This window comes from Saccopteryx bilineata, chromosome 3 (assembly GCF_036850765.1).
Source record: "Saccopteryx bilineata isolate mSacBil1 chromosome 3, mSacBil1_pri_phased_curated, whole genome shotgun sequence".
Classification (NCBI taxonomy): Eukaryota; Metazoa; Chordata; class Mammalia; order Chiroptera; family Emballonuridae; genus Saccopteryx; species Saccopteryx bilineata.
The window spans coordinates 146,541,290-146,599,007 of record NC_089492.1 but is presented as its reverse complement, the minus strand read 5'-3'; the positions used below and the strand labels follow the sequence as shown (position 1 = coordinate 146,599,007).

General features: G+C 39.2%; 1 protein-coding gene, 1 non-coding gene and 1 pseudogene across 2 annotated transcripts in view; 1 reads left to right on the top strand and 2 right to left on the bottom strand.

Moving 5' to 3' along the window:
• The first annotated feature begins 17,208 nt into the window (after positions 1–17,208).
• LOC136328819 (proteasome maturation protein pseudogene) lies at positions 17,209–17,715 on the top strand (annotated as a pseudogene).
• Positions 17,716–21,237: 3,522 nt separating this feature from the next.
• Positions 21,238–21,423, bottom strand: LOC136332541 (U2 spliceosomal RNA). The gene has a single exon (XR_010730765.1). It is a non-coding gene; the product is annotated as a U2 spliceosomal RNA (small nuclear RNA).
• A 23,870-nt stretch (positions 21,424–45,293) lies between these two features.
• Positions 45,294–57,718, bottom strand: part of RNF103 (ring finger protein 103) — a 27,050-nt gene continuing 14,625 nt past the window's right edge. Inside the window, 3 exon segments of the mRNA XM_066267659.1 lie at positions 45,294–45,789; positions 45,791–47,306; positions 54,561–54,676. Coding sequence (XP_066123756.1) covers positions 45,736–45,789; positions 45,791–47,306; positions 54,561–54,676 — 1,686 coding nt within the window. The 3' untranslated portion in view covers positions 45,294–45,735.

Genomic DNA, 57,718 nt, shown 5'->3' with positions numbered 1-57,718 from the left:
TTAATATATATGCACCAAACCAAGGAGCACCAAAATATATAAGACAGCTACTTATTGATCTTAAAACAAAAACTGACAAAAATACAATCATACTTGGAGACCTCAATACACCGCTGACGGCTCTAGATCGGTCATCCAAACAGAGAATCAACAAAGACATAGTGGCCTTAAACAAAACACTAGAGCACCTGGATATGATAGACATCTACAGGACATTTCATCCCAAAGTGACTGAGTATACATTTTTCTCCAGTGTACATGGATCATTCTCAAGAATTGACCATATGTTGGGCCACAAAAACAATATCAGCAAATTCAGAAAAATTGAAGTTGTACCAAGCATATTTTCTGATCATAAAGCCTTGAAACTAGAATTCAACTGCAAAAAAGAGGAAAAAAATCCCACAAAAATGTGGAAACTAAACAACATACTTTTAAAAAATGAATGGGTCAAAGAAGAAATAAGTGCAGAGATCAAAAGATATATACAGACTAATGAAAATGACAATACGACATATCAGAATCTATGGGATGCAGCAAAAGCAGTGATAAGAGGGAAGTTCATATCGCTTCAGGCATATATGAACAAACAAGAGAGAGCCCAAGTGAACCACTTAACTTCCCACCTTAAGGAACTAGAAAAAGAAGAACAAAGACAACCCAAAACCAGCCGAAGAAAGGAGATAATAAAAATCAGAGCAGAAATAAATGAATTAGAGAACAGAAAAACTATAGACAAAATTAATAGAACAAGGAGCTGGTTCTTTGAAAAGATCAACAAAATTGACAAACCCTTGGCAAGACTTACCAAGGAAAAAAGAGAAAGAACTCATATAAACAAAATCCAAAATGAAAGAGGAGAAATCACCACGGACACCGTAGATATACAAAGAATTATTGTAGAATACTATGAAAAACTTTATGCCACTAAATTCAACAACCTAGAAGAAATGGATAAATTCCTAGAACAATACAACCTTCCTAGACTGAGTCAAGAAGAAGCAGAAAGCCTAAACAGACCTATCAGTAGAGAAGAAATAGAAAAAACCATTAAAAACCTCCCCAAAAATAAAAGTCCAGGCCCTGACGGCTACACCAGTGAATTTTATCAAACATTCAAAGAAGAGTTGGTTCCTATTCTACTCAAAGTCTTCCAAAAAATTGAAGAAGAAGCAATACTTCCAAACACATTTTATGAGGCCAACATAACCCTCATACCAAAACCAGGCAAGGATGGCACAAAAAAAGAAAACTACAGACCAATATCTCTAATGAATACAGATGCTAAAATACTAAACAAAATACTAGCAAATCGAATACAACAACATATTAAAAAAATAATACATCATGATCAAGTGGGATTCATCCCAGAATCTCAAGGATGGTTCAACATACGTAAAACGGTTAATGTAATACACCATATCAACAAAACAAAGAACAAAAACCACATGATCTTATCAATAGATGCAGAAAAGGCTTTCGATAAAATACAACACAATTTTATGTTTAAGACTCTCAACAAAATGGGTATAGAAGGAAAATATCTCAACATGATAAAGGCCATATATGATAAACCATCAGCTAACATCATATTAAATGGCACTAAACTGAAGGCTTTCCCCCTTAAATCAGGAACAAGACAGGGTTGTCCACTCTCTCCACTCTTATTTAATGTGGTACTAGAGGTTCTAGCCAGAGCAATCAGACAAGACAAAGAAATAAAAGGCATCCATATCGGAAAAGAAGAAGTAAAGGTATCACTTTTTGCAGATGATATGATCCTATACATCGAAAACCCCAAAGAATCCACAAAAAGACTACTAGAAACAATAAGCCAATACAGTAAGGTCGCAGGATACAAAATTAACATACAGAAGTCAATAGCCTTTCTATATGCCAACAATGAAACAACTGAGAAGGAACTCAAAAGAATAATCCCCTTCACGATTGCAACAAAAAAAATAAAATACTTAGGAATAAACATAACAAAGAATGTAAAGGACTTATATAATGAAAACTATAAACCATTGTTAAGGGAAATCGAAAAAGATATAATGAGATGGAAGAATATACCTTGTTCTTGGCTAGGAAGAATAAATATAATCAAGATGGCTATATTACCCAAAGCAATATACAAATTTAATGCAATTCCCATCAAAATTCCAATGACATTTTTTAAAGAAATAGAGCAAAAAATAATCAGATTTATATGGAACTATAAAAAACCCCGAATAGCCAAAGCAATCCTAAAGAAAAAGAATGAAGCTGGGGGCATAACAATACCTGACTTCAAACTCTATTATAGGGCCACGACAATCAAAACAGCATGGTATTGGCAGAAAAATAGACACTCAGACCAATGGAACAGAATAGAAAGTCCAGAAATAAAACCACATATATATAGTCAAATAATTTTTGATAAAGGGGCCAACAACACACAATGGAGAAAAGAAAGCCTCTTCAATAAATGGTGCTGGGAAAACTGGAAAGCCACATGCAAAAGAATGAAACTGGACTACAGTCTCTCCCCCTGTACAAAAATTAACTCAAAATGGATCAAAGATCTAAACATAAGACCTGAAACAATTAAGTACATAGAAGAAGACATAGGTACTCAACTCATGGACCTGGGTTTTAAAGAGCATTTTATGAATTTGACTCCAATGGCAAGAGAAGTGAAGGCAAAAATTAATGAATGGGACTACATCAGACTAAGAAGTTTTTGCTCAGCAAGGGAAACTGATAACAAAATAAACAGAAAGCCAACTAAATGGGAAATGATATTTTCAAACAACAGCTCAGATAAGGGCCTAATATCCAAAATATACAAAGAACTCATAAAACTCAACAACAAACAAACAAACAATCCAATAAAAAAATGGGAAGAGGATATGAATAGACACTTCTCCCAGGAAGAAATACAAATGGCCAACAGATATATGAAAAGATGCTCATCTTCTTTAGCTATTAGAGAAATGCAAATCAAAACGGCAATGAGATACCACCTCACACCTGTTCGATTAGCTGTTATTAGCAAGTCAGGTAATAGCAAATGTTGGAGAGGCTGTGGAGAAAAAGGAACCCTCATACACTGTTGGTGGGAATGTAAAGTAGTACAACCATTATGGAAGAAAGTATGGTGGTTCCTCAAAAAACTGAAAATAGAACTACCTTATGACCCAGCAATCCCTCTACTGGGTATATATCCCCAAAACTCAGAAACATTGATACGTAAAGACACATGCAGCCCCATGTTTATTGCAGCATTGTTCACAGTGGCCAGGACATGGAAACAACCAAAAAGCCCATCAATAGATGACTGGATAAAGAAGATGTGGCACATATACACTATGGAATACTACTCAGCCATAAGAAATGATGACATCGGAACATTTACAGCAAAATGGTGGGATCTTGATAACATGATACGAAGCGAAATAAGTAAATCAGAAAAAAACAGGAACTGTATTATTCCATACGTAGGTGGGACATAATAGTGAAACTAAGAGACATTGATAAGAGTGTGGTGGTTACGGGGGGGAGGGGGGAATGGGAGAGGGATAGGGGGTGGGAGGGGCACAAAGAAAACAAGATAGAAGGTGACAGAGGACAATCTGACTTTGGGTGGTGGGTATGCAACATAATTGAACGACAAGATAACCTGGACTTGTTATCTTTGAATATATGTATCCTGATTTATTGATGTCACCCCATTAAATAAATAAATAAATAAATAAATAAATAAATAAAAAAAAAGAAGATATCTGAGGTCTGACTCTAGGTTACTGGATGTGCCTTCCCCAGGAAGCACAGAAAGCACTGCAGCTAACCACATGCCACCGTTTCTCCCATGAAGTCTCCTCTCAGGGGTTATTCACTCGCCTTCCCTTATTCACCACAGTACAGCAAAGACAAAACCTGGATTTTTATTTTATTTTTTTTTATTTATTGATTTTTATAGAGAAGGGAGAGAGAGAGAGAGAGAGAGAGAGAGAAAGGGGAGGAGCAGGAAGCATCAACTCCCATATGTGCCTTGACCAGGCAAGCCCAGGGTTTCAAACCAGCAACCTCAGTGTTCCAGATTGACGCTTTATCCCACTGTGCCACCACAGGTCAGGCAAAACTTGGATTTTTGAAAAATCCAACCAGACTATTTAAGCAATAATTTACTAAAGTCTCCAAACAGCATTAAGAATTAGAAGAATATCATATGACTTACACACTCAATATTACAGTAGACTGGATAGTCTGAAAAAACCACTGCAAACACATAGTCTTGATAATAAGAGTACAATCAGAACTATTTTATGTGCATGGTTGAACTCTCAAAAAATATAAGTGAAACCAGTAATATCTTCAATAATAGAAATCTTGTTTGTGTACTTAAAAAATATGATATAGCCCTGGCTGGTTAGCTCAGTGGTAGAGCGTCGGCCTAGCGTGCAGGAGTCCCGGGTTCGATTCCTGGCCAGGGCACACAGGAGAAGCGCCCATCGCTTTTCCACCCCTCCTCCTCTCCTTCCTCTCTGTCTCTCTCTTCCCCTGCCGCAGCCAAGGCTCCATTGGAGCAAAGTTGGCCCGGGCACTAAGGATGGCTCTATGGCCTCTGCCTCAGGCACTAGAATGGCTCTGGTTACAACAGAGCAACGCCCCAGATGAGCAGAGCATCGCCCCCTGGTGGGCGTGCCGGGTGGATACCGGTCGGGCACAGGCGGGAGTCTGTCTGACTGCCTCCCCACCCCCCGTTTCCAACTTCAGAAAAATACACAAAATATATATATATATATATATATATATATATATATATATGATATAGCTCATAGAGAGTAAGTGCACAAAGTTTAAGTATAAATTTAATAAATTTTTACATATGTTAATACCTGTGAAACCACTATGTAGATCAATATTTAAAACATTTCCAAACTCTCAGAAAACTCCATCATGACTATGTTAAGTTAATATGCTTAAAAGCTAACCTTATTCTGATTTCTACAATAGATCCATAGGTTAGTTTTACCTGTTCATAAATAGAATTGAATAGTATGCTTCATTTTCATTACTGGGCAGAGAAACAGGGGCAAAAATGGTGGGGCAAAATTGATTCCCCCAGAAGTTAGGAATCTTGAAGACCTCACCTTCAGTGAAAAGATAGGATAAAGAAGAAATATATCTTCTGGCAAAGGTGGCCAAAGCAAAAGTGTTTCAGGCTGCCGTTCTGGTGAAAAAATAAAAGTAGAAGGCTCCTTTAAGAAACTACAGTTACAGGGCTGCCCTCATGTGGGTTTAAATTTATACTACTAACATAGTGTGGGAAATCCCAGGCCTAGATATTAACTTAAAATATTCCTCGCTTGATAACATCATGGGGAGTATCTGATAAAGCAATGTGAACTCTTTTTAAAGGAACATACCCCAAATATAGGCACTGTCCTATTCCTACAGATTAAGATAAACAAAAATACCAAATGTACAAGGAAACAAACATTTATGGTCAAGAGTAATTTTTTTTTTCCTTTTACAGAGACAGAGAGAGTCAGAGAGAGGGATAGATAAGGACAGACAGACAGGAACAGAGAGATGAGAAGCATCAATCATTAGTTTTTCGTTGCGCATTGCAACACCTTAGTTGTTCATTGATTGCTTTCTCATATGTGCCTTGACTGCGGGCCTTCAGCAGACTGAGTAACCCCTTGCTAGAGCCAGTGACCTTGGGTCCAAGCTTGTGAGCTTTTTGCTCAAACCAGATCAACCCGCGCTCAAGCTGGCGACCTCCGGGTCTCGAACCTTGGTCTTCCGCATCCCAGTCCGATGCTTTACCCACTGTGCCACCGCCTGGTCAAACAAGAGTAATTTTTTTAAAATCATAATATACTCCAAGCACTTCAGATATTATAATTTTCAAATGCAGAATGAAAATAAGTTATTCTTAAAATGTTCACAGAAATAGCCTGACCTGTGGTGGCGCAGTGGATAAAGCGTCAACCTGGAAACGCTGAGGTTGCCAGTTCAAAACCCTGGGCTTGTCTAGTCAAGGCACATATGGGAGTTGATGCTTTCTGCTCCTTCCCCCTTCTCTCTCTCTCTCTCTCTCTCTCTCTCTCTCCCTCATCTCTATAATGAATAAATAAAAAAAATCTTTAAAAAAAGTTTGAAAAAATAAATAAATAAAATATTAACAACAACAAAAAAGCAGTCTTGCGTTTCAAAAAAAAATGTTCACAGAAATAAAAGAGGGACTTGAAAGTAACAAGAGACCATAAAAATGACCAGGTAGCCTGACCAGGCAGTGGCGCAGTGGATAGAGCGTAGGACTGGGATGCAGAGACGCAGGTTCGAGACCCCGAGGTCACCAGCTTGAGCACAGACTCATCTGGTTTGACCAAAGCGCTCACCAGCTTTAACCCAAAGTCGCTGGCTCAAGGGATTACTCAGTCTGCTGAAGGCCCGCAGTCAAGGCACATGTGAGAGAGCAATCAATGAAAAACTAAGGTGTTGCAACACGCATCGAAAAACTAATGATTGATGCTTCTCATCTCTCCGTTCCTGTCTGTCTATCCCTCTCTCTGACTCTCTCTCTGTCTCTGTAAAAAAAAAAAAAATGACCAGGTAAACTTGAGAAACAAAGAATTGGAAAATACAATTATGGACATAAAAAGCTTAGTCACTGAATAAACCTCAATGAATAAATTGGGGTGCAGATTACAAATAAGAAAGAAAAAGTGAATGGAAAGATAGATCTGAATTATCCAAAATGCTTTGGAAACAAACTAATACATGAATATATGAGAAAGATGAGTCAGAGATAGAGATGTTAGAATGTGGATATTCTTTCTTTCCTTCTTTTTTTATTTCTTTCTTTCCTTCCTCCCTTCCCCCCTTCCTTCCTCCCTCCCTCCCTCGTCCTCCTCTTCTTTCTTTCTTTCTTTTTTTTTTTTTTTAATTTTTCTGAAGCTGGAAACGGGGAGAGACAGTCAGACAGACTCCTGCATGCGCCCGACCAGGATCCACCCGGCATGCCCACCAGGGGGCGACGCTCTGCCCACCAGGGGGCAGAGGAAATAAAAAAAGAAGGAAAGAAAGAATATCCACATTCTAACATCTCTATCTCTGACTAATCTTTCTCATATATTCATGTATTAGTTTGTTTCCAAAGCATTTTGGATAATTCAGATCTATCTTTCCATTCACTTTTTCTTTTCCATTCACTCTAGCGCCTGGGGCAGAGGCCAAGGAGCCATCCCCAGGGCCCGGGCCATCTTTGCTCCAATGGAGCCTCGGCTGCAGGAGGGGAAGAGAGAGACTGAGAGGAAGGAGAGGGAGAGGGGTGGAGAAGCAGATGGGCGCTTCTCCTGTGTGCCCTGGCCGGGAATCGAACTTGGGACTTCTGCACGCCAGGCCGACGCTCTACCACTGAGCCAACCCTCTTTCTTTTTTTTAATTCATTTTAGAGAGGAGAGGGAGAGACAGAGAGAGAGAGAGAGAGAGAGGAGAGACAGAGAGAGAGAAGGGGGGAGGAGCTGGAAGCATCAACTCCCATATGTGCCTTGACCAGGCAAGCCCAGGGTTTCGAACCGGCGACCTCAGCATTTCCAGGTCAACACTTTATCCACTGCGCCACCACAGGTCTTTCTTTCTTTCTTTCTTTCTCTCTCTCTCTCTCTCTCTCTCTCTCTCTCTCTCTCTCTCAGAAACCCCCCACTCCAGGAATTACTAAAGGGGGTTCTCCAATCAGATACAAAGAACAAAAAAAAACAAAACAAAGCCACAAGTAAAGCTCCAAGAAGAACACAATAAAACCAAATTTAAACTGTGACAACAAAAAGAAAGGGGGAGGAGAGGATGGAGTTTAACAGTAGCAAAGGACAATGGAGTGCAAAAGTATTCACAAAATAGTGCACTACAACGAACAGGGTAGGAACCCTTTTCATTACTTAAAGGTAACCACCATTGAAAAAACCGCCACAGAAGCACATGATTTAAAAAAGATAGCAACAGAGGAAAGATGTATGGAATACAACCAAATAAAAACAAAAGATAGAAAGATGAAAGAGAAGGATCAAACAAGACACAAAACTAACAGAAAGCAATCTATAAAATGGCAATAGGGAACTCACAAGTGTCAATAATTACACTAAATGTAAACAGATTAAACTCACCAATAAAAAGGCACAGAGTAGCAGAATGAATTAAAAAAGAAAATCCAACTGTATGCTGCCTACAAGAAACTCATCTAAGTAACAAGGATAAAAACAAATTCAAAGTGAAAGGCTGGAAAACAATACTCCGAGCAAATAACATCCAAAAAAAAAGCAGGCGTAGCAAACTGACATGAAGATGTGGACAAATCCATAATTATAGCTGGATACTTCAAACCAATCTCTCTCAACAATTGATTGAACAACTAAGAAAATCAGCAAGAACATAGAACATCAGCCAACAGAATCTGACACTTATCAAACACTCCATCCAATAACAGAATACACAACCTTTTCAATTGCCTGCTGAACATGATCAAAATAGATCTAACCTAAGCCCCATAAAACAAACCTGAAGAAATTTAAAAGAAGTGAAATCATACCAAGAATGTTCTCTGGCTATAATAGACTTGAACTAGAAATTAAGAGCAGAAAATCCTTCAAACACTTTGAAACTATATAACATTTCTAAAGAATCAATTATTCAAAGAGAAAACCTCAAGGGGGAAAAAAGTGCTGAATGAACTGAGTGAAAATAAAAATACAACATACCAGTATTTGTGGGACAAATAAGTGCAGAGGTTCAGAAGAAATTTTATAGCACTAAATGTATATATTAGAAACAAGGAAACATTTCAATCAGTAATCTGGTTCTACACTGAGAACATAAAAGGAGCACAATAAACTCAAAGCAAGCGGAACAAGATGATAAAAGCAGAAATCAATGAAATTGCAAACAAATAAGCAGTAGAGAAAATTAATGAAACAAAGAGATGGTTCTTTGAACATACAAATAAAATTCACAGACTTCTAGAAAAACTGACAAAGAATAAAGGCAAGAGGACAAGTAACCAATATCAGAAATGAAACAAAATATTACTACAGACTCCACAGACATCAATGGGATAATAAGGGCTAAGGTGGGTTAATTTCTTGAAAACCAAAACTACCCTAACTCACCCAATAATGGAATAAATAATGCAGGAGATGGTGTTGATGATAACATGATAGATAATATTCAATTAAGGCATTCTAATTCATAGATTTTAAACTCACAAAAAAGAAATATCCAGGTTCAGGTGATTATTCTGGAGAATTCTACCAAATTTAAAATAAATAATTAACACCAGCTATACAAATCTTTTTTAGAAAACAGAAGAGAAACAAACATTTTCCAGTTCATTTATGTACCTAATATTACCCTGATATGAAAACCAGACAAAAATAGCATAAAATAAGAAAAATACAAACTAATTTTCCTCATGAATATAGATACTAAAATTATTAACAAAATATAGCAGTAATATATAAAAAGAATTACACATTATGACCAAGTGAGATTTATTCTAGGGACCAAGGGTTGGTTCAACATTTGAAAAACGCCTGACCAGGCGGTGGTGCAGTGCATAGAGCGTTGGACTGGGATGCCGAGGACCCAGGTTCGAGATCTCGAGGTCGCCAGCTTGAGTGCGGGCTCATCTGGTTTGAGCAAAAAGCTCACAAGCTTGGACCCAAGGTCGCTGGCTCCAGCAAGGGGTTACTCAGTCTGCTGAAGGCCCGTGGTCAAGGCACATATGAGAAAGCAATCAATGAACAACTAAGGTGTGGCAATGCGCAATGAGAAACTGATGATTGACTGCTTCTCATCTCTCCGTTCCTGTCTGTCTGTCCCTGTCTGTCCCTCTCTCTGTCTCTGTAAAAAAAAAAAATCCTTAACATTTGAAAATCAATTAGTGTAATCCTCCACTAACAGTATGAAGAAGAAACATGATATGATCATATCAATGCAAAAAAATAATTTGACAAAATTCAATACCCATTCATAATAAATAAGTAACTCTAAAAAGTAGAAACAAAGGGGGATCTCCTCAACTTGATAATTTACAAAAATATCCTGTGTGACCTGTGGTGGCACAGTGGGATAAAGTGTTGACCTGGAACACTCAGGTTGCTGGTTCAAAACCCTGGGCTTGCCTGGTCAAGGCACATATGGGAGTTGATGCTTCCTGCTCCTCCCCCTTCTCTCCCTCTCTCTCTCTTTCCTCTCTGAAAATTAAATAAGTCTTAAAAAATTTTTTAAAAATCCTGCAGCTAACATAAAATTTGATGATAAAAGATTGACTACTTTCCCCTAAGATTGGAATATCCAATTTTACCATTCTTAGTCAACATAGGGTGGAAGTTTTAGCCACTGCAATAAAATAAGAGAAAGAAGTAAAGGACAGACCATTGAGAATAAAGAAATTAAACTACTGTTTGCAGATGACCTCATTGTCTATGTAGAAATTCCAAGTAATTTATCAAAAAAGTCCTAGAACTAAAAGTAAGTCCAGCAAGATCACCGAATCAGAGACAAATGTACAAAAACATTTTATGTGATTATATATAAAAATGAATATGTGAACATAAATGCAATGCCATTTAAAATAATAAAAAAGTGAAATATTTAAACATAACTCTAACAAAATATGTACTTGTAGGCATAAAGTTACATAACACTGGTGAAAGAAATCAAAGAAAATCTAAATAAAATGAAGACACAATGTTCAGGGATTACAAACATGACACAGTAAAGAAGTCATCAGTTCTCCTCACATTAATATATAGGTTCAGCAAAATTCTTACCAAAAAGAAAGGCTAACATACAAAAAATATATTTTATGTTTTTACATAAAATCCACACTTAGAAAATAAAATTTGTAAAACTATCAATTACAACACCATGAAGAAAATCAAATCCCTAATAATATAGTATATTAAATAAAAATGCATAAGATTCTTTTATAATCAATGATAAAACACCTACTGATAAAAATTAAATATACCACATTTATGTGGTATAAAAGAGATATACCACATTCATGACATGTAACTCAAAATTATAAAGCTATCAATTCACCCTAAGAGTGATCAACAGAGTTAATGTAATTCTAATTAAAACCTTCAGAAAAGATTTTGTGTGTTGAATTTTGATAGCTAATTTGTAAATTTAATGTGGAAATGCAAAATACCAAAATTAGAGGACTTATACTACCAGACAGCAACAAGATTATACAATTCTAATAATTAAATTAGTGTGGTATTAGCCCTAGTCGGGTAGCTCAGTTGGTAAGAGCATCATCCTGATATGGTAAGGTTGCAGGTTCAATCCCTGGTCAGGACACATACAAAAATCAACAAATGAATGCATAAATAAGTGGAACAACAAATCAATATTTTCCTCTCTTTCTTCTCTGCTCTAAAAAAAAATCAATGAAAAAATAGTGTGTTATTGGTATAAAAGTATTATAGAGACTAATGGAACAGGATAGAGAACATTATAAACAGATCTGTATATAAACATTGTTACCTGATGTACAACAAATACCATCACAATTCAGTGAGTAGACCCTGGGCAGCTAGCTCAGTGGATAGAGCATCAACCTGGGCATATGGACACCCTGGGTTCAATTCCCGATCAAGGCACACAAGAGAATAGACCATCTGTTTCTCTCCCCCTCCCTCTCCCTCACCCTCTCTTCTCCCTCTCCCCTCTCACAGCCAGTTGCTTGATTGGTTCGAGTGTTGGCCCCAGAAAGGGGTTGCCAAGTGGATCCCAGTCAGGGTGCATGTGTGAGTCTGTCTCATTATCTCCCCTCCTTACACACACACACACACACACACACACACACACACACACACATACCAGTGAGGAAAATTATATTCTTTTTAAATTTTTTTTCCTTCTCTTCCAAGTGAGAGGAGGGGAGATAGAGACAGACTTTTTTTATTTTAAAAAAGCTTCTAAAAAAAAAAAAAAAAAAAAAAGCTTCTAAGAAGATAAATTACTAATTTTGGGGTAGGCAAATATGACTTAGATGAATTAAACATGACACCAATTTTAAGGAACTATAACAAATTGTTAAATTAGAATTCTTTATCATTAACAACTTGTCATGAAAAGGTATCACTAAGAAGGGAAAAAAGGAAAGCTACTACAAACTGTTCCATACTTCCAAAATATATATATACACATACATCCAGTATATATATATTAAGGACTTCTACAAATTAATAACAAAAGATTTACCCTAATTTTTTTAAGTGAGTAAAATACTTGAATAGACACTTCATAAAAAAAGATAATCAAATTATTAACAAGCATGAAAAGTTTATAAATTCCCAGACAAGAAAAACCAAAGGAGTACATCAACCAGTATGACAAGAAATACTGAAGGACTATTTTGACTAAAAGGAAAAAAAAGCATATAAATATGAATAATAAAATGACAATAACTACATACTTAAAATAACCTCTTTAAACGTAAATAGATTACCAAATGCTGCAATCAAAAACATTGGGCGGCTGATTGGAGAAGATAACAGGACCCATACATACGCTGTTTACAAGAGATCCACTTCAAATTGAAAGACACACAAAGACTGAAAGAATAAATCTGACAAAAGAATATAACCCTTGGAAACAATCTTGCACCCAATATAGGACACCTAAATATACAAAGCAAATATTTACAGACATAAAGGAAGAGATTGACAGTAATACAATAATTTTAGGGGACTTTAACACTCACTAACACCAATGGGTTGATCATCCAGACAAAATCAACAAGGAAACCACAGCCTTAAAAGACATATTAGACCAGATGGATTTAATTGGTATTTTTACATTTCACTCCAAAAGAACAGAATATACATTCTTCTCAAGCTCAAATGGAACATTTTCCAGGATAAACCAAATGTTAGGACACAAAAAAAATCTCAATAAATTTAAGATCGAAAGCATATCAAACATCTTTTCCAATCACAAAAGTATGACACTAGAAATGAAATACCATAAGAAAAATGAAAAGCACAAAATACATGGAGGCTAAATAATGTGCTACTAAACAGTGAGTGGGTTAACAATGAGATCAAAGAAGAAATCAAAAGATATCTTGAGATTAATCATAATGAAAACAATGACCCCTAAACTATAGAACATGGCAAACAAGTCCTAAGATAGAATTCATAGCAATACAGGCCAACCTCAAGAAAAGAAAATTAAAGTCTGTAAAGAAACTAGAAAAAAGAAGAGCAAACAAAGCCCAACATGAGTAAAAGGAGGAAATAATGAAGATCAAAAAAGAAATAAGTGGGCCCTGGCCGGTTGGCTCAGTGGTAGAGCATCGGCCTGGTGTCCAGGAGTCCTGGGTTCGATTCCCCACCAGGGCACACAGGAGAAGCGCCCATCTGCTTCTCCACCCCTCCCCCTCTCCTTCCTCTCTGTCTCTCTCTTTCCCTCCCGCAGCCAAGGCTCCATTGGAGCAAAGTTGGCCTGGGCACTGAGGATGGCTCTATGGCCTCTGCCTCAGGTGCTAGAATTGCTCTGGTCACAACAGAGCGACGTCCCAGATGGGCAGAGCATCGCCCCCTGGTGGGCATGCTGGGTGGATCCCGATTGGGTGCATGTGGGAGTCTCTCTGACTGCCTCCCGGTTTCCAACTTCAGAAAAATACAAAAAATAAATAAAATTTAAAAAAGAAATAAAAAAAAAGACACATACCAGAAGCAGGTACAAATTGATGCTTCCCTTTATCCCCCCCACCCCCACCTTTCTCTCTCTCTCTCTTCTCTCTAAAACAATAAATAGAATCTTTTTAAAAATAAAATAAATTTGGCCCTGGCTGGTTGGCTCACTGGTAGAGCGTCAACCTGGCTTGCGGGAGTCCTGGGTTCGATTCCCAGCCAGGGCACACAGGAGAAGTGCCCATCTGCTTCTCCACCACCCCCCTCCCCTCTCCTTCCTCTCTGTCTCTCTCTTCCCCTCCCACAGCCAAGGCTCCATTGGAACAAAAGTTTGCCCGGGAGCTGGGGATGGCTCTGTGGCCTCTGCCTCAGGTGCTAAAATGGCTCTGATTGCCACAGAGCGACGCCCCAAGATGGGCAGAGCATCGCCCCCTGGTGGGCGTGCCGGTGGATCCCGGTTGGGCGCATGCGGGAGTCTGTCTCACTGCCTCCCTGTTTCCAACTTCAGGGGAAAAAAAATTAAATTAATAAATCTTTAACCAGACTCATCAAGAATTAAAGAGAGAGAGCCCAAATAAATAAAATCAGAAATGGCCTAGCCAGATGGCTTGGTTGGTTAGAGCCTCATTCTGGAGCACAGAGGTTGCCAGTTTGGTCCCCGATCAGGGCACACACAGGAACAGATCGACATTCCTGTCTATCTCTCTGCCCCCGCCACCCCCAAAAATCAGTAAAAGAAAAAAAGAAAGGAAAGAGAAATGACAACTGGCACCACAGAAATACAAAGGTTAGCCTGTCTGGTGGTGGCACAGTGGATAGAGTATTGACTTGGGATGCTGAGGTCCCAGGTTTGAAACCCCAAGGTCACTGGCTTGAGCATAGGCTCATCCAGCTTGAGTGCAGGTTCACCAGCTTGAGTGCAGGATCACTTTTTTTTTTTAATTCATTTTAGAGAGGAGAGAGAAAGGGAGAGAGAGAGACAGAGAGGGAGAGAGGGAGAAGGTGATGAGGAGCTGGAAGCATCAACTCCCATATGTGCCTTGACCAGGCAAGCCCAGGGTTTTGAACTGGTGACCTCAGCATTTCCAGGTTGGCGCTTTATCCACTGTGCCACTACAGGTAGGCAAGTGCAGTATCACTGACTTGAGTGTGGGATCATCAACATGATCCCAAGGTCGTTGGCTTGAGCAAGGGGTCAATGGCTCTGCTTGAGCCACACACCCCTTCAAGGCATGTATGAGAAGCAATCAATGAACAACTAAAGTGCTGCAACTACGAGTTGAAGTTCTCATCTCTCTCCCTTCTTGTCTCTCTGTCCCCCCTTCTCCTCTCACTCTCTCTTTCTCATGTGCTCTAAAAATAAAAGAAATACAAAGATTATAAGAAAATACTACAAAAAATTATATGCCAAGAAATTGGACAACCTAGAACAAATAAATAATTCTAGAAACATACAATCTTCCAAGACTGAGACAAGAAGAAACAGAACATTTAAACAGACTGGTAACTCTTAACAAAATTGAATTTGTAATAAAAAAACTCCCACAAACAAAAGTCCTAGACTAGATAACATTGCAGGTGAATTTTACCAAACATTCAAAGAAGAATTAACACTTATCCTTTACAAACTATTCCAAAAAATTCAAGAGGAGGGAAGTCTCCCAAGCTCATTTTACGAGGCCAGCATTGCCCTGATTCCAATGCCAAAGACATTAAAAATAAAATAAGCCAACATCCCTGATGAACATGCAAAAATTCTCAACAAAATATTAGTAGTCCAAATTCAGCAATATACTTAAAAAAATAATATACCATGACCAAGTGGGATTTATTCCTGTGATGCAAGGTTGGCCTAATATCAGCAAATCAATTACATGATAAAACACATAAGCAAAATGAAGGATAAAAGCTATATAATCATATCAATAGATGCAGAAAAAGTATTTAGTAAAATCCAGCACCCATTTATAATAAAAATCTCAGCAAAGAGGAAATAGAGGAAATATACCTCAACATAATAAATGCCATATATGATAAACCCATAGTTAATATAATACTCAATGATGAAAAGCTATATGTGTTTTCCTTAAAATAAGGAACAAAACAAAGATGTCCACTTCACCACTTCTATACAACATAGTTTAGAGTTCCTAACCACAGCAATAAGACAAAAAGGCCTCCAGATAGGAAAGAAAGAAGTAAAATTGTCACTATTTGCAGATGACATGATAGTATATATAGGGAATTCTAAAAATTCCACCAAAAAATGATTATAAATGGGTAAATGAATTCAGGAAAGTAGCAGTATACAAAATTAATGTTCATAAATTGGTTGCATTTTTATACACCAATAAAAACTATCAGAAAGAGAAAATTTTTTAAATTCCATTTAGAATTGCATTTAAAAAATACTTAGGAGTAAATTTAACCAAGGAGGTAAAAGATCCATACTTGGGGCCCTGGCCGGTTGGCTCAGTGGTAGAGTGTCGGCCTGGCATGCAGGAGTCCCGGGTTCGATTCCCGGCCAGGGCACACAGGAGAAGTGCCCATCTGCTTCTCCACTCCTCCCCCTCTCCTTCCTCTCTGTCTCTCTCTTCCCCTCCCGCAGCCAAGGCTCCATTGGAGCAAAGTTGGCCTGGGTGCTGAGGATGGCTTCATGGCCTCTGTCTCAGGCGCTAGAGTGGCTCTGGTTGCAACAGAGCGACACCCTGGATGGGCAGAGCGTCACCCCCTGGTGGGAGTGCCAGGTGGATCCCGGTCGGGCGAATGCGGGAGTCTGTCTGACTGCCTCCCTGTTTCTGGCTTCGGAAAAATACAAAAAAGAAAAAGAAAAAAAAAAAGAAAGAAATTAAAGAACAAATAAATGGATGCATACATTATGCTCGTGGATAGGAAGAATTAGCATTGTTAAGCTGCCTGTACTACCCAAAGTAATCTATAAATTCAATGCAATCCCTATCAAAATGCCAATGGCATTTTTCATAGAACTCAAACAAAGAATCTTAAAATTTATATGGAACCACAAAAGATTCTAAATAGCTGAAGCAATCTTTTAGAAAGAAGAACAAAGTTGGAGGTATTACACTACCTGATATGAAACTATATTACAAGGCTAGAGTAATCAAAACAGCACTATACTGGCATAAAAGCAGACACATAGATCAACAGAATAGAATAGAGAGCTCAGAAATAAACTCATGACAATATGGCCAACTAATCTGTGACAAAGGAGGCAAGAATATACAATGGGGTAAAGGCAGTCTCTTCAGTAAATGGTGTTGGAAAAACTGAACAGAAACATGCAAAAAAATAAAAGTAGGCCACTTTCTTGTACCACATACAAGAATAAACTCAAAATGGATTAAAAACCTAAATGTAAGAGTTTAAACTATAAACCTCCTAGAAGAAAACATTGACAGAAAACCCTTCGACAGTGCTCTTAATATATTTTTTGGCTATATCTCTATAGGCAAGGGAAGCAAAAGAAAAAAAATAAACAACAGATTGGAAGGTGTTTGCAGAGCGAGCTGAAAATGAATACCAGAGGACTTGGATCTCAGCTAAAGGACAGTATTCCAGTTACTGAACTTTCAGCAAGTAGACCTTTTGAAAATCATGATCTTCTTCGAAAAGGTTTTTCTTGTGTGAAAAATGAACTTTTGCCCAGTCATCCTCTTGAATTATCAGAAAAAAATTTCCAGCTCAACCAAGATAAAATGAATTTTTCTACACTGAGGAACATCCAGGGTCTGTTTGCTCCACTAAAACTGCAGATGGAATTCAAGGCAGTGCAACAGGTTCAGCGTCTTCCCTTTCTTCCAAGCTCAAACCTTTCACTGGATATTTTGAGGGGCAATGATGATACTATTGGGTTTGAAGATATTCTTAATGACCCATCACAAAGTGAACAAATGGGAGAACCGCACTTGATGGTGGAATATAAACTCGGTTTAATGTGATGCAGTGTGCTGATCATGGAAATGGAGGGGCTATGTCTTGTCTATAGCTGTCTTTTTACTATAATTTTATGTACACAACATTAAAAGTACTGACACATAAAAAAAAAGAAAAAGAAAAAAATAAGTAGAACTACATCAAACTAAAAACTTTTGCACAGCAAAGGAAAATATCAACAAAACAGAAAGACAACCTACCTAATGAGAGAAGATATTCACCAGTGATATATCAATAAGAGATTAATATCCAAAGTATATAAAAAAAGTCATACAACTGAACACACACAAGAAAAAAGAACACCAAAAAAAGATAAACCCCACGAAAAAGAAAACCAAAAACAACAACAAAAAAACCGACAAAGAACAACAACAAAAACAATCCAATAAAACTTGGGCAGAGGCATTTGCTTCTCCACCCCTCCGCCGCGCTTTCCTCTCTGTCTCTCTCTTCCCCTCCCGCAGCCGAGGCTCCATTGGAGCAAAGATGGCCCGGGCGCTGGGGATGGCTCTGTGGCCTCTGCCTCAGGCGCTAGAGTGGCTCTGGTTGCAACATGGCGACGCCCAGGATGGGCAGAGCATCCCCCCTGGTGGGCAGAGCGTCGCCCCATGGTGGGCGTGCCGGGTGGATCCCGGTCGGGTGCATGCGGGAGTCTGTCTGACTGTCTCTCCCTGTTTCCAGCTTCAGAAAAATGAAAAAAAAAAAAAAAAATTTAAAAAAAAATTTAAAAAAAAATTAAAAAAAAAAAAAAACTTGGGCAGAGGATCTAAATAAATATTTCTTCCAAGAGGACATACAGATTGCGAATAGACATGAAAAGATGCTTAGTGTCACTAATCATCAGAGAAATGCAAATTAAAACCACAAGACCATCTCATACCTGTCAGAATGAGTATCATTAATAAATCAAAAAACAAAAGTATTAGCAAGGATATAAAGAAAAGGAAACTCATTTGCACTGTTGGGACTGCAAATTGGTGCAGCCACTAGGGAAACATTATAGAGGTTTCTCAAAAAATTAAAAATAAAACTACCTTCTGACCTGGAAATTTCAGTCCTGGGTATTTATCCAAAGAAATCCAAAACATTACTTCAGAAAGATATAGGCATCACTATGTTCACTGCAGCATTATTTACAATAGCCAAGGTAAAGAAGCAAGCCAAGTGTCCACTGATTAATGATTGACTAAAGAAGATGTGGTACACACATACAATGAAATATTACAATTTAGGGCAATATTGATAGGTTTAGAGGGTATTATGCTAAATGAAATAAGTCAATCAGAGAAAGACAAATACTATATAATTTCACTTATTGTGGAATCTAAAAAACAAAATATAAAGAGACTCATAGATGCACAGAACAAACTGATGGTTGCCAGATGGGAGTGGGGTGAAAAGATTAAGATGTACAAATTGGCAGTTAAAAAAAAATCATCACAGGGATATAAAGTATAGCATAGGGAATAGAGTCAATAAAATTGTATTATTAATGGAAGAATAGGAGAATAAATTGGTGGTTGGTTTTGGTGGGTGGAATATTAATTAGTAAGTTTGCCACAGATGCCTTTGGGTCATCTAAAGTGAAATGCCTAGCAAATAGCTCTCTGGAGGGACTTAGTGTAAAATAGAACGTTCTGGACTGGAGATGTGGACTCAGAAGCCATCAGAATATAAGTGGAAGTCAAGGACATGAGTGTTGATAAAATCACCCACATGAATTGAGGACTGGAACAGAGCTCTGGTGGAACAATAACTCTGAAGAAGCAAGGTAGGAAGAAGACCACAGGAAGAAAATCATGAAGAAAAGATAAAAAAAATGCCTGACCTGTGGTGGCGCAGTGGATAAAGCATCGACCTGGAAATGCTGAGGTCGCCGGTTCAAAACCCTGGGCTTGCCTGGTCAAGGCACATATGGGAGTTGATGCTTCCAGCTCCTCCCCCCTTCTCTCTCTCTCTGTCTCTCTCTCCTCTGTCTCTCTCCTCTCTAAAAATGAATAAATAAAATAAAAAAAGTTAAAAAAAAAAAAAGTAGTAGAAAAGACCAGGTAAAACCATACCAGAGAAGCCTAAGGAAAAGGAATTTCAAGGAGTCAGTGATCAACAGAATCACCATATGCAGGGATCTCAGGTAATATAAGGACAAAAATGTATTCATTGGATTTAATTATTCAACTGGATTTAATGCAATTGATATATGAAGAATAAACAAAGGAATGTTGAATGAAGTAATAGAAGCCTAAAGGACTAACAATGGAGAATAAAGGACAGATTAGAGTGATTGAAAAAGGGTGATTCTGCCTGACCTGTGGTGGCACAGTGGATAAAGCGTCGACCTGGAAATGCTGAGGTGGCTGGTTCAAAACCCTGGGCTTGCCTGGTCAAGGCACATATGGGAGTTGATGCTTCCAGCTCCTCTCCCTTCTCTCTCTCTGTCTCTCTCTCCTCTATCTCTCTCCCTCTCTCTCTCTCTCCCTCTCTCTCTCCTCTCTAAAAAAAAAAGAGTGAATAAAAAAGATTTTAAAAAAAGAAAGAGGGTGATTTTTAGTGGGGCTAAACATGATCGGCCATGAGTTGATAATTATTAAAATTGGGTATATAGGGATTCATTATATTAATGTCTTTAGTTTTGTATATGATTGAAATTTTCCAAGGAAAGAATACTTTTTTTTTTTTTTTTTACAGAGGCAGAGATAGACAGGGACAGACATACAGGAACGGAGAGAGATGAGAAGCATCAATCATTAGTTTTTCATTGCGCGTTGCAACACCTTAGTTGTTCATTGACTGCTTTCTCATATGTGCCTTGACCGCAGGCCTTCAGCAGACCGAGTAGCCCCTTGCTGGAGCCAGTGACCTTGGGTTCAAGCTGGTGGGCTTTTGCTCAAACCAGATGAGCCCACACTCAAGCTGGCGACCTCGGGGTCTCAAACCTGGGTCCTCTGCATCCCAGTCCAACACTCTATCCACTGCGCCACCGCCTGGTCAGGCCCTATATTGTTTTAACTATGTTGCTTGTTTACCTGAGAATTATTCCATCCTCTAAATGCAGTACTAGTGTTTTCTGAAATAATATTCCTATACAGCAAACCAAAGATGGAAAGTGGAAATGGCTTTTGATACCTCGTAATATGTACTATTCAATTAAAAAGGAGAGGAGTAGGGCAAGAAAAAGATGAAACAGTATCTTCACTATCTAGACCTTTGTTTTTTTATCAATTTTCAGCCATTTAGGGAAAATACATTCTTTTTTACCTTTAGTTAAGGTTTTTACTGAAGGGCAATATATATCTGTAAACGTATATTAATCTTAAATGTGCATATTACTAATTTATCACAAAGTCAGCACATCAACCAGCTCAAGAAACAGAATTGCCACATCCCAGAAACCTCCCATGATTTCTTTATAGTCACTGCTTCCACCATCCTCCCCAAATGTAATCTCTATAACTTATAAAAATCATAGGTTAGTTTTCCCTCTTTTTGAATGATTCTTTTAAAATCATATGGCATGTAGTATTTTGTATATAGTTTCATTTGAAATTATGTGAGTGAAGTTCATCTCTGTTGTGTGTGGCAGTAGTTTGTTCATTTTCATTACTGTGTACTGTTACATTGTGTGAATATACCACAATTTTCCAGCTTTGGGCAATTACAAATAATAATTCTATATTCTCCTTGACTAAGAAGTCCAAGTTGCTGGAACAAACTCTAAGTCTCTGATTACCAGATTCTACACTTGATCTTAGCCAAAAGGCCGAGAAGCGATTGATTACCAGATTCTAAATAACACATATATATTTTCCCCAAATGAGATAGTTAGATATTCCATTTCTCTTTAAAGGAACGTAACTGAATGAATTATTGCAGTATTTTTTAGCTCTTAGAAAACTTTGAAAATGTACAGTTGTTTCTCCAATGTCTGTATAACCCTGTCTGGTGCATATTATGCTATAAACTGTCTTTTGCTTTGGGATTATTACCTCTCATCCTTTCCTAGCCAGGCAAAGACAACAGATATATAAATCAGCCTTCATCCAGTAACAGCAGAGAATACGCTTGGTTGAAGCAGAAGAAAACTGCCCTCATGTCTTCTGTTTCCTGCTTTGGAGATATTCCGGGTAATGGAATGATTTTGGAGCTGAACTCATGAGGATGGTCTTTAATACAGTTCACAAGTTTCTTTCTAAATAAAATCCTGGTTAAATATGTATCAGTTTGATCAGTAAATGTAAATATTTATTTACATTTCAAATCAAGTAAGTTATTTTAAGACTAGCTTTTTCAACAGATAAATTCCTGATTTATTCTCTTTCCCAAAGATGGTGACAGGGAAAGTGTCCAGCCAAGTGTCCAAATCTTGGCTTTTGGCACCTGCTGTAGCTACATTGCCAGTTAATTGCATGCTTTTCTGTGGATTCTGGCAGGTGGACTGTTTATAGATTTCTGCAAATGTAACATGCTTTTAGTTAGATGCTTAGTGTGCCAATTCATTTATAACAGGGAGATCAACAATCTAAATTAAGGCAGAAGACTGGAGAAATGGCTTTCACTTCTAACAGATTCTGTTATTATTATTTTTTTGTTTCTGAAGTGAGAAGTGAGGAGGCAGAGAAAGAGACTCCTCCACGCACCTGACCAGGATTCACCCGGCAAGCCCACTAGAAGGCAATGCTTTGCCCATCTGGGGCGTTTGCTCCATTGCAACTGGAGCCATTCTAGTGCCTGAGGCAGAGGCCATGGAGCCCTCCTCAGCGCCTGGGCCAGCTATGCTCCAATGGAGGGGAAGAGAGAGATAAAGAGAAAGGAGAGGGGAAAAGGTGTAAAAGAAAATGGGTGCTTCTCCTAGGAATCAAACCTACATGCTGGGCTGCCGGGGTCCAGCCCCGGGGGGGATCCAGGGGTCCTACTGGAGGAGACGGCGTCGGCGAAAATGGAGTGAGAGAGCCGAATTCTTTTCTTTCTCTTTATTCTCCGGTTAGCATTTACTGCCAGGCATCTCTACCAAATGCTAGTATAGCTCCCTTTTTATACACGCACACCGAGTTACAATCACATGGTGTTAATTATTATTTTTGTTTTCACTATGTTTGCATGTTTCCGGATAACAGTTAATTTACATCTATGAGTCACAAATCAGGTAGCAAATCATTCAAAATACAAAATAACTTGAATAGCGATAACAACATCAATAAAAGCTTTTAAAGTATTAGTACTAATAGTTAACTAACTTTACTGCTGTTGTGAGTTAAGGGGCAGAGAGAGATTTAGCAGACGACTAACAATGGACCACCGCTTGCTCAGGTAAATGGCCTTGGGTTTATGCAGTGTCCTACTTTTTCTCACAAGATTCTAAAAGGTTTGCCTCTAAAGAAATTAACATAACATCAAGAATAGCTTTCATCCAAAGATATGCAGAGTGCACTTGCAAGATAGCCCAGCAGCAACACAAGACATTCTATGGATTTCCCTACATTTTTAAATCTCATGAGAACATCTCATTGAGAAAGCCTAGCAATTGCCTTTAGTCAAAAGACAATTCTCTTAGTAAAACATTCTTTTCCTGCTGACTATGCTCTCATCCTAGGCCACACAATGGGCCATTCTACTATACCTTACCTAAGATACTATTGTCTAGTCAAATATTACTTATTTATTATATTTAAACACTAGTTAAGTTCTGACTCTATTCTTCTCAGAATATACCACTATTTGCAGATCAAATATGCAAGAAGAAAGGAATGTTTCTCTACTTATCACATGAAAAGGCTAGGGAGGAAAAATGTTAAGTGAAGGCCGAAGGGTGCTCTGTGCACAGCCACTGCCCCCTAACCATTCACAAGTCACAATCTATTCTTTTTAACATGATTAAGAAGGAATTCTCCTACAAACTTAACCCTTTACGAGGGATATCATAGCCAGCCTCTTATGTCTATGAGCCCAGTTCAAGGGGCTTACAGGCTTTTCTGTGGAACTCACATCCTCTGTCTCATTTCCAAAGAAATCACTACGAATCTACAGGGAAAGCACGGTACTATTATCCCTGTGCCATAATTAATAGCACACACCCAGAAAAGGGGGGATATAAGGCCAGATTAATTCAAAAAGTCAAAGGGGGAAGTATTGTTGTGCCTTTCCTTTGCGGTGACTTTGTCACCCCACAGCCATTGGTCTTCTCTGCTGTGACTTTGTCACCCCGCAGCCATTGGTCTTCTCTGCTGTGACTTTGTCAATCAGCAGTTTTTGATCTTCTTCTGCTGTGACCTTATCAGCCAGCAGTTGTGGGTCTTCTGCTGCGACCTTGTCAGCCAGCAGTTGTGGGTCTTCTCCTGCTGTGACCTTGTCAGCCAGCAGTTGTTGATCGGCTCCCGACATCGGGCCAACACTCTACCACTGAGCCAACCAGCCAGGGCCAGAGTCTATTATTTTAAACAGGCAAGCTGTAAGAACTACATTCTTTTTCCCCCCCATAAAACAAAAGGGGGTGTTTTACAGCTAAGTAAAGCAATATACATCAAAATTGGTCACAGTCCTCCATGTTCAACACTAACAAATAATTTGAGCAATATTGTTTTAAAAGCCCCAGATATTGCTGTATTTGGCATTTTAAGAGGTATCTTCTATATAAGCCTCTGGCAACAAAGCCACAAGTCAGCCTCAGGTGTTTTGTTCCAGAAACATGTTGTTTTAACTACTTGGCTCAGGAATTAAAAGTAAAACTAAAAGGAGAGCATTTAAGGCCCTGGCTGGTTGGCTCAGCGGTAGAGCGTCGGCCTGGCATGCGGGGGACCTGGGTTCGATTCCCGGCCAGGGCACATAGGAGAAGTGCCCATTTGCTTCTCCACCCCCCCTCCTTCCTCTCTGTCTCTCTCTCTTCCCCTCCTGCAGCCAAGGCTCCATTGGAGCAAAGATGGCCTGGGCACTGGGGATGGCTCTGTGGCCTCTGCCTCAGGTGCTAGAATGGCTCTGGTTGCAACAGAGCGACACCCCAGATGGGCAGAGTATTGCCCCCTGGTGGGCATGCCGGGTGAATCCTGGTCAGGTGCATGCAGGAGTCTGTCTGACTGCCTCCCTGTTTCCAACTTAAGAAAAATACAAAAAAAAAAAAAAAAAAAAAAAAAAGGAGAGCATTTAAACAATAAAAACAGAAACAGTCCTGAAAATATCAGAGTTCTAAATTCACTTTTGCTGTATCTGAAACCCTACTTCATCTTTCTGAAAAGACCTCACAAAACCCCAAATAAAATACCCATGTAGAAACATGTCACTAGATTCTGCTTTATCAACAAATAGACAATGGTCTCAAAGTACATTACCAAATGAAAAAAGTACAGAATTTTACTAACAGTTGTGACACTGAATAGATACACACTGTATATGAAAGTTATTTTTCTACTGTACAACTGATGACATGGTTGGTGGCAAAACAAGTAAGACTATTAGGCATTAATCTTTTAGAAGGGAGACAAGGAACAAGATTTCTGACTTTCCCACTCCATTCCCGTAAATGAGTTTTCCAAGAAACTAAAACTTTTCACTTTGTTAAAACATTTTCCAGTTGCCTGACCAGATGGTGGTATAATGGATAGAGAGCCATACTGGGATGCGGGGGACCCACATTCCAAACCCAGAGATCAACGGCTTGAGTGCGGGCTCATCCAGCTTGAGCACAGGGTCACTGGCTTGAGTGGGGGGTCACTGGTTTGAGCGTGGGATTATAAATGATCCCAAGGTCGCTGGCTTGAGCAAGGGGTCACTCACTCTGCTGTAGCCCCTCCCACTAGTCAAGGCACATATGAGAAAGCAATCAATGAAGAGCTGAGGAGCCACAATGAAGAATTGATGCTTCTCATCTCTCTCCCTTCCTGTCCGTCTGTCCTTCTCTCTGACTCTTTCTCTGTCTCTGTCCAAAAACAAAAAAACTATTCTCAGGTCAACAATTTTGAACATCATAAAATGAATTTTCCTGAATTCTTGGTGCAAATAGTACTGGTAAAATGTTTTTGTGATGACATAGTCATTGTTGGCAAGACAGTGATGTCCCCTCAGGAAATTATTTGCCATTGCTCTCCCTGGCCACAAACTACTGTTTTTTGTTTTGGTCTTTTTTCTTTCCCTTATTACCTTCTACCCCTTACTATCAAACTGTTGTAATAATATTTTTGCCTGCCCTGCGTTTAGGAGGCTCTACCCCAATTTCATAGTCTCTTTACATGGAGTTTCTATTCTATAGACTAAGAAGCTAGATCACCAACCTCATTCAAGTTCTCTATAAAGTAGGAATAAATATTCTCTGAGTAAGCATCTGCATGGCTCTTCATTTATTCAGTAGATACTTATAAGAAAATATTAGGTGTCCATCAACTGATGAATGAATAAAGAAGACACAGTGTCTATATGCATGCAGTCGATTATTCAACCATGAGAAAAATGGAATCTTGCCATTTGTGACATCACACATGGATCTTGAGAGCATTATGCTAAGTCAAGTCAGACAGAGAAAGACAAAACTGATAACACTTCCATGTGGAATCTAAAGGGAGAAATGCAGAGATGGTCAGAGTACAAACTTCCAGTGAGAAGATGAATGAATTTGGGGATGTAATACACAGCATTGTGACTGTAGTTAACAATATGTATTATATACTGGAAAATTGCTAAGAGAGTAGATTTTAGTCTACGGCCGTACCACCCTGAATGCACCGGGTGGTTCGGTTGTCTGATCTCTGAAGCTAAGCAGGGTTGGGCCTGGTTAGTACTTGGATGGGAGAGTAGATTTTAAATGTTCTCAGCACACACACACACAAAAAAAATGGTAAATTTGTGACATGATGGAGGTGTTAGCTAATGCTACAGTGGTAATGATACTGCAATATATATATATATATATATATATATATATATATAAATCAAATCAACACATATATATATATATAAATCAAATCAACACATTGTATACCTTCAACTTACACAATGTTATATCTCAGTTATATCTCAATAAAGCTTGAAGAAGTAAATAAACAACAAACAAAATTAAACACTAGTGCTTGAACTTTGACATCTCTTTGGGTACCTTTCTATTTTTAAGTTTACTTTTCTCTTCATTATTAAATATACAATAAATTCAGTTAGGTATTCTCTAAATCAACACTAAAAGTGCTTTTTTTATGCAAGGGACAGAGAGAGAGAGAGAGGGAGGGAGGGAGGAAGGGATAGAGAAGAGAAGCATCAACTGTAGTTGTGTCAATTTAGTTATTCATTGAATGTTTCTCATGAGTGCCTTGACTGGGAGCTCCAGATGAGCCGGTGATCCCTTGCTCAAGCCTGTGACCTTGGGCTAAAGACAGTGACCATGGAACCATGTCAACAATCCCATGCACAAGCTGGCAAGCCTGTGCTCAAGCCAGTGACCTCCGAATTTTGAACCTGGGACCACAGCATCCCAGGTTGATGCTCTATTCACTGCACCACCACCAGTCAGGCCTAACAGTGTATTTTAAAATAGACTGTAAATAAGAATATTGAAGCATCAGTTGTTTAATATATAATAAGAGCTTATTATCCCATCATGCACATAAACTAAAAAACTTGACAACAATAAGTAATCAAGTTAGCACCAGCATAAAGGATAACAATTTTGACAAAAGGCAGTTTCTTATAGTTGACTTTTCCACAAACACACATCTATGTAAAAATATGGTAGAAAGAGCCCTAAGCAAGATAGTCTCTTATCCAGAGGCTACGAAGAAGCTACCACCAGCAGCTCTGATTTACTGATACAATCTTCTAAAAATAATAAAAAAAAAACATTTGAATGCCTCTAGGTGGAACATGAATATTCTTGTCTTCAGCTTCTTACTCAAACTCTTTCCCAGAGCTCTGAAGACATTCAAACTAGAAAGCTGTGTCCTAGTCACATCTTTAACTATCTTGGTTGTCCACATTCTGATCCATTAAGTGGGAATTCCTTCTGTTCTTTCTGTTGCACAGGGATAGTAGGAATTAAAATGATCTACATATGAAACAATAAAAACTTTTGATGAGAAGGTAATATTAAAAAATAAGCAAAAAATTGCCTTAATGGATCATAAATCAACATACTTGTTATTAATAAAAATCAAGCTTAGAATAAACATAGATGTTTCAAAAATATAATTTTATTAATTTTTATTTATTTTTTATTTTTATTATTTTACAGAGACAGAGAGTCAGAGAGAGGGATAGATAGGGACAAACAGGCAGGAATGGAGAGAGATGAGAAGCATCAATTATTAGTTTCTCATTGCAACACTTTAGTTGTTCATTGATTGCTTTCTCATATGTGGCTTGACAGTGGGGCCTTCAGCAGACCGAGTAACCCCTTGCTCAAGCCAGCGACCTTGGGCCCAAGAGGGTGAACTCTGCTCAAACCAGATGAGCCTGCGCTCAAACTGGCGACCTTGGGGGTCTCAAACCTGGGTCCTCCGCATCCCAGTCCGATGCTCTATCTACTGCGCCACAGCCTAATCAGGCTCAAAAATATAATTTTAACAATTAAATTTCAATTTATTTTTTACTCTAAATTTTCATCAGATTCTATAGCAAAAGGGACCCAACCTGTTGCCCCATTGGTAAAGTTTTAAGGAATAGTGGCCAAGGGGAAATATGTAGGAGCAGGGAGAAAGATTACATGAATAATCTTCCAGGTTCTCAAACTAAAGAGATGAGCCTGTCCAGGCAGTGGTGCAGTGGATAAAGCATTGGACTGGGAGACTGGGACATGGAGGGCCCAGGTTCAAGACCTCAAAGTGGCCAGCTTGAGTGAGGGCTCATCTGGTTTGAGCAAGGCTCACCAGCTTGAGCCCAAAGTCTCTGTCTTGAGCAAGGAGTCACTCGGTCTGCTGTAGCCCCACGGTTAAGGCACATATGAGAAAGCAATCAATGAACAACTAAGGTGCTGTAACAAAGAATCGATGCTTCTCATCTCTCTCCATTCCTGTCTGTCCCACTCCTTGACTCTGTCTCTGTCACAAAAATAAAATAAAATAAAATAAAATAAAATAAAATAAGGAAGAGATGAAAAGAGAAGTATATGACAACAGGGAAAAAATTAAATTTCTTTTGTTTTGGAGCAGGCCAAAAATATAGGTATCTTTGTCACTATAAATGGGTACTATAAACATATCTTTTATCTTTTCTATACTACACTACTGACTTTCATTATTAGATAGGTGGTAAGTTTAGTAAAGAAAAAAATTAAAATAAATTTTAAAAATTCAAGACACAGTCGGAGAGACAAGATGGCGCTGGAGTAGGCGAACGTACCAGCATCTACCTCCCAGAACCAATGTGGATTACAAACTAATTTTATGAACTATCAACTGGAAAAACCAACTTTGGACTAAACTAAAAGGACTCTTCAACCCAGGAATGCTGAAGAAGCCACCCAGAGACTGGTAGGAAAAGCGGAAACGCGGAGAGGGCTGCCCAGCTTCTCGGAGCGAACGGCAGCAGGGAGAGACTCGCGTGGCGGGAAGTGAGTTTAGCAGAGGGGAAAGGGCCCTGAGCCCCAGGAACAAAGCCCCAGCCTGCAGCCCCAGAGCCCAGAAGAAGCATAAGGACAGTATTTAGCTTGAAACAAGTCAGGATACTGTTTGTGAGAGAGTCTGATTTCTCAGACCCAGGATCCTTCTTAAAGGGACCACGCAGAACATCTCTCTCACAAACACTCACCCGGGGCTCCTGGAGACGGAGGGAGAGGGGAGAGAACCACAGTATCAGGAAGAGAGTGCAATCTAGGAGGCATAGGGAGAAACATTTTTGGGAGATAGCCACTCTAACCCCTGGGACGAGTCACTCCCCAAAGCTGAAGTGAATATTTCCCCCGGAAACAGCAATACCAGCAAAGGGAAGCAGGAGAGCAGCCAAACAAGCCCCCCCCCCCGCGGCATTCAGAGCAGAGTCGCATAGAAGGAGGGAGCTTTCGGGTCTACGGTAGTGAGTCTTAGGGTCCGAGCTGCAACGCCCCCACCCACACGGCTGAGGGCGCACCGGAGAGCGGGCGGCAGCGGGAGACAAAAGCGCGGTTCTGCTGGCAGGGGCGGAAGCCGGCTGGCCACCAGTGGGCTCAGGTGTGAGCTCAATCTTGCCCGGCTAGGGAGAAGGGGGCGTGCAAAAGAGGCTAAGCTCAGCTGCCGGCAGCCTGTAATCCAGCCTCCAGGAGAAGGGCGGGAAACCCAGAAAGGGTAGAAACCAGCCCCGGAGCAAGGGCAGAGGAGCACATCCCTGCCCCACCCGTGCAATCCAGGCTTGCGGTCTGACTTGGTAGCAGGCTCCTCCTGCGGGGGTGGAGCCAAAAGCCCAGAAGAGGCAGAGTTCCGCTACGAAGCTGAGCTTGGGCACGCAGCCTTTCCTGGTGGTAGAGCCAAGGCTAGCAGCTGTTCCTTGAGTGGGATCATCCTGCAAAGGCAGGGTGAAAGCTCGGAAACAGGCGGAGACCCGCAGCTGAGCAAAGGTGCTCGCCAGTGCCCTCAGGACCGAGCATAACATCACACACGGGGGCGGGGCAAAGGCCAAGGCCACCAACCCTTGTGCACCCGAGCACGTGATCAAAGCCACTCTCGTGAAGAGAAAATGCGGAGGCAGAGAAATACAACACAAATAAACCAAGAGAAATCCCCAGAAAAGGACCTAAGTGAATCAGATATAACCAAATTACCAGATGCAGAGTTTAAAATAACGATTGTTAGGATGCTCAAAGATATTAGAACCACCATAGATGGCCATTACGAAAACCTAAATAAAGAGATAACAAATATAAAAAAGGACATTGAAATAATAAAAAAGAATCAGACAGAAATGACAAATACAATATCTGAAATAAAGAATACAATGGAAGGAATTAAAAGCAGGATGGATGAAGCAGAGAATCGAATCAGTGAGTTAGAGGACACAATAAATAAAGGCACGGAAGCAGAGCAGAAAAAAGAAAAGAGACTCAAAAAGTCTGAGGAAACTCTAAGAGAGCTCTGTGACAACATGAAGAGAAATAACATCCGCATCATAGGGGTTCCTGAAGAAGAAGAGAAAGAACAAGGGATAGAGACTTTGTTCAAACATATTATAGCGGAAAACTTCCCCCAATTAAGGCAGGAAAATATTTCACATGTTCAGGAAGCACAGAGAACTCCATTAAGGAGAAATCCAAAGAAACCAACACCAAGACACATCATAATTAAATTACCAAAGCTTAATGATAAAGAGAAAATATTAAAAGCTGCTAGAGAAAAAAAGACAATCACCTACAAAGGAGCCCCCATAAGGATGACTTCTGACTTCTCAACAGAAACACTTGAGGCCAGAAGGGAATGGCAAGAAATATTCAAAGTAATGCAGAACAAGAACCTACAACCAAGACTACTTTATCCAGCAAGGCTATCATTTAAAATTGAAGGAGAAATAAAAAGCTTTACAGACAAAAAAAAACTAAAGGATTTCACTACAACCAAACCAAGGCTGCAAGAAATGCTAAGGGACCTGTTGTAAACAGATCAAAGGAAAAAAAGAATATAGCAAAAGAGAAATACAGTTTTAAAGAAAAAAAATGGCAATAAACAGTTACATATCAGTAATAACCTTAAATGTTAATGGATTAAATGATCCGATCAAGAGACATAGGGTAGCTGCGTGGATAAGAAAACAGGACCCATACATATGCTGTCTACAAGAGACACACCTTAAATCAAAAGATGCACACAGACTGAAGATAAAAGGATGGAAAAAAATATTTCACGCAAGTGGAAATGAAAAAAAAGCTGGGGTAGCAATACTTATATCAGACAAAATGGACTTTAGAACAAAGACCATAGTTAGAGATAAAGAAGGTCACTACATAATGATAAAGGGAGCAATACAAAAGGAAGATATAACCATTATAAATATCTACGCACCTAATATAGGAGCACCTAAATATATAAAGCAGACTTTGATAGACTTAAAGGGCGAGATCAACAGCAATACTATAATAGTAGGAGATTTCAATACCCCATTAACATCATTAGATAGGTCCTCAAGAAAGAAAATTAACAAAGAAACAGCAGACTTAAAGGACATATTAGATGAACTCGATTTAATAGATATCTTCAGAACCTTTCACCCTAAAAGAGCAGAATATACATTCTTTTCAAGCGCTCATGGGACATTCTCTAGAATAGACCACATGTTAGGGCACAAAAGCGGGCTCAACAAATTTAAGAAGATTGAAATCATATCGAACACTTTCTCTGATCACAATGGCATTAAACTAGAAATCAACCACAATAGAAAAATTGAAAAACATTCAAACACTTGGAAACTAAATAGCACGTTATTAAACAATGAATGGGTTAACATTGAGATCAAAGAAGAAATTAAAAAATTCCTAGAAACAAACGATAATGAGCATACATCAACTCAAAATTTATGGGACACAGCAAAAGCAGTCCTGAGAGGGAAGTATATAGCATTACAGGCATACCTCAAGAAGCTAGAAAAAGCTCAAATTAACAACTTAACCCTGCATCTAAAAGAACTAGAAAAAGAACAGCAAGTAAAGCCCAGAGCTAGTAGAAGGAAGGAAATAATAAAGATCAGAGCAGAAATAAGTGACATAGAGGCTAAAGAAACAATACAGAGGATCAATGAAACCAGGAGCTGGTTCTTTGAAAAGGTAAACAAGATCGATGAACCTTTAACAAGACTCACCAAGAAAAAAAGAGAGAGGACTCAAATAAATAAAATTAGAAACGAGAGTGGAGAAATAACAACTGACACAACAGAAATACAAAATATTGTAAGAAAATACTATGAAGAACTGTACGCCAAAAAACTAGACAACCTAGATGAAATGGACAAATTCCTTGAATCATATAATCTTCCAAAAATCAATCTGGAAGAATCAGAAAACCTAAACAGACCAATTACAACAAATGAGATTGAAACAGCTATCAAAAAACTCCCAAAAAAGAAAAGTCCTGGGCCTGATGGCTTCACAAGTGAATTCTACCAAATATTCAAAGAAGAACTAACTCCTATCCTTCTCAAGCTATTTCAAAAAATTCAAGAGGAAGGAAGACTTCCAAACTCCTTTTATGAGGCGAGCATAATTCTGATTCCAAAACCAGGCAAAGACAACACAAAAAAAGAAAATTATAGGCCAATATCCCTGATGAACTTAGATGCAAAAATCCTCAATAAAATATTAGCTAACCGGATCCAGCAATATATGGAAAAAATCATACACCATGATCAAGTAGGATTTATTCTTGGGAGGCAAGGCTGGTACAATATTCGCAAATCAATCAATGTGATTCATCACATAAACAAAAGAAAGGAGAAAAACCACATGATAATTTCAATAGATGCAGAAAAAGCATTTGATAAAGTCCAGCACCCATTCATGATCAAAACTCTCAGCAAAGTGGGAATACAGGGAACATACCTCAACATGATAAAGGCCATCTATGACAAACCCATAGCCAACATAATACTCAATGGGCAAAAATTAAAAGCTATCCCCTTAAGATCAGGAACAAGGCAGGGTTGCCCCCTTTCACCACTCTTATTCAACATAGTTCTGGAAGTCCTCGCCACAGCAATCAGACAAGAAAAAGAAATAAAAGGCATCCAAATTGGAAAAGAAGAAGTAAAACTATCATTATTTGCAGAGGACATGATATTGTATATAGAAAACCCTAAAGTTTCAGTCAAAAAACTACTAGACCTGATAAAAGAATTTGGCAAGGTGGCAGGATATAAAATCAATACTCAGAAATCAGAGGCATTTTTATACACTAATAATGAACTGTCAGAAAGAGAAATCAGGGAATCAATCCCCTTTACCATTGCAACCAAAAAAATAAAGTACCTAGGAATAAATCTAACCAAGGAGATTAAAGACTTGTACTCAGAAAATTATAAAACATTGATAAAAGAAATCAGGGAAGATACGAATAAGTGGAGGCATATACCGTGCTCATGGTTAGGAAGAATAAACATCATTAAAATGTCTATATTACCCAAAGCAATTTATAAATTCAATGCAATACCAATGAAAATACCAATGACTTACTTCAAAGACATAGAACACATATTCCAAAAATTTATATGGAACCAAAAAAGAACACGAATAGCCTCAGCAATCCTGAAAAGGAAGAAAAAAGCGGGAGGTATCACACTTCCAGATATCAAGTTATATTATAAGGCCGTTGTACTCAAAACAGCATGGTACTGGCATAAGAACAGGCACATAGATCAATGGAACAGAACAGAGAACTCAGAAATAAACCCACAGCTCTATGGACAACTGATATTTGACAAAGGAGGTAAGACAATACAATGGAGTAAAGACAGCCTCTTCAACAAATGGTGTTGGGAAAACTGGACAGCTACCTGCAAAAAAATGAAACTAGACCACCAACTTACACCACTCACAAAAATAAACTCAAAATGGATAAAAGACTTGAATGTAAGCCATGAAACCATAAGCATTTTAGAAGAAAACATAGGCAGTAAGCTCTCTGATATCTCTCGCAGCAATATATTTGCTGATTTGTCTCCACAGGCAAGTGAAATAAAAGACAGGATAAACAAATGGGACTTTATCAAACTAAAAAGCTTCTGCACAGCTAAAGACAATAAGAACAGAATAAAAAGACAAACTACACAATGGGAGAATATATTTGACATAGCGTCTGATAAGGGGTTAATAACCAAAATTTATAAAGAACTTGTAAAACTTAATACCAGGAAGACAAACAATCCAATCCAAAAATGGGCAAAAGAAATGAATAGACATTTCTCCAAAGAGGACACACAGATGGCCAATAGGCATATGAAAAAATGTTCAACATCATTAATGATTAGAGAAATGCAAATTAAAACCACAATGAGATATCACCTCACACCAGTCAGAATGGCGCTCATCAATAAAACAACACAGAATAAGTGCTGGCGAGGATGTGGAGAAAAGGGAACCCTCCTGCACTGCTGGTGGGAATGCAGACTGGTGCAGCCACTGTGGAAAACAGTATGGAGATACCTCAAGAAATTAAAAATCGAACTGCCTTTTGACCCAGCTATACCACTGTTAGGAATATACCCCAAGAACACCATAGCACTGTTTGAAAAGAAGAAATGCACCCCCATGTTTATGGCAGCATTGTTCACAATAGCAAAGATTTGGAAACAGCCCAAGTGTCCATCAGAGGATGAGTGGATTAAAAAGCTTTGGTATATATATACTATGGAATACTACTCAGCCATAAGAAATGATGACATAGGATCTTTTACAACAACATGGATGGGCCTTGATAACATTATACTGAGTGAAAGAAGTAAATCAGAAAAAAACTAAGAACTATATGTTTCCACACATAGGTGGGACATAAAGATGAGACTCAGAGACATGAACAACAGTGTTGGGGTTACAGGGTGGGGGGAGGAGAGGGAGGGGGTTGGGGGAGGGGAGGGGCACAAAGATCATGGCTTTTCAGCATTGGCCATATTCCCCCCTTAATCTATAGACAGACAGCAAATATTTACGTATGGTGTTCCCACTATAAAGACTGCTGTCTTAGGGACAAATGCTGACAAACTATTTCAGCAGTTCCTCCTTCTTCAAAGACTTATATGTAAACATAGAGCTCCATGTTTCATAGGACATACTCAAGCTCACTCCATGCTTCCTGGTGCTTTAGCACAAGGGAATGCCCCCCCCCCTTTTTTTTTTTTTTTTTTTTTTTTTTTGTATTTTTTCTTTTATTTATTTATTTTTTTGTATATTTCTGAGGATGGGGATGGGGAGGCAACCAGACAGACTCCTGCATGCGCCTGACTGGGATCCACCTGGCATGCCTACCGGGGGGAATGCTCTGCCCATCTGGGATGTTGCTCTGTTACAACCGGAGTCATTCTAGCAACTGGGGCGGAGGCCATGGGGCCATCCTTAGTGCCCAGGGTGGATTTGCTCCGGTGGAGCCTTGGCTGTGGGCGGGAGGAGAGGGACCGGGAGGGGGGAGAGGGGGAGGGGTGGAGAGGTAGATGGGCGCTTCTCCTGTGTGCTCTGGCTGGGAATCAAACCTGGGAATCCTGCACACCAGGCCAATGACTCCGATGGGTCTACCATATCATGCTTTTTACTTAAAAAAAAAAATTTACATTTCTTTTGAAAGCTGATGAACAGGAGACACCAAATCTACCTTCTTTATTAGATCTAGCTAATAACACTGTTCTGTCTTTTTTCCAAATAGCTCCAGATATATGGAAAAGATTTATATAGGCGGATGGGGATCCTCAAACCCCTCAGCGAGATCTTCTGAGAATGGCTTTTAAGATACCTAGAGGCAGAAAAAGCCCAATAGAGATCAGGGGGAACTACCAGCTTTTAGGATACACCCTTAAAGGCTCCAGCACCACAAAGGGGTCTCATAGGATGCCATCTGGGTCCTGCTTCAATAGTGGAAAGGAAGGTCATTGAGCTAAAGCCTGCCAGGCTTACACACCTCTACTGTGAGGAAACAGGGACACTGGAAGGTGGGCTTCCCCCTCGCTCCTCTAAGGGAGGGTTCAGTCTCTTCCAGGCCTGCTCCAGCCACCTATGACCTAACCTTGCCCAGAATGCTGGGGTTTGCCACTGAAGGCTGAAGGTGCCCAGGGCCGTCGACCCCATCTACGACACTGTGGACGAGCCTAGGGTATTTCTTCCAAGAAGCAGGTAAACTGATCTCATTTGCACAAGGGCCACTTAACTATGTTTTGCCTGAATAGTCAGGTTCTTTATTCTTCCCTCAAAGATCTCTGTTGTGGGTGTTGATAGTCCTATTTTCTGCTGCTTTGCTTAATATATAGTGTTTCCTTTATTCCTCCTACCTCAATGCCCCACTCATATTTCAGGCTGGGACCTACTCTTAATTTAGAGCTCTCTTTCCTCCTTTGGCCAACTTGTATTATGAATTTACCTTTGCCACCCAGCTTAGTGTATCCCAAGGTTCTCTTTACCAGGCCACAGTCACAGAGCTCCAGGGAAAAGCAACCTGGTCTCAACTCTCCAGGCAGAGGAGAACAGAAGCTCCATATCCACGCATGCTGCAAATGGCTTTTTCCAGTCTACCTGAATCATTACCAGCTAGAAGCAGCGGTCATTGGGACTTGGACATGAGCTGCAAAGTATAGAATGGTGACAACAATTCCAGTGCCATACGGACTTTTCCTGTGGGGAACGTTCCTGGACTCCTGCTCCCTGTGACAGCTCCTAACAGACTGAACTGTGGTTGGGTTGCATTTTTCAGGGATTTGGCATGGTGAGGGGGCCAACTTGGACTTGGGGAACATGTTAAGGACACTACTCATTTATGGATTCTTGCTGTATTGGCCAAGAGTTTGCTTAAAGGCTTTTAATCACTGTAAAAAAAAATAGAGGACTAGATGAAGAAGATGGGGCACATATACACCATGGTATATTATTCAGCTAGGAGAAATGATGACATTGGATCACTTATAGCGGAATGGTGGAGTCTTGGTAGCATTGTGCGGAGTGAAATAAGCGAATCAGAAAAAAAACAGGAACTGCAGGATTCCATACATTAGTGGGACATAAAAGCGAGACTGAGAGGCATGAACAGGAGTGTGGTGGCTATGGGGGGTGGGGGGAGGGAAGGAGGGAGAGGGGGAGGGGAGGGGGAGGGGTACAGAGAGAACTGGATGGAGGGTGGCAGAGGACGATCTCTCTTTGGGTGATGGGTATGCAACATAACTAAATGACAAGATAACCTGGAAATGTTTTCTTTGAATGTATGTACCCTGATTTATTGATGTCACCCCATTAAAATAAAAATTTATTTATATATTAAAAAAAAAAAAAAAAAAAAAAAAAAAAAAAATTCAAGACACAAATTACTTAGTGAATATCTACTCTGAGTCTAGTATAGTAAGGACATAACAGATTATAGTATTACTCCTGCCTTCAGGGAACTTATCCTTAAAGAAACAAAAGACTTACACAAGAAATAATTACCATATTTTCCCATGTATAAGATGCACCCTTGCCTGGCCAGGCGGTGGCACATTGGATAGAGCGTCAGACTGGGATGCAGAAGACCCAGGTTCGAGACCCCGAGGTCGCCAGCTTGAGCACGGGCTCATCTGGTTTGAGCAAAAGCTCACCAGCTTGGATCCAAGGTCGCTGGCTCGAGCAAGGGGTCACTTGGTCTGCTGAAGGCCCATGGTCAAGGCATATATGAGAAAGCAATCAATGAACAACTAAGGTGTGGCAACAAAAAACTGATGATTGATGCTTCTCATCTCTCTCCGTTCCTGTCTGTCTGTCCCTATCTGTCCCTATCTATCCCTCTCTCTGAATCTCTCTCTCTCTCTGTCCCTGTAAACAAAAAGAAAAGAAAAAAAGAAAAAAAAATTATAAAAAAAAAGATGCACCCTTTTTAAAAAAATGTGGGGTCTAAAAATTGGGTGCATCTTATATAGCGGTTGTAGGTTTTTTTACTTGCATTTCCCACTTTTTCATGCTTGTCTTTACGCTGTTTTGCACTTTTTACAGGTATCTAGTCATCCCTCGCCATATCACTGTTCACTTTTCACAGTCTCACTGTATCATGGATTTTTAAATTGCATGTATATAATTTTGTATCACAGATTTTTTGCTATATTGTGGGATTTTGCAGTATATAGGTATTTTTATATATTCATTATTTTAATTATTTTTGTGGTAAAATAAGCAAAATTAATTGTGGGAAAGGTTAATAATATTGTGAAAAAGGTTTATAAGAGTGTGGGAGGGTATATAAAGCCTTAAAATATATATAAATAATAAAATAAATATAAGGTCGTTACTTTGCAGATTTTCACCTATTGTGTGTGAGAGGGAAGTTTAGAACCTAACCCCCGCAATAGACGAGGGACCACCGTATTACTGGAGGTTACGTTTTGCCATGTTCTACCCTGAAATGGCTCAGAAAATGATTTTCATACAGTGCTAAATTCAAGTTATAAGTGACCCAGTTTGCAAAAGTGAATGGAAATCGTGCTGTTGAACATAAGTTTGGTCCTCCTCCAACTGAGAAATCAATCCAAGACTGGCTACAGGAAAAAGAAACCTTACTGAAAACACCACGGCAGAAGGCCATGAGAGACAAGTCAGCAAAATGGCCTGATTTAGAGAGAATTGAAGATAAGGATCGAAAAGCAGTTGAAATTCCTGTGTCCACAAAGATGGTTCAGCATGAGGCAAGAAGAATTGCTGATGAAAAAGAAGTTACTGATTTCAAAGGAGGACACAATTGGTGCTTCAGGTTCATGAAACAGAATGGACTAAGCATGAGTACACACCAGACTTTCCCAAAAGATGCCTAAAAGCTGTGAGCAGAAGGTCCTTGAATTTCATTGTTTTGTCATTCAATGTCGGAAGACACATCCGTTTGAGTTGGGACAGATTGCAAATATGGACGAAGTCCCCCTTCAATCTGATGTCCCAAGTTAATAGAACTGATTGATAAGAAGGGGTGAAAACTGTAACTGTGAAGACAAGTGGACATAAAAAGAGCCATGATACACTTGTTCTAGCTTGTTGTGCCAATGGAACCAAGCTGCCTCCTATGCTGATTTTCAAACACAGAACAATGCCAAACAAAGACATTCCAAGACATTCCTTGAGGAGTGATTGTCCACATTCATAACAAGGGTTGGATGGATCAGGATGGGATGAAGATCTGGTTTGAGAAAGTTTGGAGACCAGGTAGGCTCTTACGCAAACCTGCCCTATTGGTACTTGATCAGTTCAGGGCACACCTAACAAAAACACAAAGATTGCTGCAGAGCAAAAAACAAAACTTGCTGTTTTACCTGGAGGCTTGACATCCCAGCTCCAACCACTTGATGTCAGCATTAACAAACCCTTCAAAGCTGCCATGAAAGAAGCATGGAACCAATGGATGAAGTCTTCCGGGGACAGTTTGACACCAGCAGGAAGCGTAAAGAAACCAACTAGGGCCCTGGCCGGTTGGCTCAGCGGTAGAGCGTCGGCCTAGCGTGCGGAGGACCCGGGTTCGATTCCCGGCCAGGGCACACAGGAGAAGCGCCCATTTGCTTCTCCACCCCTCCGCTGCGCTTTCCTCTCTGTCTCTCTCGTCCCCTCCCGCAGCCAAGGCTCCATTGGAGCAAAGATGGCCCGGGCGCTGGGGATGGCTCTGTGGCCTCTGCCCCAGGCGCTAGAGTGGCTCTGGTCGCAACATGGCGACACCCAGGAGGGTCGCAACATGGCGACGCCCAGGATGGGCAGAGCATCGCCCCCTGGTGGGCAGAGCTTCGCCCCTGGTGGGCGTGCCGGGTGGATCCCGGTAGGGCGCATGCGGGAGTCTGTCTGACTGTCTCTCCCTGTTTCCAGCTTCAGAAAAATGAAAAGAAAAAAAAAAAAAAAAAGAAACCAACTAGGAGAAGTTTGAACCTGGGTGAAAAGATCCTGGGATAGTATCAGATCATTGTCAAATCATTTAAGAAGTATGGCATTTCAAATGCCATAGATGGAACTGAGCACAAGGCAATATATGAAAACGGTGATTTGTCATCAGACACAGATGAAGACAAGCTAATGGATGAGAGTTTTGACAGTGATGGGTTGTATAAATTTTATGATGAATAAAACTTGAATTCAATAACTTTATGTAATTTTTTGTCTAATTTCAGGCCCCAAAATGCGTCTTATACATGGGAGTGTTGTATATATGGGACAATACTGTAGTAGAAAACCTCTTGAGCAGAACAATAATGTGTCCTACTATTACAGTTAAGCATGAAGTTCAGTAACTACAAAGCCCGCATACTTGGAATGTGTAGTTCATTAAATTCAATAGATTGCTTTAAGAATTCAAACTTTATTTTTTTTTTTTTTAAGTGAGAGGAGGGGAGATAGACAGACTCCCACACGTGCTCTGACCAGAATCGAACCTGGGAGGTCCACACGCCGGGCTGATGCTCTGTCCACTGAACCTACCAAGCCAGGGCTTCAAACTTTCTTTTTCTTTTTTTTACAGAGACAGAGAGAGAGTCAGAGAGAGGGATAGACAGGGATGGAGAGAGATGAGAAGCATCATCAATCATTAGCTTTTCATTGCACGTTGCAACACCTTAGTTGTTCATTGATTGCTTTCTCATATGTGCCTTGACCATGGGCCTTCAGCAGACCGAGTAGCCCCTTGTTGGAGCCAGAGACCTTGGGTTCAAGCTGGTGGGCTTTTGCTCAAACCAGATGAGCCCACGCTCAAGCTGGCGACCTCGGGGTCTCCAACCTGGGTCCTCTGCATCCCAGTCCAACGCTCTATCCACTGCACCACCACCTGGTCAGGCGCACTTTCTTTTTAAACACAGTTCAAGTTTTGAATCCGTCAACCTTGAATATTTCCTTTAATTCTCCATCTCTAGGAAAATCTGATAAAAGCATTATTTGCTATGCTTAACAATTAGGGGAAGAATCAATCTTCCCTGGAGATCTGAACCTCTGGCAATTATTTTCTCTGTGATCTCACTGTAACATATCTATTGGATGCCTAACATTCAAAAGGTATTATCTGTACTTTATCCCATGACTGTAGATATTTAGATGAATAAAGCCCAGTTCCTACCTTAAGGGAGTCCACCTGGAAAAAAGATGCATGCAGTTTTAATAAAATGCAGCTAAGTATGGCAGGCATGTACAAGGTATCCCCGGGATATAAGGGCACACACAGAAAAGGGCACGGTATCTCTGATATAAAAGGAGGGCACATGTCAATTTGCTCCATTGTTGGTGATGCTAAATGTAATCACATAAGTAAGGTGACAGCCACTTGAGTTTTCACTGTAAAAGTATCTTTGTCTCTTTATAAGCCTATTGGGAAGGGAGGTGTAAAATTTCTGGACAAAGTGGCATCTAACAAGACAAAACAGAGAGGAAGGGATGAGAATTACCAGGCAGAGGGGATACAGCAAAGCACCAAGCAGGGAAAAACCAGAGCATGGCCCTGGAATACAAGCAGTACAGTATACCAGTAAGTCTAAGATGTGGGCCATTAAGATTTTGAAGGGCCTTGAGGCCAGTGTTAAGGAGATTGGTTTATCTTCTAGGCTAATAGTCTCCAAACTGTAGTGTACCCAGGAATGAAGGAGAAATTTTGTCTTTTAAAATGTCTATACTTTTGTGTACATTTCATAATGGACAATATTAGATGCATATGACCCATTAACTGAAATAAGGACCATAATTGGATTTAGGGGTACAGAGAATGAAAAGCTGTTCTAGATTTAAGTGCTTAAAAACATCCAGGAGGAGGGACAGGCCTTTGCCTAGACACGTGGATCTGGAACATCCATTGAATATGAGAGAAAAGAGCAGTGGCCCAATGGTGGAACTCTGGGAAACAAATTTACAATAATATTATTTCATTTTTTTGAAAGGATAGAGTACAAGTAGTAGTGTTTGCCTTTTTAAAACTTAAAAATAGCCCCAAATTATTAATACAAAGTAACTGCTAGTCCTTACTATTGCCATTAGTGTAGGAAAATGAGGCTCAGTGCACCATGAAGAAATATTTATACTAATAACCTAGCATTAATCCAGAATGAAAAATTTTTCTTACTGTTTAATAAAAGTCCACTATGAAATTTGGGCCTTTTGAAGAACTGGGTTAATTACAGGGCTGGGTAGGGAAATTACAGAGTGAGACTGAAACACCTTACATCAAAAAGCAAGTAAGTGCTTCACAATTAAAAGAGACATGCCAATAGGACATACGAGCTGGCTTAGAGGGGCTCTCAATAAATTTGGGATAACTTAAGCATCAAAAAGAATAATGAGCTCTGGTCGGATAGCTCAGTTGGTTAGAGCATCATTATACAGAGGTTACTGGTTTGATCCCCGGTCAGGCACATACAGGAAGAGATAAATGGTTCTGTCTCTATCTCTTTCAAATCAATAATAATAAATAATGAATTCTGACACACTGACTATAAAAAAAAATCTGTGACTCCACAGTGATATTCAGAAGTGTGAAAGAGAATGAAAATGGAAAGCTCTTCATCACACACACACAAAAAACCCCAGCTAATAAATGTAGAATAAAGGATGAAATTAGAAAATCTTGATTTGGGGTGGTGAACACACAATATAATATATGATCTATTATAGAATTGTGCACCTGAAACCTATATAATTTTATTAACCAATGTCACTGCAATAAATTCAATAAAAAATTCCCATGTTACAACTTCTACTTAACCAATTCAGGTTAATAATCATCAATGCTTATTAAAACCATGGGCTACAAGGTTACTGAGAGCAGAATATTTACATTGCTTCACAGGTTCTTTCTTTCTCTTTCTTTTTTTTTATTATAAATAAAATTTTATTTTAATGGGGTGACATCAATAAATCAGGGTACATATATTCAAAGAAAACATGTCCAGGTTATCTTGTCATTCAATTCTGTTGCATACCCATCACCCAAAGAGAGATTATCCTCCGTCACCACAGGTTCTTTCTTAATTATAAAGTGAGGCAAATTGACATCATGTGCCTTCTGGTGTCAAGCAAATGGGAAGTACATATAATTTAGGCAAAATATCTAATCATGAGGAAACATTCATATAAATCCAGAATGTGGAACACTCTATAAGCCAACTAGTCTGTACTCTTCAAAAATGATTTTAGTTAAGACATTAAAAAATATATATATATATATTTTTTTGCATTTTTCTGAAGCTGGAAACAGGGAGAGACAGTCAGACAGACTCCCGCATGCGCCCCACCGGGATCCACCCGGCACGCCCACCATGGGGCGACGCTCTGCCCACCAGGGGGCGATGCTCTGCCCATCCTGGGCGTCGCCATGTTGCGACCAGAGCCACTCTAGCGCCTGGGGCAGAGGCCACAGAGCCATCCCCAGCGCTCGGGCCATCTTTGCTCCAATGGAGCCTTGGCTGCGGGAGGGGAAGAGAGAGACAGAGAGGAAGGCGCGGTGGAAGGGTGGAGAAGCAAATGGGCGCTTCTCCTGTGTGCCCTGGCCGGGAATCGAACCCGGGTCCTCCGCACGCTAGGCCGACGCTCTACCGCTGAGCCAACCGGCCAGGGCTAAAAAATAAAATTTAAAAGAGGCAGAGAAATTGCTCGAGTAATGAATAAAATGGAAGGAGACTAAACTCAATGCATAAACCTTGCCTGAGTTCACAAAACAAAACAAAAACACAGTTCACAAAAAGTACAAAAAATATTCTGGGGCCCTGGCCGGGTAGCTCAGTTGGTTAGAGCACTGTCCCAATACACTGAGATTCCAGGTTTGATCGCTGGTCAGGGCACATACAAGAATCAAGCAATGAATGTATAAATAAGTGGAACAATATATCAATGGTTCTGTTTCTCTCCCTCTCTCACTCTCTAAAACCAGTAAAAATTTAAATATATATTTTGGGGGCAATTGGGGAATACAGGTTATATATTAGATATTGAATCAATGTTGAATTTATTGGGTATGATAATGGTATAATGGTTATGTAAAAAAAAGTCCTTGCTCTTGGGAGATACGAGGTGATATACTTAGTGGTAAATCATCATGAAGACTGAAGTTTATTTATTATTATTATTTTTTTTTGTATTTTTTCTGAAGCTGGAAATGGGGAGAGACAGTCAGACAGACTCCCGCATGCGCCGGACCGGGTTCCACCCAGCACGCCCACCAGGGGCGATGCTCTGCCCCTCCGGGGCGTCGCTCTGCCGCGACCAGAGCCACTCTAACGCCTGGGGCAGAGGCCAAGGAGCCATCCCCAGCGCCCGGGCCATCTTTGCTCCAATGGAGCCTTGGCTGCGGGAGGGGAAGAGAGAGACAGAGAGGAAGGAGGGGGGAGGTGGAGAAGCAAATGGGCGCTTCTCCTATGTGCCCTGGCCGGGAATCGAACCTGGGTCCCCCGCACGCCAGGCTGATGCTCTACCGCTGAGCCACCCAGCCAGGGCCAAGACTGAAGTTTATTTTCAAAGGGATCAGGAAAAAGAAAACAACCAGAGAAAAGAAAGAAAAAAAGATAACTATACACAGAAAGGGAAGAAAGCAAATGTAACAATATAAATGCTTGGTGAATTAGAGAAATAAATGTTCACTGTACTGTGTTTCCAACATCTCCGTAGTCTTGAAATTCTTCAAAATAGTAATCTATATGTGGCTCACTGCTATAGCTAATTTCTTTTTATTTATTTTTTTATTTTAGAGAGAGAGGAAGGAAAAGAGAGACAGAACATTGATCTGCTCCTGTATGTGCTCTGACCAGGAATTGAACTTACAATTTCTGTGCTTCAGGGTGACATTCTAACCAACTAAGCTTTCCAGGTAGGGCTATAGTTGATTTTATTTAGATAAATATGCTAAATACTCATAAATATTTAATACTTAAAAAAGCTCACCATAAAATTCCTTCCCATTAAAGCCAACCAACCAACATCACCCTGGCCAGTGTTAGCCATATAATAATTTTTGTCTTTTTTCCCCCCACAAGTCAGAATTGTGTTTGACTTATCTGTGGAACTAAGAAATCAATAAAATGCCTATAGAATTCGGACACCTTATAAAAAGCAATTTAACATTAGAAAAGCTGTAATCTTCTGGTTTTAAAGTAATTTATTTCATAGATTTGTTTTAATTTCATGTCTCAGAGCATACATTATTTAACCAAGAGATGCTGGACAGAGATTGTAAGAAGGGAGAAAACATTCAAGATAAGAAACAGCCTCAATTCCATTAGAATTTGATCCTACTTTATAAAGTCTTGCTAGGATTAATTTCTATCATATTTCTTTTGTGCTTACAAAAAACAACTTCTCAATTGCCAATGTTGTAAATAAAAATCTTTACAATTAAGTATGCATTCAATTGACACACAGGCAACCAAATAATTGTTATGAACATTCCCATAATGTGTGTTTCCTCTCAACTGCACTAACATCAAACTAAACTTCAAACCACAAAAACACTGTGACTAACATTAAAAAGGCAAGCTGTAAGATACTCAAAGCTTATAAAGGACAAATTGCACATAGTTAAAATGGGATATCATTTGACAAGGGCTGATGTGCATATGGCTGCTTTTTTTTTATAAGAAGGCCACCGGCAAACGGGACAACAGTGTCGGCCCCCAGCCAACCACATCACAATGCAATTCTGATGGAACACATGACCACAAGGCAACCCCATTAGCAAACATCCATTTTCAAAATTCTCTAGACAAACAACACATTCAGTACAATGCAGCATATCAGCAGGCCAAGTTAACCAATCAGGTTCCATATCTTCATTAGTGTTATATAATCCATATGACCTCCCCTTCCTTTCACATAGGCTGGTCTGACAATATTTATTGGCACATGAACAAGCCTCAGCACCACAGTGACTTGCTCTTCCTGGAGAACTGTGAAGGATGCTTTGTTTATCTTCCAATACTTCCTTCTCACTGCTAAAAGTGTCCGTGCTCTCAAAGTCTGAGTCATTTTCAGTATCATGAGAACCCTGCAACATTTCTTCTTCAGACTGGATTCCCAGACACTTAAATTGCCACATAGGCAAGTTTTTTATATAATCAGTTGGTATCAAAGGGTGAAGCCAAAGGTCAGGGAAAGCTAATCGCTCCAAGTATAAGTCAGGGTCTTCATCCCAATCAGATTCTACAGGGAAGTTCTGAAAAGAAGCAATTGGGTGGAAGAGGTAGCTGGTGTACCAGTCCCACAGACTTGATAACCACTCTAAGTTATTGGCATTAACCTCATCGTTGTTGTTGCGCCGTCTCTTCTTCTCAAAGTAATCGATGAGTAAACCATGTCCAAGGTATGTACTGAGAAACAGGGCCGGGTGTGAAGAATAAAACATCCAGTCTGCCCTGACCCATGAAGCCAGTGTAGTTGTATTGGAATATCTCAACAATTTTAAGCTATATTCATAAAAGCTATCTAAGTAAGGGAGCTGTAAAAAGCCCAACACCGGTAACCAGGAAATAATTAATAGAGAATTATATGTCCCTAAAGTGCTTATGAGAACCACAAATCGCTTTATGGTGGCTCCTTGTGTGATAAATAAGTCCATCCAAGCCATAAGATTAACTAGAACCAAGCTCAAAACAAACAAATCGTTCACTTCAGGTTGTAATGAGCGCAAAAATGAATCCATGGCCTGAAGGGATATAAATTCACCTGTGTGATTTCCATATCTGTAAATTCCTTCAGGAGTTCTAAGTATGTATGATGGCATGTTATATACACCAATATCTGTCATATAACTCCTGTTGTCCCAGTTTTCCACATTAACAAAAATAAACTCAACTCTTCCAGTAAACTTTATACTTAGTGCAGAGAAGAAAGCTGGGGGTTGGTCAAGGTTTGCGAACAGGTATATTTTTATCCAATATTGATCACTTTTATTCCATTCTTCTTTTAAATGTTCAGCATTATAAATGGTTTTGATCCGAGAAGCTGCATGAGTAGTTATCCACTTAAAAATGTGCTCTACTTCAATCTTGCGTCCATTGTATTCCTTAAGCATGACTTTCCCTTTAGAAGTTCTCGTTTGTGGAACAGACACAATGAGTGTGGATCGTACCCAGCCTCTTCTCTTGCAGTATCTATAAGAGAGTAAATTGTAAGCAAACAGCTAGGGCTGCTAGATGAGCTAGCTTGCTCATCTTTACTGTTGTGCAAACAATCTGTTGTCCCCTGATAAATTTCTTGAAAGATACCCTCTCCCCCAAACCAAATAACCTCTACAAAAATAGTACCAATATCTGGCAGTTTGTACAAGAGGAAACGCAAACTCTTTTTGTAGTTTTTTTATGTTTTTTTTTTTCTTTTTAAGTGTAGCTTGAGCCTGACCTGTGGTGGCGCAGTGGATAAAGCATCAACCTGGAAACACTGAGGTTTCCGGTTCAAAACCCTGGCTTGCCTGGTCAAGGCACATATGGGAGTTGTTGCTTCCTGCTCCTCCCCCTTCTCTCTCTCTCTCTCTCTCTCCCCCCCCCCTAAAATGAATAAATAAAATTTGTATTTAAAAAAAAAAAGTGTAGCTTGAAAAATCAAGGGAATCAGCATACTGCAGCCTCTATTACGAACCTACTATTGTTATTAGTATTAATAAGATTCAAAAGATAATAGGAAAATAATTCCTGCTCACAAGAATTTAAAATCCTATTAAGGAAACAAACAAGTGTAAAACTGTATATATCCTATTACTAAATAATGTTAAGAGAAAGTTCAAAAAAGGGAATATCATTAGAAGTTTTGATTTTTTTCCATCAATTTGAGAGATAGAGTGGAAAACAGAAGGAAGAGAGAGAGAGAAGCATCAACTCATTGTTTCACTTAGTTGTTCCATTTAGTTGTGTACTCACTGATTGCTTCTCATATGTGCCCTCACCAGGGGTCAAACCTGTGACCTCCGGTGTGCCGGTTCAACACTTGATCCACTGAGTCATCCGACCAGGGCCTGAAAGTTTGAACTGGCTAAGATTTCATGAAAAGTTTGGAAACTAAACTAGATCTTCAAGAAAGGTTAGATTCAGATAAGCAAAGATAAAAAAGAATACATTATCCTACACTTTGAGTTCCTGACTTGAATGCAAGCTCTTTGACTTAAGAGCCATGCTGTACCCACTTATTAACCCAAACACCCACTACAATACCTGATGCACACGGCTTTTTTACAAAGTAATGTGCACAAAAACTCATCTAGAAATGAGCAAGTCCATCATTGTTTTGTAATCTCTCATCTCTTTAATGAACACAGAAGAAACAAAGTAAATTTTCAGATTAAGGAGAGATTCAGTCCAATGACTCCGTTTTATAGCTCCCTTAAAAACTAGGTAACAAATGAAAGGAAATACTGGAAAATGAAAATGTCTCTTGTATTATAGTGGTGAGATTATAAATGACAGTTTCCTTCCTTCCTCCTTCCCTCCTCCTTTCCCCCCTTCCTCCCTCTCTCCCTTTTCTTTCTGTCTCTCTCTTTCTTTCTTTTTTAAGTATTTTTTTCCAAAAACCTACCCCATGGAATTTCATGCTATGTAAATTTACCTCCGTAAAGTTGGGGAAGGGATCTACCATGTGCACAATTTTTTGGGGGGCAGTATACACAACTGTCTGTTGATACAGATTTTGTTTGTTACAGATTTGTAAATGGATGGCAATAAATAAATTAAGTAAATAAGGTGAAGAAAACATGTTTTACCATAAAGACAAGGTTAGTAATGACTTTGGAAAACTATCTGGGTGACTCAGAATCACAGAACAACATCGCAGCTTCTTATTGAGTTGATTCACTTCCTTAACAAGATAAGATTCTATTAATATCAATATTACTTTAACTGAAATGGTTTGAGAATTAAATATACTAAAAAATAAAACATCTTCTATCCCTTAACAATGTATTTGTCTAATGCAAAATAATAATTCATTATTAATTCTATTTTTATCCTCCCTCCAAGGAATCAACCAAGTTAAATGCATATATAATTTTATTTTCTGGAAAGTAAAATCTTATTATTTAATGTTTCTTTTTTAATTTAATTTATTGGGGTAACATTAGTTAAAATTATACAGGTTTCAGGTGTACAGTTCTGTAATACCTCATCTATATATTGCATTGTGTGTTCACCTCCCCAAGTCAAGTCTCCTATCACCATTTATCCCTCCTTTAGATAACTGTCTTATTTAAATAGCTTTAATTTTTTAAAGTGCATATTATACTTATTTATGATGATACTTTTCTACTCGTGGTCATTCATTTTATCTTTGAACTGTTTCAGAGAATATTTGGCTTCTGATTTATGTTATAAATTGAATGACAGTTTTCTGATAGAAAACCTTAGTCTATGTAACAGGCAGTTCTAGTGAATATTACTTCTTCATGTAAGAAAACAAATGTACTATGTGATACTTGACTCCATGTTAACACAATAAATTAAAAATTTTAATAATAAAAGAACTGTACCACTAGAGTGAGAAAAAGGAGAGTTCAAACAATAATCTGAAACAGTATTAAAATTGGTACTCTATACAGGAGAATTTGTTCAATTTTATGCCCACTGAAATATCAAAATAAATGAATTATACTTTAAAACAAAAACTTCTCTGCAAAGGTACTATGTGCTTTCTTTTCAGTTCAGAGCTAAGTGATAGTTTTAAGGTTTATCATTACAAATAGAATTTAAGAGTACCCAAGAAAAAATAATTCTGTATGCTAATCTTTCAATTTAACATGTTTTCACTGAGTTCTGTATGTTAATCTTTCAATTAAATCATGTTTTCCAGACTTGAAAAATAACTCTAATATTATAAAATACCAGGCAACTAATATATATTTATCTAAATATTGTTCTAAAGAAATCCAATACACCAATAAAATATATCATATTAATTTAAAAGCCTTACTGCTAAACAGAAATAAAGGCTAATGTACACATTATTTTTTCAGAGTATTATACCACCTTTCATCTATATAAAAATTTTTATTGCCAACTTAATAAAAGACATTTAAAGTTCTGAATAAATTCAAGAACAATATCATGAAAATACCCTCTAGTTTTTAAAGTAAATCTTTTAAGATCTCTTAAGAGACTTTGAGGACTAAAAATGATAGAAAACATGGCTTGTGAGTTTTGGTACTCCAGTTTCTGGTGTGGCATGCTGTATTTAAAAAGAAACCTTGGTATTATTTATATCATGCTATATCTCCAGATAAAGTCATCAGCCTTCTTGGCCTTCCTCCAATCTCCCCTTCCCTTTTCCTTCTCTGCTTATTTCCTGAACCCCCCATCTTGATTCTCTTGCCATAAGCCCCTCTGGCCCATTTACCACTCAGCTTCCTGTAATTTCTTTTTTTTTTTAATTTTTAAAAAATTTTATTTATTCATTTTTAGAGAGGAGAGAGACAGAGAGGGAGAGGAGAGAGAGACAGAGAGAGAGAAGGGGGGAGGAGCTGGAAGCATCAACTCCCATATGTGCCTTGACCAGGCAAGCCCAGGGTTTCGAACCAGCGACCTCAGCATTTCCAGGTCGACGCTTTATCCACTGCGCCACCACAGGTCAGGCACCTTCCTGTAATTTCAATGTCCCCTGTCTGCTCTTTATTGCCCCCAATCTCTCCAACCCTCTCCCCCAAGATATACATACCCCTTTCCTTTCTACTTTCTCTAAAAAAAAAAAAAAAGAGAGAGAGATCAGAGAATAGACCTGAAAGGTACAGCCGTCTGGGCTAGACTGCTTGTTTGAGAAATGAGAGGAATTATAGCTAGGCAAGCTGGACAGTCATGTAAAGAAACTGAAACTCTTGCAATGGATGGAGACAGAAATGCCTAGAGGTGATGATGATCCTGAATGTTCTTATGGGTACAAAACAGGTCAAGAAAGGACTGCTGTACAATGGGACTGACACAGTGGAGGAGGCTGTCCTGGAGGCCACCCAGAGAAGCCACTTCAGGAAAGGAAGCAACACAAGCAGTGGAATAGAGAGTTCTGGTGTTTTCAAAAAGCTGAGATCAAAATGATGATCAGTTATAATTAAAATACTTGCTAAGTAACACTATTCCCTGGTCCATCCTTTTACTTTTGTCTTCTATATCTCCACAATCCTCAAAAGAAGAAAAAAATAACCCTTATTAATTAAGCACAGCTTCCACAGCAAGAACAGTTCTTACTCTAGTTGAAAGACTTTCCAAATAAAAGAAAACATAAACATGACAATAGTGAAACCGATACAAGTAACTGTGCATCAAAATTTCCATCTCTGTGATGAAAATTAAGTAGTAAAAAGTGGTTTTATTTTTTTGTATTTTTCCAAAGTTAGAAGCAGGAAGTCAGTCAGACAGACTCCTACATGCACCCAACCAGGATCCACCCAGCATGCCCACCAGGGAGCAATGCTCTGCCCATCTGTGCCGTTGCTCTGTTGTGGCCAGAGCCATTCTAGCGCCTGAGGCAGAGGCCATGGAGCCATCCTCAGCGCCCGGGCCAACTTTGTTCCAATGGAGCCTTGGCTGCGGGAGGGGACGAGAGAGACAGAGAGAAAGGGTGGAGAAGCAGATGGGCACTTCTGTGTGCCCTGGCCAGGAATTGAACCCAAGACTTCCACACACCGGCCGACAATCTACCGCTGAGCCAACTGGCCAGGGCCAAAAGTGCTTTTTTTAATAACAAAAATTATAGCTGCAATCAACAAAAAAGCAAAATGCTCAAAAAATATCTACCTCTTCCATCATAAGTAAGAGGTGGGATTATTTGAAGACAAAAGATATAGAGGAAAACATATGGAGGTAACTCACATTTATCTTCACCGTTCCTCATCAAGTACAGACAAAAAGAACTTTTCCAAAAGAAGCTAGATTTGCAGTAAAATCCACTGGCCTCAATTATGACTCTTCTGATATATTTTGCTTTATAAGATTACACCAAAAAAAAAAAAATCAACTATTATTACTTCCTTCAGTTTCTCATGCTTAATAGATTATCTTCATTTAATGTTGGGCTTACTTTGTTTTTAAACTCTTTATTAATGTCATCTAATAACTTATATTAGACTGTAATATGTTTAACCTTTAAATTTCTATAAATGTTTTACTTGTTATTTTCTAATATATTTATAAGTTGCTATGTTTGAAAAGCATTATTTAGTTGACTAATTTTTATTTTATTTTATTTATTTTTTTGTGACAGAGACAGAAAGAGTGACAAAGATTGAGATAGAGAAGAATAAACAGACCAGAAGGGAGAGAGATGAAAAGCATCAATTCTTCGTTGAGGGACCTTAGTTGTTGACTGCTTTCTCATATGTGCCTTGATGGGAAGTGGGGGTAGGGGGACTATAGCAGAGCAAGTGACCCCTTGCTCAAGCCAGCGACCTTGTCTCAAGCCAGCAACCTTGGGGTCATGTCTATGATCCCACACTCAAGCCAACGACCCCATGCTCAAGCTGAATGAGCCTGTGCTCAGGCCAGCGACCTTAGGGTTTCAAGCCTGGGTCCTCTGCATCCCAGTCTGACACTCTATCCACTGTGCCACTGCCTGGTCAGGCAGTTCACTGATTTTTTTTTAAAATCAATTCTGAATATTTTTTAGTAAAATACTGACTTTTGGCATAATCTGAAAAAATATCAAAATTCCAGCACTATCATTTGTTCTATTGCAATCACCAGTGGGGTAAAAAAGATCTTTCACTTAGACTCTGGGAATGATGGAGCCAGACCAAATGAAATTGTTTTTGGTAAACAAAGGTCAGAAATAAAAATGACTTCTTCTTCATAAGAACATTAGCTCTTAGGCTATCTTGAACATTTCAGTAAAAGGCGCTGGAATATAATCAGGGTTCTGTGTAAAGATGAGAAAGGAGCTTTGTGGGTAGATGAAGAAACCAAATGTGAGTTAGGAGACACAGAATTTCCCTTCTTATCCATAGCTCTTAAGGGGTCCTGCAACAAGAGTTCTCACCCTACTCTACAAGTGAGCAAGCAAAACAAGGAGGAAGGAAAACTGAAGTAAACATGGGCCTAAAGGAGAAAGGCAGGAAAATCTGAGGTACAGCAGTGGTTACGAGGGTTTTCTCCAGCTAACAGATTTCCCACTGTGGACACTTACAAGGAACACAGGTGAGGTGGGTCTACTTATATTAGAAATTGTTGTATTTTTCGCTCCATAAGACGTGCTTTTTTCCCCCAAAAGTGGAGGGGAAAATGCCCATGTGTGTTATGGAGCGAAAAATACAGTACATAATACATTACGTTGTTGGGGTTTCTACATACATATCACATGCCCCTCCTTGGCACTAAGTAAAACATTATATTTTATTATCTATCATAGTAATCCTTTATTAAATATTTATTAAATAATTAAATAGATGAATTTAAGCTATAACTTGGTGGCACTAGAAATTGAAATAAAATACATTAAAAAGAATAATGAAATAAAACAAGAAATCATTTGACTGACTAAATACTAGGGATGATGACAAAAAGAAAAACAAATATGTTGCAAGAATTCTTATTTGAGAAAATGGAAAAAACAAACAATAAAAGATAGAAAAGGGAAGACAGAAAGGGCACATGGTTTCTTAAAGAAAAAAGAGGATGAATCTGAATTTGGACACTAGGTTTAGGGAACAGAGCTCAGAATTACGGAAGAAGATTTGGTAGCACAAAGGTGTCACCTAAAGCCATAAACATGTTGAAGTCTCTCTGGGAAAGAAAAGTGAAAAAGGACTCAAGACATACCCTCAGAGCCACCCCCACTGGAAAGAACACAAAAGAATTGGATAGAGAGGAAAAGATTTCAGAGAGAAAGTAAGTAACTGCCAGTTTATCAAAAGCTATTAAGCACCTGCGTAATTAACAGTGTGCTAAATACTGTAATTAGCTTTTATTTTAAAGAGGCTTCTTATATCATTGTCTTTATTTTTAAAAATTCTGGACAGAATTCAGATTTTAAGAATTGCCTAATCAGCCTGACCAGGCAGTGGCGCAGTGGATAGAGCGTTGGACTGGGATGCAGAGGACCCGGGTTCGAGACCCTGAGGTCGCCAGCTTGAGTGTGGGCTCATCTGGTTTGAGGAAAAGCCCACCGGCTTGAACCCAAGGTCGCTGGCTCAAGCAAGGGGTTGCTCGGTCTGCTGAAGGTCCGTGGTCAGGGCACATATGAGAAAGCAGTCAATGAACAACTAAGGTGTTGCAATGTGCAATGAAAGACTAATGATTGATGCTTCTCATCTCTCTCCGTTCCTGTCTGTCTGTCCCTGTCTATCCCTCTCTCAGACTCACTCTCTGTCTCTGTAAAAAAAAATAAATAAATAAAAATAAATAAATAAATAAAAATAAAAAAAAATTGCCTAATCAACTTACCTGGGGTCACTGGAACAGTTAAAAGTGCCTGTCCGTATTCCAAATCTTGACACCTTCTTCACCATTTTCTCCCAGTGGATTTTACCAACCAAGGGACTTCTGTCATTTGCTATGACCTATTCCATCCAAAAGAAAAACAGAAACTTTAATTACCTAAAATGGAGTTAAACCAACCATTTATAACATAACTTCACTTTCTTGAAAAAGATACTCTGTTCCCAGTTCTTCTTTACTATATCATCATATTATCATTGCAATTTTTGTAGGAGCAAAAGTCAAACTGGGAAAGACTTAAAATAATGAATACAGTTCACTGAATTCCCATACTCTGTGGCAGTATTTACATAGGAGAATGAAAGCCATTGTAAAGAGCTTCCACATCTGTGCTTCACCATGTGTGTTTCTTCTCTCTAGAATTAAGTTAAGTTATACAGGTTTAAGAAAATGGGCCTTGCAGTCATTTCTCTGCTCTGAAAATGAAAAAAAAAAAAAAAGACAAAATAAATCTAAAAGCTTACTTAAAATTGATCACATGTGAGGTTGATGAGTTCAAATTTCACTTTTTTCAAAGTATAATTATGGAGCCAAAAGTCAAGCACATGTTTTCTATTAAGCTATGCTTCGGCTAACATTTATACTACTACTTCTATGGTCATTCCATAACAATCATGAAAGGTTCAACGTATAAAGAGAATCACCACAAAGAATTCTACATTTTTGAACTTCTCCAAATTTGCAATTAGCTGTCAAACACAATTTGGATTAGGAGAAGAAAAATATTTCTTAAAAAAGAAGAAAAATAAAAAACAAAGAAACTAAACCTAAGTAAATTAACTTTCAAAAATGTGTAATGACTTCTTTCTCAGCCTTTCTAAATAGTTAACACCTTTTCCCTTTATCCCCTAATCTTCTGCTTTGAATGAAGGCATAATTTCAATAGATAACACCAGTTTAAAAAATATATATATATGTATTGATATGTGTGTGTGTGTGTGTATATACACACACACACACACATACATACATACATACATAGACACACACACACACACATATAAAACAAAAACACAGCCTGACCAGGTGGTGGCGCAGTGGATAGAGCGTCGGACTGGGATGCAGAAGGACCCAGGTTCGAGACCCCGAGGTCACCAGCTTGAGCAAAGAGCTCACCAGCTTGGACCCAAGGTCACTAGCTCCAGCAAGGGGTTGCTCGGTCTGCTGAAGGCTCGCGGTCAAGGCACATGTGAGAAAGCAATCAATGAACAACTAAGAAGTCGCAACGCACAACGAAAAACTAATGATTGATGCTTCTCATCTCTCTCTCCGTTCCTGTCTGTCTGTCCCTGTCTATCTCTGCCTATGTAAAAAAAAAAACAAACAAAAACAAACAAACAAACAAAAAAAAAACAAAAACACAAACAAAAAATAACTAAACCGGAATTTACAGGAAAGCCAAAAAAGTCTTCATGAAAACATGCTTGACTTATTTTAAACCCAGGGTGCATACATACTAAGTTTGTTTTCAGGAATGCTCTAATACTAGTATTACTTAATTCAAAATTACAACACAATACTCTGACATCTCTAATCTTTCTGGAAGGAATGGCTATTTTCATATTCACAAAGCCTCCAGGAAGTGAAATTCCAGGGGTGTGCATGAAATGAGTGCCAACAGTCAACTCCCAGGGAGAGGCAGGAGATGGTACAGCTACCTCATCTGAAAGTCTAACAAATTTCAAGGGCAACAGGAGAGAGAGCATGTGATGGTGACAGATGACACTTTATGTGGCAACAGTCTAATAACCGTGTCCTATACCATTGATAGTATCCTCCTTATACCTACAGAGACATACCTGCATAATTAACACACAATTTGGAGCATAAACAAATGGTTTTGTTTGTACTCTTTAGTGACAGTACATGCCTTATTTAGGAAGACACAAGTTATTATTCAAATGTTCAGATGGTTAATGTAACCAGAAAGAGGGCAATTTGAAGACATGCTTTTAGGAGATGCAAGCTCTTTCTGACGAGGTTCACATCAGTTACATTTAAGTCTCTAGCTTTCTTATTTTTCCACTGTCCCAAAGTGCTATATAAATTTTACTTGAAGAATAAAGGAGATCAAGCAGGATAGGCATTTCTTCTCTTTTTTTTCCCTGCCACTCAAGAGTCAATGGTGTGTGTCCTGACCGGTGGTGGTGCAGTGGATAGACTATCAACCTGGGACACTGAAATCCCAGGTTCAAACCCTGAGGCCTCAGGCTTGAGAGCAGGCTCATCTGGTTTCAGTGCAAGCTCACAGCTGGAGTGCGAGGTCACCAGCTTCAGCATGGGATCATAATCCCATGGTCGATGTCTTGAGCCCAAAGGTCGCTGGCTTGAGCCCAAGGTCACTGGCTCTGCTGGAACCCCCCAGTCAAAGCATATATAAGAAGCAATCAATGAACAACTAAGGTGACAACTACAGTTGATGCCTCTCCTCTCTTCCTTCTTGTCTGTCTCTGTCTCTCTCAAAAAAAAAAGTGTTGTTCTTTCCACCAAGTAATCAAAAAAATCTTGAACTTATTTTTCAGATTACTCAGGGTTAAAGTCTGCACAATCATATCACTATACCCCATTTTGCCTTCCTTTTTAAAGAACTCCCTTTCACTCTCATTTATTTCCTAATCAAGGCTTCAAATAACCCAAATACTCCAGGTCTGTGTTTAAAAAGACACTGTATCAAGGGATTAATCACGAGTTGCTTTAATCAATACAAGGCATGCCCCTAAGTCTAGGGGCATCTTGCTGTGAAGATCCTGATCACTGCACAGGGATCTTTCACATTTCTTAGAGCCCCAGTGCTAGGAAAGGACGCAGGAATAAGAGGGGGTTGTTCTCAGGCACTCAAGTTACAGCACAGGCAACAGAAGTGTGTGAAGAGACATGGGAATACCCCTGTGGTAAGTACATGACAGTGTTTAAGTCCTGGGCCTTATTTATTCAGCAAGTTGTTCAAACACATTTTTCTTTACTTTATTTTTTTTCTTTTAGATGAGACAAAGGGAGATAGCAAGGCAGACCATGACCAGGATCCACCCTGCAACCCCATCTGGGGAGGATGCTTGAGTACAGAGCTATTTTTAAGTGCCTGAGCCTGTCATGATCCAACAGAG